Source organism: Papaver somniferum, chromosome 2, assembly GCF_003573695.1.
Source record: "Papaver somniferum cultivar HN1 chromosome 2, ASM357369v1, whole genome shotgun sequence".
In the NCBI taxonomy this organism is placed as follows: Eukaryota; Viridiplantae; Streptophyta; class Magnoliopsida; order Ranunculales; family Papaveraceae; genus Papaver; species Papaver somniferum.
The window spans coordinates 164666975-164739063 of NC_039359.1; the positions used below are offsets into that span (position 1 = coordinate 164666975).

General features: G+C 36.5%; 2 protein-coding genes across 3 annotated transcripts; one reads left to right on the forward strand and one right to left on the reverse strand.

Moving 5' to 3' along the window:
• Positions 1 to 18453: 18453 nt before the first annotated feature.
• On the forward strand, positions 18454 to 22570 carry LOC113349652 (autophagy-related protein 18a-like). Its single transcript, XM_026593658.1, has 4 exons — positions 18454 to 19470; positions 21346 to 21553; positions 21919 to 22045; positions 22238 to 22570. The coding sequence occupies exons 1-4, from the start codon at positions 18541 to 18543 to the stop codon at positions 22326 to 22328; spliced, it is 1356 nt and encodes a 451-aa protein (XP_026449443.1). The 5' UTR covers positions 18454 to 18540; the 3' UTR covers positions 22329 to 22570.
• An 8630-nt stretch (positions 22571 to 31200) lies between these two features.
• On the reverse strand, positions 31201 to 37251 carry LOC113349653 (ATP-dependent DNA helicase Q-like SIM). 2 transcript variants are annotated; one of them, XM_026593660.1, is made up of 15 exons: positions 36413 to 37251; positions 36098 to 36317; positions 35892 to 36002; positions 35260 to 35449; positions 34838 to 35186; positions 34353 to 34579; positions 33897 to 33953; positions 33661 to 33741; positions 33484 to 33547; positions 33124 to 33223; positions 32921 to 33004; positions 32742 to 32829; positions 32215 to 32319; positions 31983 to 32075; positions 31201 to 31882 (listed from the first exon to the last, which is right to left on the reverse strand). In XM_026593660.1, the coding sequence occupies exons 1-15, from the start codon at positions 37020 to 37022 to the stop codon at positions 31577 to 31579; spliced, it is 2685 nt and encodes an 894-aa protein (XP_026449445.1). In that variant the 5' UTR covers positions 37023 to 37251; the 3' UTR covers positions 31201 to 31576. The 2 variants fall into 2 exon arrangements, with proteins under 2 accessions (XP_026449445.1, XP_026449444.1); XM_026593659.1 differs by having other exon boundaries at positions 33124 to 33226.
• Between the last annotated feature and the right edge of the window lie 34838 nt (positions 37252 to 72089).

Consider the following 72089-nt stretch of genomic DNA (forward strand, 5'->3'; position numbering starts at 1 on the left):
AACCCCAATCAATCTCCCACTGATCCAAGGTACAATTATGCTCCCTATGCCTCTGATCCCAGCAGGATACTGCGCACTTGATTCTCTTAGTTGATCTCACCCACAACTAAGAGTTGCTACGACCCAAAATCGCAAGCTTTAACAATAAACAAGTCTGTCTCATACAGACAAGTCAATCAAAGGATCAATCTGTCTCCCACAGATAAACCCTAAAGGTTTTGTTCCGTCTTTTGATAATAATCAAGGTGAACAGGAACCAATTGATAATCCGGTCTTTTATTCTCGAATAACAACCTAGAGTTATCAATCACCTCACAACAATCTTAATCGTATGGTAGCGAAACAAGATGTTGCGGAATCACAAAGAATGAGACGAAGATGTTTGTAATTACTTTTTATATCTTTCCTATCAGAGATATCAATCTCAAGACAATCAATCTGATTGTACTCGTACGATAGAAGATGCAAGATCAGATCACACAACTACGATAAAAGTATTGGTCTGGCTTCACAATCCCAATGAAGTCTTTAAGTCGTTAACCTGGTTTTAGAAGAAGAAAACCAACGGTTAAAGGATAATCGACTCTATCACGCAAACTAGTACCACACGTAAGGTGCGGGGATTAGTTTTGCACAATACTAGATGTCTCCTTTATATATTCTTTCAAATCAGGGTTTGCAATCAATGTTATCTTAGTAACAAAGCATTCAATATTCACCGTTAGATGAAAACCTGATTTAGATTCAAGCTAATATTTATCAACCGTTAGATCGAAAACTTAGCTTGTTACACACACTTGACAATGCACGCTTCTAGGTTTGTTAACCATACCCAAACGTATGCACTTGTTGGTTCAACAATAGTTAACCAAAAGGTTAGAATATGAGCATTTCATATCAACCATGTTCTTCTTCACCATAACTAGTTCAAATGACTTCAAATGAACTAGTTAGAGAGCTGTTCAATTGCAAGGAAATCTTATGTACTACACAAGACACAATTGAAGCAAAAATGATTTGATTCACTTGAATCGGTTCATGAACTTTTATAGCCACGGTTTGCAAACTGCATTCCTTAGTCTTTTTAAGTTTAAGTTCAGAAATCATCTTCAAATATATAACCTTCTCAAGTTCACAGACTAGATTCGCGGACTTAAGTTACTAGGAAGCGTTTACAAACTCCAGCAGAAATTCTCGGGAATGAGAACTTCGTTGGTTCACGGACTGGGTTCGCGGACTGAGTTCGTGGACTTATCTTCACGTACTAAGTCTTCAACTCTAGCATAAATTCTTGGGTTTGAGAACTTCGGCAGTTCGCGTACTTGGCTCACGCCATTCTTACGGATCTCTTGATCAACAAAGTTCGCAAACTTTGGTTCAAGGAATATGACTTATGCATAAATTTGTTTCCACAATAATGATTATGACCACCATTGGTTATGTAATATAAACTCTCATTTCAATCATTGAAACATTCTTAGAGGACGTTATTGAAAAAGCGGGGGTCTAACAACACCACCCAATATTTCGCTTAGCAATCTGTATGGACAAACTCGAATATACTTTTAAGAGAATCAACAAAACTCAATCAATTAAAAGTACATCAACGAGTTTATATCTCTCTCTCTTGATTTGATTTCCTCAAACAGAAACTGCGAGTACTAATCAAGTACAAGGAATAACTTGGATGGTACCAAAGACCAATATCCAAGGATCAATCAATGACAATCAACAACCAAAGGTTGGATTACTCTAATTGATGATCTAACGCACAACCTGTATTATTTCAGTTATAAATATAAAACAATATAATGCGGAAACTGGAATAACACATACACCAGAAATTTTGTTAACGAGGAAACCGCAAATGCAGAAAAACCCAGGGACCTAGTCCAGATTGAACACACGCTGTATTAAGACGCTACAGACACTAGCCTACTCCAAGCTAACTTCGGACTGGACTGTAGTTGAACCCCAATCAGTCTCCCACTGATCCAAGGTACAATTGTACTCCCTACGCCTCTGATCCCAGCAGGATACTGCGCACCTGATTCCCATAGCTGATATCACCCACAACTAAGAGTTGCTACGACCCAAAATCGCAGGCTTTGACAATAAACAAATCTGTCTCACACAGACAAGTCTATCTAAGGATCAATCTGTCTCCCACAGAAAAACCCTAAAGTTTTTGTCCCGTCTTTTGATAATAATCAAGGTGAACAGGAACCAATTGATAATCCGGTCTTATATTCCTGAAGAACAGGCTAGATAAATCAATCACCTCACAACAACCTTAATCGTATGGTAGCGAAACAAGATGTTGCGGAATCACAAACAATGAGACGAAGATGTTTGTGACTACTTTTTATATCTTGCCTATCGGAGATATTAATCTCAAGCCAATCAATCTGATTGTACTCGTACGATAGAAGATGCAAGATCATATCACACAACTGCGATAAAAGTAGTATAGGTCTGGCTTCACAATCCCAATGAAGTCTTTAAGTCGTTAACCTGGTTTTAGAAGAAGAACTTCAAATGTTAAAGGAGACACGACTCTAGCACGCAAACTAGTATCACACGTGAGGTGTGGGGATTAGTTTTACAGAGTTTCTAGATGTCCCCTTATATAGTATTTCAAATCAGGGTTTCGCCTTTGTCACAAAGCAAATAATATCCGCCGTTAGATAAAAACCTGATTTAGATTCAAGCTAATATTTCTCAACCGTTAGATCGAAAACTTAGCTTGTTATACACAAATGAAATGCACGCTTCTAGGTTTGTTAACTGTACCCAAACGTGTATATTGTTGGTTCAACAATAGTTAACCAAAAGGTTAGCCGTATGCGCATTTCATACAACCCATATTCTTCTTCACCATAACTAGTTCAAATGACTCAAATGAACTAATTAGAGAGTTGTTCAATTGCAAGGAAATCTTATGTACTACACAAGACACAATTAAAGCAAAGATGATTTGATTCACTCGAATCAGTTCATGAACTTTATAGCCACGGTTTGCAAATTGCATTCCTTAGTCTTTATAATTTAAGTTCAGAAATCATCTTCAGATATATAACCTTCTTAAGTTCGCACACTAGGTTCACGGACTTAAACATCCGGGCAGAGTTTACAAACTCCAGCAAAAAATCTCGGCAAAGACTTTCCGCTGGTTCGCGAACTGGTACTCACGACGTAACAAGTTTTTCAACTCCAGCAGAATTTCTCGGGATGATAAGTTCGGCAGTTCGTGGACTTGGCAACAAGCCATTCTTCCGGTTTCTCTTGATCAACAAATTTCGCAAACTTTGGTTCAAGGGATAGGACTTATACACATATATGTTTCCACAACAATACTTATGTCCATCATTGGTTATGTAATCTAAACTCTCATTCCAACCATTGAAACATTCTTAGAGGACGTTATATAGTTGTACACCATTTCTCGTCAAAGCAATTTTCAAAGTGATTGAAATATATCATGACTTTCGTCACTAGGTAAAGATAAACATGGTCGAAGTGACACGCTTACCGACATATATTTCGAGATATAGATAGGAGAGGTATACTCGGCTCGAAATACCAAATGTGTATAATCTAAGTCTATATATAGCATACGAATTTTTGTCTCATTAAGTAGGAGATAGAGTAGATAGACTTTTGAGTGACAGATAAGTTCAAGTCTTCACATACCTTTTTGTCGAGAAGTTCCACCGGTTCCTTGAGTAGTTCTTTTTCTTGTATGATGAATCGCCATGAAATCCTTGAGCTTATCCTAGTCCGAGACTTAGCTATATTAGACTAGAAATCAAGATTTATAGTTTTGATCACTAACATTGACAAACATGCTTGAGATAGCAACACATGCGAGGTCGACTGAGCAATGCTCTAACAATCTCCACCTTTGTCAATTTTAGTGACAAAACTATCAATACATACGGAATACAAAAAAGATAAAGAAACTTTAGTAGCTCCTATTCCACATGTCTAATCTTCAACATTCCTCGAAATCTTCGTCACTTCCAAGTAATCCAATGATCCCAAAGGTTGTATTTTAGCATCACCATTGTTGAAGATCCGTAGCTATAATAATGAAAAAGCATCGGTCTCGATCATTGTTATACAGTGTCGTAGTATTATTACACAGTGTCAAAGTCTAATTGTATCACAACTTCAACAATAATACTATGGTGATATGTAACACTCCCCCTTCGTCAATACTCCATCTCACATGGAAACCACTCCCCCTTACGCAATGATCCGAAAACCATATGTATTTGTAGTGTGAACTACATATTAAGTCTCACCCTTTTTGTAAATAAAATTGGCAAAGGTACAAGAACGGGATCATAATGAAATTTCCGTAAGAGACATTTCATGACTAAAAGAAAATGCACACCTTCTAATTTAGATGCAATCATATAGCCGAAGCTAATAGCATTCATCAAGGAGTTTAAAGATACAAGATAACCCCTTTAAAATTCCACAACCGCACACCCCTCAACATATGACCATTAAGTACAAGTTCAAAAGAACTCTCACCCATATGATGTCATTCCCAAGGGAACAACAAGAGCGACCTTAATTTCAAAAGAAAAGAAGGATTTTTATTAGACACCAAAAACCATGAGAATGATTTTTTATATCCAAAAACTCAATCAAATTAATCACAAGTAAACCCATGATTAATTTAATCGAAATACGCAATCAAATTAAACACAAAAGTGATCAACTTAATTGATTATGCTCGACATAAGAGAACTTACGGAGCATACGACTAACATAACCATTAGAAAATGAATAGGATAGTCGTTCATATACTCAACATAAGAGGAATCTTACGGAGTATGAAAATACTCAACTAGATTAATTACAAGAGAACCCATAATTAATCTAATTGGAATACACAATCAAACTTACAAAAGTAATCAATTTAATTGTCATTTGTTTTGCTCGGCATAAAAAGACTTATGGAGCAATAACTAAATAACCAAACAAGATGATTAATTTAGTTCAAGAATGCTCAACATAAAGTATCTTACGGAACAACCAACAAAGCTAATAAAAAATTAATCAACTTGGTTGTATCGTGCTCAACATAAGACACATTACGGAGCCTCACAGTATTACATAAAATATGGATCAGTGAAGATCAATACTGTGGAATACACAAGGATTCATTCTATCTTCCATCACTATTTGCATAACGATATTTAATAGACATAATCCTTGAACACAAAAGATTTTAACCTATCTTCCATAAAAGAATTGATAATATAGGCTTAACTTTTGTATATGTCAAAAGTCTATTCATCCTTAAATCAATACATGAATATCGATCATGAACGACTTTAATTTTGACAAAATATGGGACAACATAGTTCACGGATGTAAACACCAATATCCTATAACAAATTGCAATACAACAAATCATAAAGATTAAATACTGCAAACCATCATCCTCCAAATATTTTTAGAATTTAAACCAAATAAACCTAAAAAAGAACAAGAAGATGAAAAATAATAGCTATGTGTAGTCACAATCATTGCTATTCAAAGAACTAGTTATTCTTACAACTAAACCAAAAAGAAGACATACTAGGCAACAAATAAACAAGCAAAAGGAAAACAGACTTCAATGCTATTCTGAACACGAACTAAGATCATATGGATGGTTCAGAATCCTCATGAGACAACTGGTCTTTGATCTTGTGATTGACAGCATCCATTGCATCATCGGAGAGGTGATTCTCTTTACTAAAATCATAGATGTGAGATTTTATGAGACCAAGGTCAAGGGTAACCTTTTCCAACTCAGTTTTCAGCGGATCAACACTTTTCAGAGTAGCAATGAGCTGTTGTTTTGCTTCCCCAAAGTACTTAAGAAAGTCAAGAACAACTTCAGCAGAAATCATATCATCCTTTTCAGCATCCTCATGAACATAGGCAAAATAACATGAAGTATTAGGATGATCTTCATCTACAAGGGTTCTTTTCTTCTTGGACTCAACAACACCTTTATCAAGGAATCCTCTTGCAAAACCACCATAACAAGATGAAGAAGAAGACATTCTTGACAACCCAGAAACCAACCTAGAGTATGTGTACGTGACTTTTTCAACTCAATAGGTTGATATTTAAGGGTCTATTAGGGAAGGGATTCTAGGGTTTTCTTAAGTTGACTCGTCTCAGAACACGGATATCTGTTCGAGTACAACCTGACCCCCAAAAATAAAGCCCAACAGGGATTTTTGCAACAAAAGACTCGAAAAATTCCATAACTCAGGAAAGCAATTTTGAGCAAAGTTGTAGCAAAAAAAAAATCAAAAAACGACTTCCTAACGAAAATGAGAAGACACTTTAGACACAAACAATACTTTAAGCATAGTAAGTTTGCAATTAAAAAGCTTAGCTATGGACGATAAGAAGATAGCTCAACTTAATAGATGCAAATGCCAAAAGTATACCTAAAAATTAACACATCTTACTCAACATGGTTTTTATGAGTAAGCTCTTTAACCCTTGTGATTAATTAGCACAAGTATGAGACACAAGCTCATCAAGAGATTTGTGTTTATGGTCAAGTCTCTTTTTCCTCCTAAATCTAGAGAGGGACTCCTTTTTATGAGATAAATTATCATAAAACTTATTGTCATCAAAATACGAAACATAGTTTGAGTTCTTACGAGAAGATTTTTTGTTTGAGGAGGAAGACAACCTGTTGACAAATTCTTTATACCCTTCAATTATCTTTTTCAGATTTTCTCTCATTTCATCAAATTTTCTTCTGTCTTCCGAATTTCCTTTCTCAGCAGGAGTAGCATTGTTTCCAGAGACCACGACACAATCTTATTTTGGACGATGGTTATTAAGACGCCTGTGTTTGTTCTTGAGTGTTCGAGGAACTCATTGAACTGACTTTACTGGTAACAAACACAGGGTAGGTACGAAAAACGATTGGTTTAGTCATACGAATGTCAGTTACACCTTTAAGAATTAAATCTAAAGTGTGTTGAAGTTGAACCAAGGAGTTTTTCTTCAACCTAGAGGTTCCCTTTCGTTTAACATAACTCTCTGTCTCACAGACAAGACATACTTTCTGATCATCAGAATGATTAGATAGTATAGTCTTAATATCATCGTTAGAAGATTTCTTTCCTCAATTTGATGTGAAACATCCTTGAGTGATGGTGACTTCAGGCACATCCGTTTTACTAGAAGAGACTTTCGTTTTTACTTATGAGCATGAACCATCTTTAGTTGTGTCATAAGTACTTGGCATATTAGATTTCGTTGAGCATCCTTTAATAGAGAGCTTACTCAGGCAATGTTCAATTTCCAAGGCATCTCTTCTAAGAGTAGCTTCAAGAGACGTACACGAAGAATGAACTTTACTGTTACCTTTGGATTTGCAATCTCTTATTACACCAAGTAGAACATTGACATGGTGCTTCAACCGATTGAATCTATCATCTTGGATTCTAAAAAGATTTAGAATCAACTCACTCTCTTCAGTCGAATCCCATTCATTAATGGAGAGGCTCACATTTGAAGGGTCATCGGAAGTACACATGTCAGTGTTAGTCTGTCTCGTCAATACAGAAGGTTCTTCTATATTCGAGATTCTAGAACCCTTCTCTTTAATAGAGTTAGAAGAGATAGAACTTTTATTTCTAGTCTAGCGTTTATCAGAGATAGTAATCTTGTCCATATAGTCAGATCGCTACAAACACAGACTTTTGAGGTCTTGAACGTGTTTTCCTACTCTGAGACCAATTGAAAAAGCGGGGGTCTAACAACACCACCCAATATTTTGCTTAGCAATCTGTATGGACTAACACAAATATACTTTTAAGAGAATCAACAAGACTCAATCAATTAAAAGTACATCAACGAGTTTATATCTCTCTCTCTCTTGATTTGATTTCCTCAAACAGAAACTGCGAGTACTAATCAAATACAAGGAATAACTTGGATGGTACCAAAGACCAATATCCAAGGATCAATCAATGACAATCAACAACTAAAGGTTGGATTACTCTAATTGATGACCTAACGCACAACCTGTATTATTTCAATTATAAAGATAAAACAATATAATGCGGAAACTGAAATAACACAGACACCAGAAATTTTGTTAATGAGGAAACCGCAAATGCAGAAAAACCCCGCGACCTAGTCTAGATTGAACACACACTGTATTAAGCCGCTACAGACACTATCATACTCCAAGCTAACTTCGGACTGGACTGTAGTTTAACCCCAATCAGTCTCCCACTTATCCAAGGTACAGTTGTACTCCCTATGCCTCTGATCCCAGCAGGATACTGCGCACTTGATTCTCTTAGTTGATTTCACCCACAACTAAGAGTTTCTACGACCCAAAATCGCAGGCTTTGACAATAAACAAATCTGTCTCACACAGTCAAGTCTATCAAAGGATCAATATGTCTCCCACAGAAAAACCCTAAAGTTTTTGTTCCGTCTTTTGATAATAATCAAGGTGAACAGGAACCAATTGATAATACGGTCTTACATTCCCGAAGAACATCCTAGATAAATCAATCACCTCACAACAATCTTAATTGTATGGTAGCGAAACAAGATGTTGCGGAATCACAAACAATGAGATGAAGATGTTTGTGACTACTTTTTATATCTTGCCTATCGGAGATATTAATCTCAATCCAATCAATCTGATTGTACTCGTACGATAGAAGATGCAAGATCATATCACACAACTACGATAAAAGTAGTATCGGTATGGCTTCACAATCCCAATGAAGTCTTTAAGTCGTTAACCTGGTTTTAGAAGAAGAAAACCAAAGGTTAAAGGAGACACGACTCTAGCACGCAAACTAGTATCACACGTGAGGTGCGGGGATTAATTTTGCAGAGTTGCTATATGTCCCCTTATATAGTCTTTCAAATCAGGGTTTCTCCTTGGTCACAAAGAAAACAATATCCACCGTTAGATGAAAACCTGATTTAGATTCAAGCTAATATTTCTTAACCGTTAGATCAAAAACTTAGCTTGTTATACACAAATGAAATGCACGCTTCTAGGTTTGTTAACCGTACCCAAACGTGTACATTATTGGTTCAATAATAGTTAACCAAAAGGTTAGCTATATGAGCATTTCATACCAACCATATTCTTCTTCATCATAACTAGTTCAAATGACTCAAATGAACTAGTTGGAGAGTTTTTCAATTGGAAGGAAATCTTATGTACTACAGAAGACACAATTGAAGCAAAGATGATTTGATTCACTCGAATCGGTTCATGAAATTTATAGCCACGGTTTACAAATTGCATTCCTTAGTCTTTATAAGTTTAAGTTCAGAAATCATCTTTAGATATATAACCTTCTTAAGTTCGCACACTAGGTTCGCGGACTTAAGCAACCGGGCAGAGTTTACAAACTCTAGCAGAAAATATCAGCAAAGACTTTCCGCCGGTTCGCGGACTGGTACTCACGTAACAAGTTTGTCAACTCCAGCAGAATTTTTCGGGATGAGAAGTTCGGCAGTTCGCGGACTTAGCAACAAGCCATTCTTCCGGTTTCTCTTGATCAACAAAGTTCGCAAACTTTGGTTCAAGGGGTAAGACTTATGCACATATGTGTTTCCACAACAATACTTATGTCCATCATTGGTTATGTAATCTAAACCCTCATTCCAACCATTGAAACATTCTTAGAGGACGTTACATAGTTGTTACACCATTTCTCGTCAAAACAATTTTCAAAGTGATTGAAACATATCATGACTTTCGTCATTAGGTAAAGATAAACATGGTCGAAGCGAAACGCTTACCAACACATATTTCGAGATATACATAGGCGAGGTATACTCGGCTCGAAATACCAAATGTGTATAATCTAAGTCTGTATATAACATACGGCTTTTTGTCTCAAGAAGTAGGAGATAGAGTAGATAGACTTTTGAGTGACAGATAAGTTCAAGTGTTCACATACCTTTTTGTCGATAAGTTCCACCGGTTCCCTGAGTAGTTCTTCTTATTGTATGATGAATCTCCATGAAGTCCTTGAGCTCAACTACACTTTCTATCCTAGTCCTAGACTTAGCTATAGTAAACTAGAAATCAATACTTATAGTTTTGATGACTAACATTGAAAAACATGCTTGAGATAGCAATGCATGCGAGTTCGACCGAGCAATGCTCTAACAGTTATATAGTTGTTACACCATTTCTCGTCAAAGCAATTTTCAAGATGATTGAAACATATCATGACTTTTATCACATGGTAAAGATAAACTTGATCGAAGCAAAAATCTTACCAACACATATTTCGAGATATAGATAGGAGAGGTATACTCGGCTCGAAATACCAAATGTGTATAATACAAGTATATATATATAGCATACGATATCTTGTCTCGAAGATTTGGAGATAGATTAGATAGAATTTTGAGTGACAGATAAGTTCAAGTCTTCACATACCTTTTTATCGAGAAATTCCACCAGTTCCTTGAGTAGTTCTTCTACTTGTATGATGAATCGCCATGAAGTCCTTGAGCTCAACTACACTTTCTATCCTAGTACGAGACTTAGCTATAATAGAATAGGAATCAAGACTTATATTTTTGATCACTAACATTGAAAAACATGCTTGAGATAGCAACGCATGCGAGTTCGACCAAGCAATGCTCTAACAATCTCCCCCTTTGTCAATTTTAGTGATAAAACTATCAATACATATGGAATACAAAAAAGATAAAGAAACTTTAGGAGCTCCTATTCCACATATCTAATCTTCAACATTCCTCGAAATCTTCGTCACTTCCAAGTACTCCAATGATCCCAAAGGTTATAAGTTTAGCATCACGGTTGTTGAAGATCCGTAGCTATAACAATGAGAAAGCATCGGTCTCGATCATTGTTATATAATGTCATAGTATTATCACACAGTGTCAAAGTCCAATTGTATCGTAACTTCAACAATAATACTATGGTGATATGTATCACTCCCCCTTAGTCAATACTCCATCTCACATGGAAACCACTCCCCCTTACACAATGATCCGAAAACCATATGTATTTGTAGTATGAACTACATATTAATTCTCCCCCTTTTTTTCAATAAAATTGGCAAAGGTACAAGAACGGGATCATAATGAAATTTCCGAGAGAGACATTTCATGAAAAAGGAAAAAATACATACCAACAAATTTAGATGCCATCATAAAACCGAAGCTAAATGCATTCATCAAGGAGTTTAAAGATACAAGATAACCCCTCTAAAATTCCACAGCTGCACACCCCTCAAGATATGACCATTAAGCACAAGTTCAAAAGAACTCTCCCCCATTTGATCACATTCCCGAAAGAACAAAAAGGACGACCTTAATTTCGAAAGAAAAGAAGGATTTTTATTGGACACCAAAAACCATAAGAATGATTTTCTATATCCAAAAAACTCAATCAAATTAATCATAAGTAAACCCATAATTAATTTAATCGGATTACACAATCAAATTAAACACAAGAAGTGATCAATTCAATTGATTGTGCTCAACATAACAGAACTTATGGAGACACGAAAGTACTCAACTAGATTAATTACAAGAGAACCCATAATTAATCTAATTGGAATACACAACCAAACTAATCACAAAAGTAATCAATTTAATTGTCATTTGTTTGGCTCGACATAAGAAAACTTACAGAGCAATAACTAAATAACCAAACAAGATGATTAATTTAGTTCAATATGCTCGACATAACATATCTCACGGAACACCAACTAAGCTAATAAATCAACTTGGTTGTATAGTGCTCAACATAAGATGCATTACTAAGCCTCACAGTAATACATAAAAATAAGGATCAGGGATGATCAATACTGCGGAATACACAAGGATTCATTCTATCTTCAATCACTATTTGCATAACGACAATTAATAGACATAATCCTTGAAAAAAAAGATTTTAACCTATATTCCATCAAATGTTTGACAATATAGGCTTAACTTTTGTATTTGTCAAAAGTCTATTCATTCTTTTACCAGTACGTGAATACCGATCACGAACGACTTTACTTTTGACAAAATATGGGAGAAACATAGTTCACGGACGTAAACACCGATGTCCCATAACAGATTTCAATATAACAAATCATAAAGATTAATACTGCAACAACTTCATCTTCCAAATAGTTTTTAGAATTTAAACCAAATAAACCTAAAAAAAACAAGAAGATGAAACATAATAGCTATGTGTAGTCACAATCATTGTTATTCAAAGCACTAGTTATTCTTCCAACTAAGCCAAAAAGAAGACATACTAGGCAACATGAAGCTTTCTCAAGGTCTCTTCAGAGAATTTCTTCTCGTTGTTGAAAAAAACCATTGATAATGGGATCATTCAATTCCTCCAACTCTTTGGAAATAACTGTCAACTTATTAAGTTCTCTTTCCAGTTTATGTACAATGTTCGTTGTTAGAGACAACATCCTTTCATAGTGAATTAGTTCTTCCAAAGACGAAGCGATTTGAGATTTTAAATCGTTTCTTTTGCTGATGAATTCCTTTACCAGGTTCCTGAAGTTAACATCACTTTGATAAAAGGACAAGAACCAGTTTGAGGAAGAACCTTTACCATTAAATGCAGCCTTCACTTTCTTCACCCGTGTGGAGGAAATTACTGTACACCGACGTACGTTAGCTGCTTCAACTGCATCCCTGCTTGTGTTGCCTCTAGTTACAGGAGCTATGAAACGGTATTCCTTTAGGAAATAACACAACGTTTACAAACAACTAAAACCCTAGACAACAAGACTTTTGTAGTTCATTATTTATATAGCTAAACAAAACTTTTTAACCAAGAAAATATTACTTGAGCCATAAAGACGCAAAACCCCATTTTCTCAAGATAAAGATGAGGATGCGAACGTCTATGGGGTTAGATAGAGACGTTGTGATCCAAAATCTCCCATTGTTTGCCACATAGTGGTTCACCAAGGTTTGTTGTATAAACAAATTTCCTACCTCTTCTGATTCTGGAAGCACTGGTTTTCTGAGACGCATGTTGATTATCCAGATTCATCTTTTGCATGTTTCTTTGCAGTCTGGAAATTCTTTTGTTGTTCCTCTTGAATCTCCAACACTTGCTTTGAACATGATTTGCATTTCGACAAAATGAACAAATCAAGGATCCTTTGTCTTGTTGAAGTGCCTTCTGTTTATCACAACTGCCGGCCTTTATTTTCTATGAAAGTAGAAACAATGGGGTTGACAATGTCTGCAGACTTACTTTTAAATCCTAAACCATTTGTATTTCCAAAGGATTTCTGACCAAATAAAATTGCTGAGATTTTGTCAGAGCTTCCTGATAATCTTTGTAGATCATCCTTGAGAGTATTAGTCTCTTTTTCCTTCAGAGAAATGGTTCTGGTGAATTTATCATTAAGACAGTCTATCTCAAGATCTTTCACCTGGATTAATGATTCTAGTCTCTTCAATGAAGCTTTTAATTGAAGATTTTCTTAAAGAACCTCTTTATTCAAGAATTCAAAAATCTCTATGTCAGACTCAATTTATGAATCGGATTTTGAGTATGTGGATGTTTCTGCTGCATGAGCTGAGGATTCATCACATCCATCAGACATATTCAAAACGTTGACACATAAGGATTTTTCTTTCTTAGAATCATTGGCAGCAAGAGCTAACAGTGGATGCTTATCACATCTGATGATTCTCTTTACAAAATTCATTGATCATTTCTATTAATAACGGTTTGTCGAACCATTCACCATTTGAGCAACACCCATCAGCCCAAGACAAGTTAGAGGTTTTACTTGTGTCGGAAACGGAATTGAAGGCAATGGTTTGAGCATAAATTTGATCAAGAATTTTTACCTTTCCAGAAAAAGCATTTTTGAAGAGGGTGTTGAGGTTATTTCCTCCATCGATGCATGATTCCTAGAAACGTATCTATTGTTTTCAAGTACAGTTTCTACGATATCCCAGGCATTTTTAGACTTAGTGAAAGTAGACACATAGTGCTGAAGATTTGGGGTAATGGCCTGTCTGATAGCATTCAATCCGTCAGAGTTTTTCATTGCATCAAGAGATTCTTCAGGACTGTAACTACCAACATCCTTAGGTAGAGATACATCGCCTTTTGTATTTACCGTAGGATTGTAGACCTTAACGATACATACCCAGGTTCGAAAATCACGTGCTTGAAGAAACGCACATATAACAACTTTCCACCATGGGTAGTTTGAGCCATCGAAGATTGGTGGTACGTTAATGGAGATAGCACCTCTGTCCATAGAGTCAGATCACTACAAGCACCGACTTGTAAGGTATTGAACGTGTTTGCCTGCTTTGATACCAATTGAAAAAGCGGGGGTCTAACAATACCACCCAATATTTTGCTTAGAAATCTGTATGGACAAACTCGAATATACTTTTAAGAGAACCAACAAGACTCAATCAATTAAAAGTATATCAACGAGTTTATATTTCTCTCTTGATTTGATTTACTCAAGCAGGAACTGCGAGTTCTAATCAAATGTAAGGAATAACTTGGATGGTACCAAAGACCAATATCCAAGGATCAATCAATATCAATCAACAACCAAAGGTCGGATTTCCAATTGATTGATTCAAACGCAACCTGTATTATTTCAATTATAAAGATAAAACAATATAATGCGGAAATTGAAATAACACAAACACCAGAAATTTTGTTAACGAGGAAACCGCAAAAGCATAAAAACTCCGGGACCTAGTCCAGATTGAACGCACACTATATTAAGCCGCTACATACACTAGCCTACTCCAAGCTAACTTCAGATTGGACTATAGTTGAACCCCAATCAATCTCCCACTGATCCAAGGTACAATTATGCTCCCTACGCCTCTGATCCCAGCAGGATACTGTGCACTTGTTTACCTTAGCTGATCTCACCCACAACTAAGAGTTGATACGACCCAAAATCGCAAGCTTTGACAATAAACAAATATGTCTCACACAGACAAGTCTATCAAAGGATCAATCTGTCTCCCACAAATAAACCCTAAAGGTTTTGTTCTGTCTTTTGATAATAATCAAGGTGAACACGAACCAATTGATAATCCGGTCTTATATTTCCGAAGAACAGTCTAGAGTTATTAATCACCTCACAACAATCTTAATCGTATGGTAGCGAAAAAAGATGTTGCGGAATCACAAACAATGAGACGAAGATGTTTGTGATTACTTATTATATCTTGCCTATCGGAGATATCAATCTCAAGCCAATCAATCTGATTGTACTCGTACGATAGAAGATGCAAGATCAGATCACATAACTACGATAAAAGTAGTATCGGTTTGGCTTCACAATCCCAATGAAGTCTTTAAGTCGTTAACCTGGTTTTAGAAGAAGAAAACCAAAGGTTAAAGAAGAATCGACTCTAGCACGCAAACTAGTATCACACGTAAGGTGTGGGGATTAGTTTTTCACAATACTAGATGTCTCTTTTATATAGTCTTTCAAATCAGGGTTTGCAATCAATGTTAGCTTAGTAACAAAGCATTCAACATTCACCGTTAGATGAAAACCTGATTTAGATTCAAGCTAATATTTCTCAACCGTTAGATCGAAAACTTAGCTTGTTACACACACTTGACAATGCACGCTTCTAGGTTTGTTAACCGTACCCAAACGTATGCACTTGTTGGTTCAACAATAGTTAACCAAAAGGCTAGCCATATGAGCATTTCATATCAACCATGTTCTTCTTCACCATAACTAGTTCAAATGACTTCAAATAAACTAGATAGAGAGTTGTTCAATTGCAAGGAAATCTTATGTACTACACAAGACACAATTGAAGCAAAGATGATTTGATTCACTTGAATCGGTTCATGAACTTTTATAGCCACGGTTTGCAAACTGCATTCCTTAGTCTTTTTAAGTTTAAGTTCAGAAGTCATCTTCAGATATATAACCTTCTCAAGTTCGCAGACTAGGTTCGCGGACTTAAGTTACCGGGCAGAGTTTACAAACTCCAGCATAAATTCTCGGGTATGAGAAATTCGTCGGTTCGCGGACTGGGTTCGCGGACTTAGCTTCACGCAAGTGGTTTGTCAACTCCAGCAGAAATTCTCGGGTTTGAGAACTTCGGCAGTTCGTGGACTTGGCTCATGCCATTCTTCTGGTTCTCTTGATCAACAAAGTTCGCAAACTTTGGTTCAAGAAATAGGACTTATACATAAATGTCTTTCCACAACAATGCTTATGTCCACCATTGGTTATGTAATCTAAACTCTCATTTCAATCATTGAAACATTCTTAGAGGACGTTATATAGTTGTTACACCATTTCTCGTCAAAGCAATTTTCAAGATGATTGAAACATATCATGACTTTCGTCACATGGTAAAGATAAACTTGATCGAAGCGAAAATCTTACCAACACATATTTCGAGATGTAGATAGGCGAGGTATACTCGGCTCGAAATATAAAATGTGTATAATCCAAGTCTATATATATAGCCTACGACTTCTTGTCTCAAAGAGTAGGAGATAGAGTAGATAAAATTTTGAGTGATAGATAAGTTCAGGTCTTCACATACCTTTTTGTCGAGAAGCTCCACCGGTTCCTTGAGTAGTTCTTTTACTTATATGATGAATCGCCATGAAGCCTTGAGCTCAACTACACTTTTTATCCTAGTCTGAGACTTAGCTATAATAGACAAGAAATCAAGACTTATAGTTTTGATCACTAACATTGACAAACATGCTTGATATAACACGAGTTCGACCGAGCAATGCTCTAACACTTATGATTTTGTATGCAACCTGTTGCTAAGTTTGCATATGCTTGGAGTATGCAACCCGTTGTTCACTCTCTATCTTAGTTAGGTCTTTATGTTTGCTAAATAACACTGGTGCTTTAATAAGTACTTTGAATAATGTTGAGGAGATCTCACTGAGTAGTTATATTTGCAAGCTTATCTCTTAGAAGTTGATGGTTATATTGTCAAGAGACGACAAATTTGCATATCCAAGTTGGTGATTGCTAGAGTTGAGGGTGGTATCAACAACTATGTTGCTAGAGTTCAGTTGTTGTATGGAAATTTATTATTACTTCTCATAATTTCTAGTGTCGAATGCTTCTAAAGTTGTCTGTATACAACTATGGTGGTTGTCGTGCTTCAATGTTTCTACACCAATTTACTAGCCTGCTACTTCTTAATGGCAATTCTTACCCCACAACTCTTGCTTCTGGCCTGCTACATCTGTTGTGAAAGAAAAGCTACAGTCCTGCACCTTCTTATCTATTCTGGTTCATTATCATCGTATACATACTTAGATACTGTTGTTGACTATGCTTTTATGTACTTGCGGTGCTTCCTTCAGTCCATGGTCTTTCTTGGAGATGATTTCTTGCTTTAGAGGATTAACTTCTTCAACTACAGGGAGTTTTTGAGTTCTTGTTTTGCAGAGTATGTATGCAGGTGCTAGTCCACCTGTTGGTTTTCAATTTCTATCTGCAATACAGGGTACAAGTACAACTTCGGTCTGAGCAACTCCCACTGCAATACCAACTGCCAGCTACAGCCATTCAATTTCTGTATTACTCATGGTATTCCGCTACAACCTACTCAACACTAATATCTCTTTCGTATGTGCTGCTGTTTACGGGATTTTATTTCTTTTAATACTTCATATTGGCAAGACTTATTCGCTAGCAATATCAGCAGCAACACCATCATCATTTGAGCTCCCGCCTTTATTATCACCTGTCAGCTCGCCAACAATCAACTCTCTCTTTGTTTTCTCTTCTGTTATTCTTTTTTTTTTTTGTAGCGTGAGTGGTTGTATGGCTTGTCTTGTGTGCAAGATCAATGTCCCTTTGCAAGGCACCTTGACCTTGAAGGGAGCTAATAGCGTGAGTGATTGTATGCTTGTCCTGTGTGAATGTAAGAGTCATTGTATGTGCCATGAGCACGTGAGAGGTGAGTGCTGAATGAGTCTTTAGAGTCTGAGTATATATACTCACTGTCTTGTAATGAGTCAACTATTCTTTCCTAATCAATATTATCCAACTCTTAACAATGAAGATATCAGAAATCTATCTGAATATACTGGACGACCAAGTTTTGACCGCTCGGTGAAGACTCGACCTTTGTTTGCTGGTATGCCAGCTCCTTAGTGCATATAAAACTGACAAACTAACCAGGTTGCTATGCTCATAAAAACTGGCCTTTGCTACACATATTTGCCACTTTGCCATGTCCATAGTGGCCAAATGCATAAGAGATTAAATTCGGCCTTAAATTCCCTGGAACTGTGAAGTGTGCGTCCAAGCCCACTTTGTGTTTTTCCTTCCTTAATTCTTATCGTCAAAAATCCGAACTCACTAAAACCTGAATTTACATTATTAACCTTCTCTACTTGCTTGACAACTGAACCACTCTACACTCCACCCATATGTCTCCTCTCTATTCTTCCTCTCGCGCTACAACATCCGTAAACTTAACAAACAAATTTGAAATACCCAATTTTATCCTTCCATGGCTACAACCATCTCATCTTCTTCTCCTTTCACAGAATCAACAACAAACCCTAATTCTTCACAACCACAATCCCTAATTTCGTCTTCAATTGATTCAATCGAATCTCAATTCTCAAATATTTCTTTCTCTTCAGCACCATCATCTATGCAAGAACAAGAACAACAATCAAACCCTAATGATGAAGAACAATCAAACCCTAATGATGAAGAACATCAATTAAAACTTGACCTTCCATCTCCTTTACTTCAAACTCTTAACCCAAACCCTAATTTATCAGATTCCCCTTCTTCTTCACCGTCTTTACTTCATCTATCATTCAATCAAGATCACGGATGTTTCGCAGCGGGTACTGATAACGGGTTTCGGATCTACAATTGTGATCCCTTCCGGGAGATATTCCGACGTGATTTTGATCATGGTGGAGGTATCGGAGTCGTGGAGATGTTGTTTCGCTGTAATATACTTGCATTAGTTGGTGGTGGACCTGAGCCGCAATACCCAATTAACAAAGTTATGATTTGGGATGATCATCAAAGTCGTTGTATTGGTGAATTATCATTTAGATCTGAAGTTCGGACTGTTCGATTACGTCGCGATCGTATAATTGTTGTTCTTGAACAGAAAATCTTTGTGTATAATTTTGCTGATTTGAAATTACTTCATCAGATTGAAACAATTGCAAATCCCAAAGGGCTTTGTGTTGTTTCACAAGTATCGGGTTCATTGGTATTAGTTTGTCCTGGTTTGCAAAAGGGTCAAGTAAGAGTGGAACATTATGGGTCGAAGAGGACTAAGTTTATTATGGCTCATGATTCTAGAATTGCTTGTTTTGCATTGACTCAAGATGGGAGAACACTTGCTACTGCTAGCAGTAAGGGAACTCTGGTTAGGATTTTCAACACGTTTGACGGGACGCTTCTGCAAGAGGTAATGCTTTAGGCTTCTTCATTTTTGAGTGATAACTTGTTAATTTTCATTCTTATTGGTGATTGTTATGTTTTAAATTTATGTTTTTTTTTTTTGGTTGAAACTGTTGTCTTGATTACTAGTTTAGTTGTGAGTTTAGTTTGAACTTGACAAATACTATTAGTGGAGTGGGTAGTGGATAGTGGATAACTTTGCTTTGCTCAAGTAATGGATCTGATAACTGATTTTATGACCTTAAAAGGGGCTTAGGTATGTTCACAGCAGAGCTAAGAGCTTTGGTTACTTACTGGAATTGAAGCCAGCATAGTGTGTTATGGAGACTTGAAAAAAAACCCTTCACCTATAGCCTACCGTTAGAAAACATGGGCAACCATGGTGTAGAACTCTTCAGTGTCCAGCAATTACTCAAAGAGTTTAGTCAAAGCAAACTAGTTATATTGATACATAAGAATTAAGACAAGGAAGTGTCACAACTTGGTTTTAACTTTGGAGTCTATGGACTACCAAAGAACTTGCGACTTAAAATGTTCACTGCCGGGTTGTCCTTAGATAAGGGAAGGTTTTTAGTTGGAATATTGTTGCTTCGCTACTTACTGTAAAATTGATTTAGTGAATTACTCCCGTGGTTCTTCTAGTAGTGCATTATATGAATCATGGATTATCGTGTTTGCGGCACTTACTAATTGCCTTTGCATACTTGAATGAAGAACAAAAGCAGACATGCAAGGTTCCTATGGGGCATTTGTTATTGTCAAAGTCAATGTTTAAAGAAGTGGTACGGTGAAGTTGTACACTCACCTAGCAAGTGTAAAGCTCTGGTATAAGCGTTATTCGCTGCCTCACACATAGTCAATTGGTTTTACTCTAATAACTAGACCGTTAACATGAGTGTCAACTTTCAAGCTGTATCCTTTTATGTGCACTTTCTTGCTTGGGCATACTTGATGGAAGAATAGAAGATGATAACAGAAGAAAATAAAAAGAAAAAGAGGAAATAGTAAAAATGACTAAAGGAGAATAAGAAACGGTTGGTTGAATGAATTAATAAAATAGTTTTATGATTTTTTTATTATTCAAGGCTATAGGAAAGTCCAAGAGACGTGTAGGACCTATTTTTTGGCTTCAAAGCTATGAAGAAAATCCAACTAAATATGGTGTTTTGAAGCGTTAGTATCAGGCTGTTTTGGGGGCGAAGCGCATGTAGGCGGGATGGCGCTGTTCAAAACACCTTTTTGAACCATGGTATTAGTATCTCTTGTGAAATCAATGTGTTTGAGTTGTGGTCATTGGCCAGCATGGTTTAAAAAGGTGTTTTGGGGTGTGCCTTGATAAGTGCTTTTTTGCGCCTTCCAAAACCCCCTAATACTTTGCACCAGATGTAGGTCTCGTTCAACGAAAAAAAAAAAAATTGGGCTTTGAAGCCTAGTAATAAACAGGCCCTAAACGTCTGTTAAGCTCTTGTGTTTTTTTTTTTAATAACTTCATATTATCATAAAAATGTTAAAATTATTTACCAATTGTTTGAGACGTTTTTTCTTTCTACTCCGCAAGTCTGTTACTATTTTTTGTTATTATTTTTTCTTCTGTGATCATCTTCTATCTGTTATTCAATTATGGCTGGCCAAGCTAGAAAATCTACAAAAAGGACAACTTAAAAGTGTGTCACTCATCTTCTGATCTTCATATAGATATTTAAGCATATAAGCATATATGTATTCATATGTTTTGCGAGTCAACTCTTCGATAAAGCTTTACCACGCCATATCGCTTTTTGGAACATTGTTGACAAGGATACACAATGAGCTTTACTAGTATTTAAGCTTTTTAATCTACTGGGTACTTTTTTCTGCAACTGATTGGACTTATTATTGGCAGGTTAGAAGAGGTACAGACAGAGCAGAAATCTATAGCCTTGCCTTTTCTAATACCACCCAGTGGCTAGCCGTCTCAAGTGACAAGGGCACGGTTCATGTCTTTAGTCTTAAGATCAATGCGGGATCCTCAACAGTTGATAAGGCGCACAATTCACCTGACAATGATGTCACTGGTTCCTCAGCCAGTTCATCTCTCTCATTATTAAAAGGTGACCTAACTTTCTCTATTTTAAAATATATACTCCATTGTAATGGATGTACTTATAATGAAGTATGATTGGGATACAGTCCTTGCCCTAGCCTATGAACTTCCTCATCCTTTTTTTGGTCTAAACCGGTAATTTATTTCTTTGACAATCTAGAATGAAGATTCCCGAGGTACATATTCATGTGCAAACATCGGCAAGTAAAGATATTTTATGTGGTTGTTAATTCTCTACTTTTTAGGATTTTGGAAGATATTTGGGCTGTTCTCTTGTTTGACAATGTATTAAGTTCTTTATTGAAAATGGTCGTACTAAGCAAACCAATACATAACGAGCTTTTAAGTAAGATTAATGTTGTTCCTTTTCAGGTGTGCTGCCAAAATATTTCCACTCGGAATGGTCTGTGGCTCAGTTTCGCTTGAGTGAATCTTCACAGTACATTGTTGCTTTTGGGCACCAGAAGAATACAGTCGTGATTCTTGGGATGGATGGAAGGTAAATATCAAACCTCAATTGACGTTACTAGGGATTTTTGTTAAATCCACTTAACTGTAAAAACTGTAAGAAACAAAGATGCTTATATGATAACCACATCGACCATAGTTTGGACATCTATTGTACATCCTTAGATTATCTAATCCTTAAAATAGAGATAAATTTGATCAATATACATTTTTGGACTTGCAGCTTTTATAGGTGTCAGTTTGATCCAGTGACTGGGGGTGAAATGACGCAACTGGAATTCTCCAACTTCCTGAAGCCGGAGGGACCGTTTTAGACTGTATATCTTCTGATTTGAGCAGCTTACTGTTTCTCGTTATGTTTATATGTAGATATGTGCATCTGTTCTGTTCTTGTGGCTAAAATAATGGTGTGTAAATATCATGGGCATGGGGAATTGATTAGGATTTGGAATAAACTTTTTTTTCAACCAGATAACATATCTGTTGTGTTCAAATTCGACTCGCATCTCAATATTTATCACAATTCAAGAACATTGAAATACGGTATTTCAGACAACAACACGTCTAACATCAAGTTAGCTTGTGGTGCTTTTGACAGTTTGTTAATTGACATATATTTTTTTTCTTTTTTTCTTTTTTGAAGCATGGCATATCCCTTCCTTGGTGATCCATATATATATATTGAAGTATAAAGTGACATTATATTAAACTAAGCAAGAAGCAACGAAATTGTGGATGTGTTGTACCTATCTTCCTCATAATTCTTATATCTTTTACCTCCTTAGAGCATCTTCAATATTTTTGGGGTTAAGGTCATCTTATGCGAAGGTTTTATCGACACCTTTTAAGGTTATCTTATGTGAAGGTCTTATTAGGGTTAAGATTATCTTATGCGAAGGTTTTATCGACACTTTTTAAGGTTATCTTATGTGAAGGTCTTATTAACACCTTTTTATAGTGGATCATTGACTGATTGCTATAAGTTATCTTATCGACACCTTTTAAGGTTATCTTACGTGAAGGTCTTATTAACACCTTTTTTATAGTGGATTATTGACTCATTGCTATACGTTATCTTATGTGAAGGTCTCATTAACACCTTTTTATAGTAGGTCATTGACTCATTGCTATAAGATAAAAGGAAACTTCTTTTTTCTTTGATGCCCTAGACTACATCAAAACTCCTTATATTGGAGTGCAATTCAGCAATTACAGGTTCAAATCCCTACCTCCATAGTGGGAGGGAGCATGCCAAAATTTCAACTAAAGTTCATCACCAATCTCCAAGGTCTTATCCAACAAACTTTGCATAAATTTAGAAGATGATGATGTGGACTTAAAACCCAAGGTCATAGAGAAAGTTTGATCTAGATTTTATCCTTTACCTTTGCTTACCCGTGTTATCTTTTTTATTCCTTCACATTGGAGATGAAATTTTGGTGGAAAAGGTCTTAAATCTTAGGTGTCATGCAATTTTAAGACCTTGACCCCTTGCATTGGGGATGCTCTTAAAAGCAGCAAGGGGATGAATATTTAAGCAGGTGTCGATTTTGACCCGAAAATGACTGCAGATTTAGGATATGCCAACCGGAAAAATTGGGTCGTCGGATCGTGAAGTTGGTCATGGTTAACCAAATGGCCACGACTTTTTGGGTTAATATACAACTAGGGGTTTCTAGGTTAACCAAACATCTAGGGGGTTTCTAGAAAATACGTTACAAATGACGGTCACAGAACAACTATGGCTGAGTATTGTAGCATATCAGTTTCGAATATGACACACTAAAAGTATCCCCTTACAGTTCTACTGACGCGTGAAACGCATGCCATCCCACTTGTAAACGTAATACAAGTTCAATATCAGCCAACAACCAGATAAAGTACATAAGTTTTAGTTAGTAGTCACTCACATAATACAACAGATTAATCATACGAGTATCATGACATTCTAATATCTATGTGTGTTATTATTTTTCATTTATTTTCATCATTTGCTACAATAAAATACATAGGGTTATTTTGTCTTATGGGGATTTTGGTACACCCCTGAGCAATCTTGGTAACCTCATGTAGCAATCTTGATATATCTTCATAAATCCTTTTTTTTTTCTTCCTAAGGTTATGTTGTAGTATTAGTAGAAGATGAAAGAACATGAAAAGAAGAACTCTTATTAACTAGAGATAACCTACATGTTATATAGACTTTTATGTCTCTGCAAATAAGTTATGTGGTTACTTCTATATGGGTCGCATACACTCACTCTTGTGCGGTTCAGTAGCTCCGCTTCTTATACAGTGCTCCAGATATAGTTTTTTTATATCTAGTTTTTCCCTTTATGATCACTGTATTTAAGTCAATTTCCTAACTAAAACCTCGTACGGAAAATCCATATGGACAAAACCTGAACTAAGGAAAATAAATACAATATTAGGAAAACTTAGAGCAGATTTGGATTGCATATATTTCCTCATTAAAAACCTTGACAAGTAAAATTTTAGTGGGACAAAACCTTGGCGAAGGGAAAAAGAGTATAACGAGATAATTCTAAAAGTATGCCTTTATCGAGTAACTGTACAAAGTATCTTTAATATGCTTCGTGCGTGATCGATGAAAACCCAATGTTGATATTTTATAGTTATATATCACTACTATGGACTGATTTGGTGCCGAGAAACATTGCGATACAACTGATCCTTGCTTCTTCGTGCTGAATCTGAAAGTAGTTTAGCTTGATAAAATATTGTGTTTCATTTCTTCGATTCTAATATTGTTCAGCAACAATAATGCAATATTCATGTCTTCAACATTCAACATATACCTTATGTAGTTGGTGTTGCTTCACTAAAAACCTTATCGAGTAACAAAAACCTAGTGGGAAAAACTAACCTCGATTGAAGAGAAAAGGGGAACATTACATCTTCACATTTCGAAGTAAAATATGTCGACATCATATCCTTAGATCCCCCTGATCCTATTCAAGGGAGTTTCTAGGCAGTTCCTTTAGTCGTTTGATTTCAGAAGTAAATATAAGTCTATCATGCCCTCCCCTAATTACCTTCTCAGGAGAAGAGATTTTTTTTCCTTCATCATCAATAACCTTCGGATTCCATTTACATTAATGGTCCTTTTAATGCCTTTGCATGGATAAAAAAACCCATGTCAATGGTTTGTTCTAAGTATATGATTGCATTCATATACCATTCCAATGATGATGCATCAATGACGAGCTATATCTAACTAACAAGTCACTCAGGATGAAATATTTGGTCGAATACGTTATACTAAGTACAACAACGCATTTACTGCACTCAGGCAGGGGAATTTCATCTCTCAACACATCTTCGTCATTTTCCTTAGACGAAAGGGGAATTTATTTACATTTGAACCTCGACTAATCACGGGAATGCTAGCAGGATGCATGTCCGTGTTAAATTCTCTGAAAACTTTGGACATATACAGAATGGTGGATCTTCTCGAGATTTTTTCATCTCAAATTTGGATTTCAATCAGCTTGTAAAACCTCTTATTTCATCAAGAGTACATATCATGTCCATATCATCGACATAGAAAACTACATTCGAAATCAGGAACTTTTTCTTTGTGAGTATGCAGGCACGATAACTTACGTGTTTATCCCTTTCCAATCAAATTGTCACTTAGACGGGTATAAAAATTCCACCTGATTGTTTCAATCCATAAGTGAACGTTCCTATCTAATTGCAAACACACTCCATGGTTTAAATCCATTGATATGGGCAACAAAAGGCTTGACACTTTTGTGGATATCTTTATCACTAAATTCGTACAGATATATACAATAACCACATAAATGTTGCATTCCAAATCCTTTTTTGAAACTACCAAGCTAACTAAGTAATAGAACGTTATAAAGTTCATTACAAACAATTTTAAGGTTTTGGGAGAAACCTCGCGCCACAAGGCGAGTCTTCATACTTATAAGACTTTTTTATTCTCACCGCTCTTTGTAACAAATAATCTCGTATGTCCCACATGCTTTACCACACCAAATACATGTATATTTTGTCAAAGAACCAAGTTTTACTTGGATTGCGTAGGTCATATATGCTCTTTTTTGACGTCAAACATTAAGAAAAATGGTTTGATCTCATCGTCCTCTACATTCTTGAGAAACTGTATGTGAAAATAATCATTAGTATGCATGCATATTCTTATAGTCCATTGAGATGTTATTGTTCTCTAATCATTAAACTTCGGAGCGTCCTCCAGTTTCATAGTCAGATACAATCTAATGAATCGTGATCAGAGACAATCTAATGAGACAATTTCACTAATGATATGATAATTGTCTATTAAAATAGTTTGAGGAGATACTCCGCCTCTCTTGGAAGAAAAAACTGAATTTCCAAATAGAGTAATCTCCTTGCAGTGGTGTTATTAATTCTCGGTAGTGCATACAATCAATTTTTTCTTTGCAAGTTAAACACCATACTTTGACTCATTGCGATTCATTATTTACACGTCTGCATTGATACAAATAGAGACTTAGGTTTTTATGGTATTTTCCGGCTTTGATACCAATTAAATTGAGAGGGTACCTAGCACAACACAGATTTTTTTTATTTGTGAACCTGTATGGACAATTCCCTGTACGATCAATAAGTGCAAATCAACATAAAAAATCCTTGTTGTTTGAGTAAGGCTCGGTTGAGACTTGCAAATTTTGCTATCTCAAGCTTGTTATCAATGTTAGATGCACAAAAATACATCTTGATTCTAGTCTGTTTAAGTCAAGTCTCAGACAAGGATTAGAGTATGGTAGTTAAGTGTCAGATATCAGTGAATAACCTTCGAAGACTGAAGATCGACGAAGACATTTGGAGAACTTCATCACCAAAGAGGTATGTGAAGACTGAACCATTGTATTTACTGATATGCATTACCATTCCTTCTATATGAGCCTATGTTGTATGACTTCTAGTTATTTGATATTACAAAGAAGAAATTTCGAGTCAAGCTTGTCTTGTTAAACATCTTGAAATATGACTCAAGCAATGGATATTCATTGGTACTTATAAATCTTTGTTTGAAACAATTTTTTGTTCATGAATTATATTTGTGGATCATTTATAAATTTCCCAAGCAATGATATTTATACCTATGGCGACTGGGAATATCCCAAACATCAAAATGGAAGTTTTCAGAACTACTAAAATTTGGACTCAAGAGGATAAGCATACCTAGTATGCGTACCATAGTTATTTGAAGTTCCGAAACATAGGTAGGTACACATACCCAGTAGCGTATCATGGTGTTTTGCATTCGTGAATGGGGGGTGGTACGCATACCTAGTACCCGTACCTCAAAGGCCTGAGTTCGTGAATAACCTTAGGTTACGCATACCCAGTACGTCTACCTTGGCTATTTGAATTCACGAACTAGTTCATAGGTACGCCTTTCGCATACCTACCTTGGCCATATGAATTCACGAACTGGTTCAAAGGTACACGTACCCTTTTACATACCCACCCAGTACGAATTAGCATATGCTCATGAATTATTTTCACAAATATGTGTAGTATTGCTACAACTCTCAAGGACACCTCTGAGATATCCTTAATCACTAATTCACCTTGTGTATGAGAATCATGATTCAAGGCTTAAGTGTTTAAATGAACACGATTATGATTATTAGTTCTCAAGGTATACTTTTCATGAACTATCATTATATACGGTTCCGGTACTTTGGACCATAGTGTATATTCTTCTATGTAATTTCAAAACAAACTTCTCACGTACTTGCATGAATTCCAGAGTTTCATCTAATTAGAGAAAGTGTTTGCTTGAATATCAAGTTACCTTAGCTTGAATCCTATGCATCCCTAGTCTTGAAAATCTAGAAATAGAGAGACTCTAACAACCAGGATTTCAATCGCTGACACTTCGGTGTCCTAGTTGTATGATAGAGTCGTCCTCTATGAACGTAGGTTTCTTCCGAGAAACATAATTAGGTTGACGACTTAAAAACTTTACTTAGGTATTAGTGAATCCAGGTACGACTATCTTTACCTTGATAGTCCATGTATTTTGTTCTTGTTCTTTATGTTATCGAGGTTATAGTAATCTCTTTCAGGAACAATATAAATAGTATTCGCAAAGTTATCCTCGTCTCGTACTTTGTGATTCCTTAAGATAAATATCTGAAACTCTTCTTTATTGATCGGTTTAAGATTGTTCTTGAGAGGTGGTTAATAATCTAGGCTTCTCAGCTAACTAAGTGTAAGTGTTCCGAATAGAAGTTTGATAGCTTTATTTATTGCAAACATATTTCCAAGCCTTGATCTATGCAAATTTAAATGGAAATCGAATAGGATTATCTGTTAGAGGAAGATTGGCATCAAAATTCTTCACTTAGGCTGAAGCAAATCTCAGGCTGTAAAGGATGCTATCTAAGGAAATCAATTACGTATGGCCTTTGAGGTTCAAGAGACGTAAGGAGCACGACTGCAACTGAATTGCTTGGAGGGTGAATTTAGTCTCAACTACATTCCAGTAGGAGGTCTGATAGTAGGCTAATGTCTGTAACGGCTTAATACAATGCGATGTTCAGATCTAGACAAGGTCCCGAAGTTTTTTTGCAGTTGCAGTTTTCCTCGTTAACAAAATTCTTATGTGTGTGCTTTTTACTTTTCCGCACTTTTTTGTTGTTAAAAGTACAACACATGTTCATACTCCTATCGAACGAAAAATTTGGTGTTGTACTTGGTACCCTCTCCTTTTCCTCGTACCTAATTGTATATCAAGGTCAACCTAGTTAGTATCCAAACTGTATATTATCCAAATTCTAACAAGAACAAGTTTTATAGTAATTCTCAACATACGAATTCAACAAGAACAAAACTTGTCATGATCTATATAAGCTGAGCTAAAAACCATCCAGGTTGATCAATGTTACTACTTGTAATATTTGAATAACAAAAATAAACAATATAATACGGAAAAGATTTAATACAAGACCAAAAAAAATAAAAAAAAACAACATTATTTATATAAATTAATACATGATTAACTTATCTACAATTTTTTTTATTATAATTGGATAAAGAGTATTATCACATTAACTAGTTTGAAATAAAAACAAGGATACTTTACTAAGTTACCCATTGCTATAAAAAGATATTCTCTCTGTTTCAAAAAGACCGTCCTCTATTTCATTTCCGTCAGTTTCAAAATTGCGTCCAGCTTCTGATTATAGGCGTATTTTTTCAATGAACTCTCTATTATAGCCTTTAATTTTTTATATTCATAAATGCATATTAATGATACCTAGTCTAAAATATTAAAGAACTTTGTACAATTAAGGAAACAAATATATCATTCGTTCCTTTTAAAAGACACTACATTTGGCTTCAAGAATCAAACTCCATAAATTCAATATCTTTTAATTTTCCTTGTTTAGTTCCTATTTACAATCCTCTTAACAATTTTAGGCAATTTTTAATGCTTGCATTTTTATTAACATAAAATAGGTAAATAACTAAGTGTAGTCAAGTAAAGTATTATGGTCTCCTTAACATTTTGACAAAATCAAAGAGGACTGTCTTTTTGAAACGGAGGGAGTATGAAATTGAATTATTAATGAACCCACAATTGGGGGATACTAAAAAGAAAAAAAGAAAAAACATTATGAAGTAATTTAAAAAACCTCTTATAAAAAAAAGATAATGACTAAATAACCCTTGATTATCCCCCAAACATATTAAGGTATTGATTTTATCTTTTTAGTTGATAGAATAGAGAGAGTAGAAGAAGAAGAAGAAGAAATTTTGATAGATTTGAGTGACATGAGAGATTCTAATGAGGATATTGATGTGGGGAAATCCTCATATCCCCAACAAGAAGATGTTTACATTGATTTTCATGATTCTCAATTGCAACCTTTTATAGAGAATGAAACTTTCATCCATGAAAACCCCCAAAGTGAAACCCTAGATCAAATCCTAAACCAAACTTCAAATGAGGGAACATCCAAGAGAAACGAAGATACTTTCATACAAGAGAAACGAAGAAACTAATGACGCAAGTTCTCCAAATAATCATGTATTTATTTATTCGATGTGATTTTTGTTTATTTCAGTCGGCATTGAATTCATAAGAAAGACAATACCGACAGTTGATAATTAACAGTCAGCATTATCGTGGATGCTATTTCAATGCCGACTTACTACTCAACTGTCGGCATTGCTCTGACATATAATTACAATACCGACTGTACTGTCAGCACAAAAATATTCTGTTTCCAATACCGATTCTAATCATCCAATGGTCATTTTTTTGTTAGATCGTATCACACCCTTGGCTGCGGGACAGTTGGGTCCGGATACTTCCGATAAGTATGCGACTGGTTTGGATGGGAAAACCCAATACAGACACTACTTTCGGTATTGCGTTCAAACCCTAAGCAATACCGAAAGTCCCAATCGGTATTGTATTTATACACAAATCAATACCGAAAGTCCCAATCGATATTGCGTTCAAACCCTAAGCAATACCGACAGATGAACTGTTAACCTAATTTACCCTTAATTTTTGTTAAAACCTATCAAATTCAATCAAAACAATATGAAAATGGGTGGGAATCACTCACCTTCTAACTGGAGCCATTGTATTGAGTGGTTGATCATCGGAATCGTTTTTCTCTTCTTCCACAGGGTTTGCCTTATTTCGAGCAGCAATTCCCACACCAGGATCTAATGTTCTTCTTTGGCATTGTTTGTACTTCCGTCCCGTCATTACAATAGGATTTAATCGATGAAGAAATTTTTGGAATCGTCGATTAATTGACGATGAATCGAAGAAGTTATGGAAGAAGAGAAGAAGAAGAAGAGGAGGTGAAGAAGTGAAGGAGCATTAGAAAACTAGAAATTATGAAAAACAAGGATGGGGATACTTTTAATGTTTTTTTTTTAGTTTTTGTTAAAGTGAAGGACATTGTTGACTTTTCATTATCAAAAAGAGTATCCCCTTAACCAAAATCTAGTCTTATTTAACTATGAGTATCCCCAATTTCTGGTGGTATCCCAATTGTGGATTCTTATTAATCTTAGTTGCTCCATCTTTGATATTTTCTTTTTAATTTCTTTCATAAAAATATGAATTGCAAAACTAAGAAGGGGAACAAACTAACAAAGGCTACCTGATAAAAAAAAAAGAATACATACATAATTTCTCATTGCATGGAGGAATTCGAAGAAATAATAGAAAAACGACCAAAAACATGTCCAGAAATTGGCGAAATACATCTAGTGTGATATTCCGTATTGTGAAATCGCACCTAAAACAAATAATACATAAACACATTGTGATATTCCCCTGTGTCTTGTACAATTTAGAAATAACATCTCACACAAAATTTATTTGCTTGGAGCACACCTCGGCTTTTCTCCAGCTGTCCAACGACCGATTAAAATTTTCTATCTACGCTTAGGTTCTTAATCTATATTCTTGGTATCCATGTACCAATGTCAAATGGTGTTTCCTACATGGTTGGCTTTCTTGGAAATGGATGTCGTTGAACTTGAATTAAGGCTTCTGCTTTGACAATTTCGCCGATAATCTTCCTCGCACAGTTTTCAGGTCTTTGTAATGTTTGCTTTGTCTTTTCTTCCTTCTCCCTTTTCTACACTTCTTACCTTTTAAACGAAGGCGACGGATCTCCGGATCAGCCCGACCTTTTCCCCATTCTGAGAAGGTGGAAAAAGATTTTTGTATTGTTGTTGAGAGTAACATGTCTGCCTCAGGGCAAACGTGGAAAGCTGCCTCAGGGCCAGACTGAAGAAACTTCAGTCCCAACTCTGTAAGCTCTGGGAATTTTATGGAAGGTCGAACCTGAACAAAAGTTGGAGATTACAGGTGGCCATTATTTTTCTGAAAAGCCTCATTAAAAGGCTAAAACACGCAACAGGCCAAAGGGCATTCAATTACTTACCATGTCTGCCCCCTCTCGTATGTACCCCTTATCTTCTAATATACGAGCAAGACCTTGCCACCATAAACGATCAGTTGCTGCAAATTTTGGACACTGTCCAAACAAATATCACATCAAAACTTGTCTACTCAAATGCAAAAGTGAAGGCTTTACTGGTAAGTGATAATATCTACATCAAAAATGTCTCAATTGTAAACATAAACAAGAGGGAAAACCACGAGTCAGGAACTACCTGTTCCCTTATTGTGCTGACCAATGTCCTGAAGTCCAGCTTTTCTGTGGGTCTCCCTTTACATAGTTCATCATCATAAGAGCCAACCCCATACCTCATATGCTCCTAAATTCAATAGATCTCAATCTCAGTAAAGATAACATGTCGTGAACATCCACTTGATAAATGCAACTCAAAAACGCCTTGAAATATAAAACAATCCTTTAATATGCAATCAAAATACAACAGCATTACATGGTAGACTAGGGATCTATTCTTATGAAAACCAAGGATTCTGGGTAAATGAGAACAAAATAGAAAATAGATAAAAAAGGGTTTCCAAGCTCATACTAAAATTGATCTTTCATAACCGACGCTGAAGTCTGAACCACGTTTCTTTCAAGATAATTGCAGTTTGTGTCATATGACTCGCATCAATGATCAATTAACTCAACTAAAAATGCCAAACTACTTGGTGCTTATTGATTGTTTGAATTATAAAAAGAATGCGTGCATAGTGATATAGAAACTGCTGAAGAAAGACTTACACATTGAGCTGCAAGTACCCTCAAGAAAATATCTGTCTCGATCTTCAGGTTTTGCGGTTCAGGAGGTCCAGCCACACACACATCACACCTGACAATTTTTATCGATGGTCTCCCTTTCAAAGAAACTAATATCAAGGGTTCACAAAGTAAGCAATCAATATGAAGGTTGAGCGACTTACAAAAGACACTTCTCATGACCAAAATCTTCTCCAAAGTACTGTACAAGTGTCTTAGCTCGGCACGTTGAATTACCCATACCGAACCTATGGATACATGAAAACCAAGAGATGGTATCTTTAAATGTTCACAGAACAATATATAAACTCATCTGGTCAAGGAAAGGGAGATGCACATGATTCTCCAATGAAGAGCGATACAAAACCTGAAGCAATCAGATAACATTTTATATGCTTGTTTCGACTGTTCTTCACTCCGTTTACTCGGCAGAAGTGTAGGCGTTCTTAAAAGGTTAGCATATAGAACTGCTTGACAGAAACCAGAAGTTTATAAAAGATTATGGAGAATCATGGATAGTAGGCAAGTATAAGCTATGTGCATAATGTGCGAAATAGAGTATGGAAGGTGTTCTGAGTTCCTCATGCATCATATACAAACATCTAGAGAAACATCTTAGAGGAGATCCCCTCACTCCAAAAGTGATTGCTAGTTTACTTGGATAGACAGTTAGACATACTCTACCACTGTAGCGCAAGCATGAAGTTGAATGTTTTAAAGAACTTACTGCAATCTGCTAATTTTCCATCCCTTCCAGCTCGACCTGCTTCCTGATAGTATGCCTCTAAACTCTGCCATTAAAGAAACGGATAATGAGGGGAAAATGTTGGATGCCTTTTATAGGAAATGATCAAATACTTACAGTAGTGCTGAGATAAATATATCAATTACTAGAGATATAGACCTGTGGCCAACCATAATGAATGATTTTCCGTACGTTTGACTTGTCTATCCCCATTCCGAAAGCAATTGTTGCAACAACAACCTGGAGAGTGGGAGATATAAGTCAGACCACCTTTCGAAGCATCAGTAAGGACAATATCATCTCCATTCTGGTGATAGTTACTATGTACAGGTTTTATATAAAACAAAATCCACAATTACAACTAGATTATTGTATTAACTAATTTAACACCATACCTCTAAGGAGTTTTCATGGAACTCCTTGTGGACCTTTCTAAGATGCACTTTTGGAAGCTGAAACAAAGTCAGAAGATTACTTTTGAACCACATAGAAAGTGAAAACTGAATATATAACGCCTATAGAGATTGTACACAATAGCTGCATCACAAGTTCAAGAATCAGAAAATTACTAAATTTATTTGAAATATGCAGAAGCAAAGAAGGGTCAAAATCTAGTACTATCATGTATTATTTGCTACCGTTGAATTCTATGTTTGGTTTTAGATTAATAGCTCTTTAATTTGAAATCACCGGGCCATAAAATAAACGTTAATGAAACTTAAGTGATTGAACATATAGACATTACAATCTAGACATGGAAAAAGTAGGGCAACTTAACAGTAATCAATTTAGATTTGCACCTTTGCATTGTAAGCAAAGGCAACTTAACAGTAATCAACTTAGATTTGCACCTTTGCATTGTAAGCAGCGGCCCTTATGCCAAACGTACACAAATACTTCGCCAACGCTACAGTTTCTTTTCTAGTTGGCACATAAACAATAGTGGGCCCCCCATCGGAAGGCTCTGCCAGAAGTCGCAGTCTGTCCTGCAGGTTGATTGGAGGATCATTTGTCTCAGACGGATTCTGCATATCCATATTCTCAGATGAAATACCACCATTGAATTCACCACAAGTAACTGCAAAACATGGACATATGTTTAATGCGGCACAACCTTGCACTTTCATTTTTGAAATAAATTTGAGCTTTATGAGTCTTCTAAAAGTGCCTTTTAATTTTTCAATGGACATAGATTATGTATGAGCCTACTTCTTTACTCCAGAATCTGCTATCGTATGACTTATCCAGCTTAAGCATATGTATGTGAGAATCAAACATTTGTAAGTGAGTGGGAGCAGAATATGTAGAATGAAAAAAAAATCAGAAAATAGGTTACCATCCAAATCATCAACACTTTGTGGAACGTCTAACTCATCTTCCAGAAATTCAACTGACAGTTGCTTTTTCTTACGAGAAGCTACACCCTTCCTATTGCTTAAGCTAACTTCAGCGTCATTTCCATCAGAGAACTCATCTTCAAAGTCCTCCAAATCACTTAGAGAGGTTTCTTCTGTATCAGATAAACTATCGTTTACATATCCCATAGAGCAGTCAGACTCGCCCACAGAGTCCTCAACCACATTGTTGTGTCTACTTTTGCCAACAACTCTTTGTGTCTTATACAAATCTATCAATTCCTGAAAATCCTTCTCATAAGAATTCCCACATGTCCTACTATGTTTTACCTGTAAATATAAAATAATAAGAAAATAGCAATACAGTCATACAGAGTTGGGATAATGAACAAGATTAACTTACTGAAAAGCGAAGATTTGGTCGGAAGAATGATGTGAGGACTATCTTTGTTTCTATAGACATGCACAAGGATTTAAGGATGTCATCCCGAACTCGAAACGTTGCAGTAGCAGTTAATGCCATTAGTGGGATATTGGACTTCAAGAATCTCAAATTGCATGTGTTGAAGCTATCTTTCAATACAGATAATCGCCTAAAATATGAATAGAGGGACCAGTCGTCAGAATAACAACCATTGCTTACCTTGGCACAAGGGACCATAACAACAGATCTAAGATACAGTTGGATTCACCCAAAAAAGTCAACTGGTGGAATTTCTTGAGTTGGAACACTGAGGTTTTTCACTAGTGAGAGGAATTTAAAATACTATGCTCAGTGGGGAAGAGTCCGAGAAACTAAATATACCGAGGTCCATGGTATGCAGTATCCTAAGTTGAACTCACCCTGATGGGTTCTTTCACCTAGTGCTGATACCAGCATTATTTAGGATTATAATGAAGCCTAATCTAGGTTCAGATGTGGAACTTTAAAATATTTAGCACAATGAGGCACTAGCTCATTTACTGGCTATTCATCTAGAAGTAAAGTCGTACACTGGAATAAACAGAGAAGTGGACGAGAAAGAAAAAATTAACCTGTAGTCAGGTCGGAAGTCATGTCCCCACTTAGAGACACAGTGGGCTTCATCAATGGCAAAGAGTGCTATCCCGTGATTTTCTGCAAGCTTTTGAAGAGGTCCTATGAGTCTGTGAAAATAGAGAAGAAAGATAATCAGAAAGACTTTGTTGTGCAAACACTCCTTTTAGTACCAAATAAGTCAACGGCCAAATAATACGTTTACCTCAAAACTGTCTCTGGGCAAATATAAACAATACTATACATGCCATTCATTGCTTTCTGTTCTACACTAGTATCAGTTTGTCCTGATCCAAGAAAGCAAGCTGATATCCCGTGTTTATCTAGCTTTAAGCACTGATCGTGCATTAAACTTATCAAGGGTGATAGCACAATAACAACCTTTCCTGTCAACAATGCTGGAAGCTGGAAGCATAGCGATTTCCCTGCATATCCCAAAACATGGTTTTTACACTTGTTTGGCGAGTGAACTTACAGCAAAGTGTAATAATGTTAACTCAGACGCAGACATAACACATACCAGATCCTGTTGCAGCAAGAACAAGAGAATCTTGATTAGCCAACCAAGACTCCAGCGCTTCCTTCTGGAAGTTCTTCAATGTGGAAAATCCAAAATGTTTCTGTAACACATTACTCGCTTTCACTTCCCAATCTGCTCCAATCCCCTGCTCTTGTAAATTTTCAGCAACAAATACAGTTGAACCCATTGTACTGCCCGTATAAGAACGACACGCTGTATTCACTTCTTTAGGCCTAGACACCAACTCTGGTTCAGAAATGGATGTACCCACCTCTCCCTCAATCCTACTTCTTTTGAGTCTAGGTGGTTGGAAATGGTCCGTAATACTTGACTGTTTAGCCCGACCAGAAGACAACGATGAAGTCACCGCCCTCTTTCCCAGCACACGTCTGCTACTAAGTGCACAAGAAGGTTTCGAATCACCCAACGACGAACCTGTACTTACATTCCTAGGTTTTTTATGATGACTACACGGATTAATAATGAAATCAACTGCTTTATCAAGAATTGGACCTACTGATTCTACGGCTTCAATAACTTGAGAGAACTCAAAACCCATTTCAATCAATTCAGCAATGACATGGTCAGACGATATGCTGCTCTTCTCCATGGTCTACAATCTTTATTCCCGACCCATTGCAATCGTAAAATCGATATATCAATCCCAGAAAGGAACCCTAAATTGAATTAATACATTGAAAATCAATTAATCGGGAGTAATAAATAAATAAATAGACTTTATCTTAGGTTATCGATAGTTTCCTACACAGATTAGATTTCAATCCAATCTATGTTAGATCCCTTCCAACTAGGGAGAGATTTGAAATAGCAAGGGCTGAGAGGGTCTTAAAACGCGCGAAATAAAAATCACATTTGAGACCCACGTTTGATGATCTGGTGCAACTAATTTGTAACGTATGTGAAGAAAACGTATGTTTGAGTTTTGGCCCTACTATAGCCAAGTTTGGGCAATTCCTATGATAATGTTCAAATGAAAAACTTTGTTGAGCCAGTTGAATGGCCAAACATGTTTCTCCATTATGGAAAAGAAGTGGGCGGTTGAGAACTAAGCGCCCGGACGAAGTCCCAGTGTTGGCGCGCGTGGTTCAAACGCTGGTGCTGGTAGTTCAAGCGTTGGCGATTCAAGAAGCAACGCGAGCGATCTTATAAGAGTCGCCGGCGTTTCAATCAAGACCACCAACGGCTAGTGTCTATCTCCATAAATACGGTTCGAGTTTGATCTCACAAATTCACAACAATCTTTCATCCGATCAATCTTTTCTTAATTTCAATTTCTTTCAATTTTCAACCATGAATTCTGATTTTGATTCTTCTGAGGAAGATATGGAGATGGATGAAATGTTGTAAGAAGAAGAGGAAGAAATGTGTATGGAGTTTTTGCGTCAAATGAATGAAGATGCAATCAAGATAGAAGAAGGCGAAATTTTAAGTTGCAATTACAATCCGAGATCATACCAAAGCCTTTAGATCCATAATAAGTTGCGACTAGAAGATGGACTTGGCGAGATCGACATTTTTACCACGAAAAGATGCATGATTATTTTAATCATGATTGTGTCTATTTCGATGAGGATTTTCAACGACGATTCCGCATGGGCCGCAATTTGACGCAAAGGATTATTGCCGAGCTTTGTCAAGTACAACCTTTATTTAATTATCAGTATGATGCACGAAATGTACGAGGCTTTAGTCCCCAACAAAAGGTCATTGCGGCCTTCCGTATACTATGTTACGGGGTACCAGCGGATTCCATGGATGATTACATCCGTATTGGGAAAACAACTGCCTTTAGTTATCTCAAATTGTTTTGCGAAACAATTGTCGAGCATTTTGGTCCAACCTTTTTAAGAAATCCTACTCAGGAAGATGTTCAAAGAATAACTGAAGAAAACACCATGAGGGGTCTTCCAAGGTGCTAGGTAGTCTTGACTGCATGCACTGGATGTGGCATGCGTGTCCGGTTGAATGAGTGTACTGATGATCGTTGGTTTTGGCATGCCTTTTTTGGACTCTCGGGTTCAAATAACGATCTCAACGTTTTGTATAAGTCACCATTGTTTGAAGATCTTAAGAGTGGGATCGCGCCGCACTGTAATTTCACCATCAATAGTCATCACTGCACTCAAGGTTATCATCTAGCAGACGGAATCTATCCAGAATGGTCAACTATGGTTCAAGCTTATAAACAAATAGGTTTTGGACCGACGAATTCGAAGGATATGAAGTACTTTAACACCCAACAGATGAAATGCATAAAGGATGTTGAACGCGCTTTTGGCATAGTGAAAAGGAAGTTTTCCATCATAGCTGGGCCGACACGCTTTTTTGATCTTCAAAAAATGAACAAAAATTATGCTGACTTATATCATTCTGCATAACATGGTCATTGAAGAAACCAGGCGTGACCCAACCTGGACTAGTTTTCCAGATGAAGATTTGGCGCCCGATCTTGTAGTGGAGCATGGGCGTCCACAAGAGAATATAGACTTTCCATTGACAGACTCCAAAATCGGGGAATCTATGGAAAACTAAAACAAGATCTGACTAAGCACATTTGGACTTTAAAAGGAGCAAGAGACGATGCGCGGGGGAGAGGCAGAGGCAGATAAATGTTATTTTCAATTTAGTATTTTCAATTTAGTGTTGTTTATTTTAATTAATATGTTTTTTAATTTAAAGTTGTTTGTTTAAAATTAAAATTGAGGCAATTATATTAAAAGTAATTTTAAATAAACGAGTACAATTAAATTAAACAAGAATTAAAATCTGTTATTAAGACTGTATTCATCTTCGTTTTCTTCCGAGGCATCATCTTCGTCTTCTTCCACATTCACATACTGGCCAGTTTGTTGAGGGGGGACTGTTTTTTTAGGGGAGACTTATTCAGGGACTTGTTGACAAGTCGCGGCCGCATCCATTTCCTTAGTCCATGCAGAAAGTTTTCGTTCATTCATTATTGAAGTGTTCAAGGAGAGTAACTTGTTTAGCTTACAATCATGTAGTATTTTTCTCGCGAAAGACGACTTTTTTGTTGATTATTTATAGCAATGCCACGGTCCCTGGCTCTATATGATTCTATCTGCATCTCAAATTCCTTGTGATCAAAATAGTTGATCTCGCTTGAACCTCCTTTTAATGCTCGTTGGGCTGCGTCTCTCAGGAAAGACGCTGGCATGTGAAATAACAACGCACGTTAGAAGAGAAACACCAACGTTTTTGGGACAAACGCCAGCATTGGTGCCAAGCTCGCCTGACCTTCATTGCGCGCGCGCTACGTGTTCCATCTCACTCAACAAACTAACAAATTTTTTAGTTGAACATCCATTTTTCATATTTGTTGAGTCCATAGTGGGAGAAAAATCAACAAACTTCAAGTTTGTTGAGTCCATACGAAATACTCTTAGTTAGCTAGCATGCATCGATTTGACACACTATTCTCACTCGATCACAAGTCCTAACACACCCAAAATAGCCATGGATGCTAAAGGGGGTGCCCGTTTACCATTGAGATACCCGATTATTACCCTCTATATAAGATGTTTAAAGCAATCTTAAAGATGTCTTAATTGGGCTCAAAGTGTGTATAGATTACACCTTTATGGCTTTGTGTGATGTTTGCTTCCTTTATTTTGATCCAAATTATGAACTCCTTCTAGATTGACTCAGGTTTTACTTTATTTTTAGTAAATGTGGTTCATCCGATGATGTTTCATAGAGATATAATTTATTCATTTTGGATCATTATTGAGTGAGTTATAATTGATTGAACACAAGTTGTGTAGAAGGTATATATGTCCCGGTTGAACTTTGACCAAGCTATGGACCTTATTATTTTTCCTCAATTGATCAAGTGGAATAAGAATGTTTTCAAAAATATTTTTAAAAAGAAAGAGATTATAATGAAAAAGATAGACAAAGAAAATGCTAAACCAGGCCACCTAGTTTCTAAAAAAGTCTTGAATTAGAAAATTGAAATAAGATAGAAAATATATATTGGTTGAAAAATAGTAGGGATAAGTTCTTTAAGGAACATGATAGATGCACAAGATATTTCCATATGGTGGCTTCAAATAGAAAAAGGTATAATTATATTCACACCCTTAGAGAGGAATCGAAACTTTGGGTTGAGGGGAAAGATCAACTTGATCAATTGCTGAAAAACCACTTTGCTAGTATTAGTTCTACTTCTGGAAATCAAATAGATCAGATATTTGATATTATTGTCCCCAATGTTATTACAAGTGAGGAAAATGCTGATTTATTTAAAATTCCAGATAAAGATGAAATAAAGTCGGTTTTGTTTGAAATGAATTCTTGGGGTTCTTTGGGTCCTGATGGATACCCGTCGGGGTTCTTTCAAACTCATTGGAGTGTAGTTGGAGATAATGTGATGAGTTTGGTTATGAAGTTCTTTGAAACATGGAAATTACAGGAATCATTGAATGATTTATTTTATCTCTCTTATTCCAAAGACTGAAAATCCAATCACTCCTATAGACTTTAGGCCAATAAGCTTGAGCAATGCTTTGTATAAGCTTATTTCTAAAATACTAGCAACTAGGCTGAAGAGGGTCTTAGATAAGATAATCTCACCAAATCAATCAGCATTCATTCCAAAAAGACAAATAGTGGACAATATTGTCATACCGCATGAAATGCTTCATAGTATGAAAACAAGCAAATCTAATAAAGGGCATTTTTCTCTTAAATTGGATTTGTCGAAAGCATTTGAAAAAATGGAGTGGGATTTTGTGATTCATGTGTTCAAAAAATTTGGATTCAGTCAAAAATGGTGTGATTTGATATTTGAATGTAATTCAACGGTTAAATCAACAATGTTGTTAAATGGAATACTTGGTATTCAGTTCTGTCCCACCAGAGGTCTTCGACATGGAGACCCATTGTCTCCATATATTTTCATCACTTCGCTAGTAGGTTTGTCTAGATTACTATTTCATGTTTAATATAACAAGCAATTTTCAGGTGTTAGAATTAATAAAAATTGTCCAGTCATTTCAAATATGTTGTTTGCGGATGATTGTTTTATCTTTGGTAAGACAGATCTGTCTGAGGTTAGAAAACTTATGAATCTACTGGATATATTTACTGGTTCCTCTGGTCAGACAATAAACTATCACAAGTCGGGAGTTTATTTCAGTAGGAAAATGCATCAAAGACATGAAAAAAATAATAGCAACAATGTTAAGAGTCCACAGGATATCTAATGATGAAAGGTACTTGAGAACTCCTATGTTTTTTAATAAAAGGAAATCCTTGAACTTTGAACCACTGTTGGATAGAGCTTATAAAGCTCTTAGTGGTTGGAGGGCTAAATTGTCATCTCAAGCAGGCAGAACAGTGTTGATTAACTCAACCCTGTCTGCATTCTCCTGTTATCAGATGCAATTTTTTGAGTTTCCTAAAGGAACATTAGATGAACTTGATAGAATACAGGGAGATTTTTGGTGGGATAAAGATAATCCAAAGAAGGCTTATTATCCTAAAGCATGGGATACAATCAGAATACCTAAGATTAGTGGAGGAGTGCGAATCATAAACCCTCATAATGTTAACTTATCTTTGCTTACCAAAATGGCATGGAGGATGATTAATAATCCTAATGATCTCTGGGTTAAAATTCTGAAAGGAAAGTATTTTCCGAGAAACAATCCTTTATGTAAGAATAGAGAGTATGAAATATCCAGGATTTGGTACAATATTAGAAAAGGATTGGAAATAGTCAAGGAAAATTGTATTTAAGAAGTAAGAGATGGCAGAAACATTAACATAGGGTTAGATAATTGGATTCCTGGTATTGGTCAACTTTCTAATTGGCATGATAATGATTTAATTTTGTATTTGAACTGGTTGATGAAAATGGTTGTTAGGATGTCAATCGTATTGATGCTTCTTTTACTCCTGATGTTGCTAGTATAATCAAATATGTTTACATAAATGGTAATAGTAATGATAAAATTAGATGGATGGGAACAAAAAATGGAGATTTCTCTACAAAGTCAGCATATAGATTACTGTCTAACGTAAGGGAAAATGAGGATAAATTCTGGCTCAAAGTGTGGCATTTGGATGTTTTGCCCAGAATTCGTCTTTTTGTTTGGAAAATGGTTGCTGGGATGCTAAGTTTAAAAGAAAAAATGCATGAAAAATTAAAAAAGGGTGACCCATTTTGTGTTTTGTGTAATGGTGGTATTTTGGAAGCTTCTCATCATATTTTTAGGGATTGTAATTTCACAAAAGCAGTTTGGTTTGGGTTAGGAATCCAGTTGCCATCATCTAATAATAACATGATGGATTGGGTAAAAAATCTTGGTTTAATAGTCCTTTGAATGAATGAAAGGATTTATTTAGTATAATATGTTGGGAAATTTGGAATTATAGGAATTCAGTAGTGTTCCAAAATTCTAAAGTAGATCCCATTGAATGTATCAAGTCAATCGGGAAAGATTCTAATGATAGGCAGTTGGTTTTGGGGAAAACAGCTTTGAAAAATTATGCAGAAAATAAAAAGAATATAACCGGTTTTAAAGATCCTGCTAATGTGTTTTATGTTGATGCGGCATTTGAAGAATCCGATGGTTCCTTTGATTTGGGAATAACTTATTGGAAAGACAATAAAATTGCTAACATTAAAGTTTTTGCAGGTAGTACAACTAGTCCAACAGCAGCAGAAGTAATACTTGTCAATAAGGCAGTAGAATGGGCGAGAGAGCTTAAGGAAAGAAATGTGAAGATAAGATCAGATTGCAAGGATGTAGTGAATTTTTTGAAAAGAAGGCATGGGAACTGTGACTGGAGGACAAAGAAGATATTAAATGATGTTCTTTGTCTTTTGGGTTCAAATTTTTTGGTAGACTTTAAGTATGTACATAGAGTTCATAATAGTGAAGCAGACAAACTAGCTAAATGGAATCGTGTAAAGAAATGTTTTTTTGTAGAAACAAACTCCCAGCATAATGTCTTGAAGTGTAAAGTCCTTAATGGAATTGCTAAGGGAGATAACATTATGATGTATAATTTCTAGCTTTAATATATGTCTCTTCATTAAAATAAATAAATATATATATATATGATAGAGTGCCTCTTCTTATTTCCAACAAGATCAAATTTGACGAATTTCATTACAAAACGAAATATTTGTGAATTTTATATCATAGGACATAACCATTTTTAATTTATCCATTACCTTTAGAGACAAATATAATTGTTGCCAATGTTACTTGAGTAGTATGCTTATCATACAAAGGGTAAAATGGTCATTTCAAGTAGAGGAAAAAAAATGGTAAATTCACAAATAGGGGTGAAGCGTTATTTCACGAAATTTCAGTCTAAGGGAAAAGTAGTTATTTTTGGCGGTTCGACAAAGCTAAAATCAAAGACGTCCAAAGGCTAATGCGTAAAAAAAGGTAATTCTGAAGATGAAGCCCAGCATTGCCGAAAGACAAGTGCAAACCTATCCTCAGCCCTCAACGCCAAAATACAAGCTCAGTCATAGATTCAACCCTCGGCTCGAGTAGATAAATTGAACGGCCAAACTCATGAATTATCACGGCGGAACATCGACCCTTGGTCTATAAGGAACTTATAGTCATGGATTTAAGCATATGTCCTCTCGAAACACGGTGAATCCATAATTCTCAAACACGCTCGTTTTTAGCAAATTTGGTCTAAATCGTTCATGCTTATTAAAAAAATGTAGATAAGCATTCACGAGATTCACAAGCTCAATAAAGAGACCCACATACAATAATTCAGTGTCCACATGACATATGTGACCGGTCATGAGGAGATAAATCCCAAGCCAGCTCTTCTCACATTGCGCACACGTTTTATGAGGCATTCTCTGCCTCTTGCATGACTTATCCTAGTCATACTCACAAATTATAGAATATTTTTTTATCTTGTCCAACATCAGCTATAGAGAATAGCTCTCCCTGCCAGCACATCATCACAAAGGCAGACTCAGTCATACACAAATGGGGGAATATCAGTTATGGTTTTGGGTTGACGGTCTATGGCACGTGTGAGAAATACCAAGCTTATTTCTCAACACAAAAAAAGTTAAGGAGATTATAAATAGTAAGAGGATAAACTGAGCCTATTTTATCCTCAATTATTCCTGAAAATACGAGAAGAGTGCTCTGCATGACAAGTAACCCCTATTTTCACCAACCTGAGATTAGAGAATTCATCTACAAATAGGTAATCTATTCATAAAGCTAAAACACAACTTTCTCAACAACTCTCAGAGAAATTCTTCAACCTATAAATCTTTGATCTTTCTTTTTCTCAGTTGTTCTTCCTAAGACCATCCATAATCTCTCCTACAACCATGTAACCACCATTCCTCTTGGTTTAGGCGAGGAATGTTCGTGCTCAACCTCCCGAAAATAAATTTCAAAAAACTCTAATATCCCACTTTTATCCTCCCACCAATTTAATCTAACTACAATAGCATACTCTCTTCGCCCCACAAAAAGTGAGTCTTTCACTTTTCCGTTGCTATACATCTATACTTTTTGGTCAGTCAAATACATTTACATGGGCTATGTCGCATCACTACAAGTTCGATTAGATATGAAACTTGTTTGGACCTTGGAAACTAATTACATTATTCGCAAAAAACCAAACGAAATTAGAATGCTTATGAGTTTGGAATGATTTTCAAGGGTGAATTAAGCAAATTGAATAACGAGTGAGAAGGGATGACGAGAAGGCAAATCGAGTTCATGCAGTGATCCATGATATCACAAATAACAATTTTGGTGAAAATAATCAATTTAAAGTTTTAAAATACTATGGAAAAATATATATTGGCACAAGAAAACTTTAGCACTCTGTGAAAAAATTATATTCTTTAAATTTTACCTACCCAACGTGTTCAATATGACTGATTAAAGTCCATTTGATTCGTGCATAGAAAAGTACTTACTCCATTCCATATATGCGACAACCCTAAGCTACAATTAATATATGACGAAGGCAGAAGAGTGAAAAATATATCTTGAGTAGTTCTGTAATTAGGAAAAAGATGTGGGGATTTTTCAGGAGCACTGTGAGGCCGGATAAAATTTGTCACCTAAAAAATTCTAAAAAATGAAATTTTATATTTGATTACCTAATTATCGTGTTTCATAAGCAAGTAATAAATGGGATATACAAATATTATAAGGATGGGAAACATTAAGTATAAAACTGATTTCGAATATCGGGAGCTAGATCCGTTCCGAAAAAAATAAAAGTCTACCTGGGTCACCTTCAATAACGAATTCAGACCCTCCAAACATTTTTAAGAGATCTCGGAATTTGAAAAGCCTTGACATCGCTAAAAATCTGAATAAGCCTTGATATCAGTTGTAATTTCTGTTGTAAAGATCAATGCCACCAGTAACACAATAAAAAATACACCATTAAATTTCTCTAGCAACGAGAGAAAATTAAGGTTAACGTAAACCCTTAGCGCTATCAACTTTAATTTTAGTGACATTAGCAGAAGTGATCTCCATCATTGATATTGGATGACTTGGAATACTTTTTCAAGATTATGATCAATTGTAGACTTTTTGTTGTTGTTGTTGATAGTCAAAAAATACATGGGTCTCACTTGCCTTATATCTATGTGACTATGTTCTTTACTTGCAAGTCAGACGATAATGTTAGAGCATTGTTCGGTTGAACTCACCAAGCGTAAGTATGTCAAGTTTCATTTTCGTTCCAAAATTCGAGTTTGATTTGATTACTAGAGTCAAATTTGTTAGTTTATACTAGGAACAATAGAAATGTTGAGACTCGCTCGTATTACTCAGAAGAACCTGAGGACGTATCGGCATCAACGAACACACCATTCTTCTTTTCGAGGTTAGTAACACAAATTTAAATTGTTTCATTTATGTCCTTGTATCTTTCAAGTCATTTATATTAAAAAGATAACATACAAAGTATTTGTTTACTTGTCTCTAGTTATTGTCGACTTGGTCATTCTATGATTCGTTACCAATGATCATAAAAGTATATATTATTTGTTTCACACAACTTTGGTACATTGGATATCGAAGTATATTTTAGCTATATGGACTTTGTAGATTCGACATAACATTAATTGATAATTGTTTGTTATCTAGTGTTTTGAACTTTTGTGTTGATTTTATACCTCGACGACTATGTTTAATTTACATGGTTTAAGGAAGTAAACTAGTGAAATTTGTTTCATAGTTGTAAAGGAATCAAATGATCTATTCTAGGACTGATTCCTTAAACAAGGATCTTTACTAGGATCGATTCTAAAGATCTCTAGTTGGACTGATCCCTTACCAATGATATCTACTAGAACCGATCCTATGGATCCCTAGTTAGGACCAATCCTAAGTTAACCAATATAAGCATATTCGGTTTGGCTATTATCTTAGATTTTGCATAGCTATCAGAAATGCAGTTTCGTTAACATGGAAAGTTCACAAGATGCCGACATAGTATTTGAACATGTGCTAACCTCTTGTTACTTAATGTTCAAGTATTTTCCTTGATACTCAAGGTAAGATAACCGAGATATTCAAAATATATTTTTGATATAGGAATTATATGCTTTTTATATCCCAGTGGATAAACATATCTCTTATTGCTACAGTAGTAAAATATATGTTATACGCTAGCTAATATTAGTCACCCAAGAGTGGTTTCAATACATGATTTGGATTACAGTTTGAAGTTTAAGAAGACCGAAAATAAATATTTATCGAATATCTTTAGTATTCTTCAGATTTGGTAATTCCTTCTTGTCCAAACTACCTTGGTCATTATAAATGGTGAAGTTTGTAACCCTTACAAACTCATCCCTTGGACACACTGAACTAACCGTTTGTGTGGAAAGCTCACTAGTAGTATTCTTTTACTACTCATTTGAGAGAAGAGTATCCTAATTGGGTGAAACCTCTTAATGCGCTTCGTTTAAGACTTATGTACGATAAAATAAGCTCTAGTAGTACCGTTGGTGGGAAACTAAGAATCGCGTTATATTTTTAGTTTTTGATTATTGGTTTGATTGACTAAATGTGAAGTTGTACCTTGATGGATCTAGTTTGTTTATTCCGTGATCCTTCTCTTGTTATACAAGTTCACTCGAACTAGTTCAAGGATTGAGGATTTTAGATCTACTTTTTAAGTCAAGATCTGCATATATAACTTTTAATCATCAATTGTTAACAAACTCTGTTATGTGCATGATCGATCATGATAGGAATCATATTGTTTGTGCAAATACTTTGAAGAGCTTGAAGAATAGAAGATTTTCTTTTTGGTATTATGATCATAATAATAAGTTCGTGTACACTTGACTGATTAGGATTCGACAAGAAGATTATCTCAATAGACATCAGGCTTGTTGTATAGATCAACAATCCATCTAGGTGTTCCTCTTTGAGATCTATTCTGATAGTTTGTAAACTAAGATTAAACATTTCAGTAATATTTTCTTGGTTGATTTGAGCGGTAAAGGATTTTTATACTTTTAAATAGAAGAACTTTGTAGACAACTATATACATAATTAACTTGTTGATCTAGGATATTGAATAGAGAGGTTACTGAAACATGTTAGTCCTTTATTGTATCGGATTTGTTGATGTGGTTTTTAGTATAGGGCAAAATTGTGAAAGTTTTCCTACCTGACCCATCATCAGAAGTAGTAGACCTTGATATGTTTATATTCCGGAATGAATTTGAAGAATATATCAGAATCTGATGAGTGCCTATGTCTCTCTTCATATTATATTGAAACTCAAGCTCTTAGATGAATTGTGCACTAGTATAGAGCCTAATGAGTATTTAAGATCCTAGTTGCATTACTCACTAATGCCGGAGCCTGCCGAGTATTCATTCCATGTTATGTTCCCAGCCGAACTCTTGATTTTGACATGACATGACAATTAATGTTCGCTCGCAACTGAGCAACATGAATTTCCCGAAGTGTACGGATTAAGATATGCATGGAAATACTCAATTAGGAGCACGCAAAGTTATGATGCCCTCTGAACATGATTAGTGATTTCTGTATCAATATGCGAAATTCACCAAAAATTGATTGGTTTTGTGGCAACCCGCAAAATTCAGTTCTTTAACCTAATTTTATCAATTTGCAAAAATTAGGTTTTTTGCGCCCTGCGCGATAATTCGAAACCCATTGGTCGAAACTAAACCTAGGAAAACTAGGAAATTGATCCATCATGGAGCTAGTAGGAGCAAGATCCTACCAAAATTCAGAAAGCAAAAAATAAAGAAGAATTGCAGCAAGTAAGAGCATCAGCAGAAGGAGGCGTGGCCATGACACGCTCCATGTTGCTACTTGTCGGCCCCCTCTTCCCACCGACCAATCATATCTCTCCAAAAGCGCCGCACGTACTTTTAATTAAAATTGGAAGTTGGTTGGTCGACACACCTAATTCCTTAAGGAATTAAACATAGGCTGCCATGTCAGTCTCAAAATAATCACGACCACACGATTTGGCCAGCCTATTCAACAAGCTTGGCCTCCTCCCAACAAGACCGAGCAAACTCCATGGTGTCCACCGGCGAGCCCAGTATCATCCCAGCCAATTAGAATCCTCTTAGCCCGCCAGTGGCATCCCTGATTGTTGGCCGGAGTTAGGATGGTCGCGCTGTTGAAAGAGAAGCTCAGCGAGCTAAGACCAACCATAACGGTCTCAAACCCATCACATCCGTCCAACTTAGCCAGCCTAGCTGGACGGTTTAGATCTTCTTTCGAACGATCAAAGAAGTACAACTATGGTCACCGGCGACTCGCCTCCATACCTGGTTGATCGAACTACACATAGCAATCCAGGAGCGCGTCAAACCGCTTTCCCAAAGTAGGGTGATCGCGCGCTTTTTAAACCCAAATCGGGTCAGCGGCATTACATAACTGCCGCAAATTGATAACGGCCGTCTATCTTCACCAGCCTAGTCAGACGATCTAGATCTAATTTCAGGCGGCGAATGAGATGCTGGCAAGCTCACCGGCAACCCATCTTTATGTGTACTCAATCGACTTGTCCAAATCAGCGACAAACCTCCCAAATCGTTTGGCCACACGGATTTAAACCCTAAAATTCAATCAGCGGCAATGTACAGCTGCCACAAATCATCTCATCTGTCCAACTTCGCTAGCCTAGTCAGATGGCTTAGATTTAATTTCAAATGGCCAACAGGGTGACGCCATGATCACTGACCACCCCTCTTCCATGAGGAGCGATCGGCCAAGCCATGGGATGCGTGCGTAGCTCCTACCAGCTCCCTAAAAAAGGGTGGTCAACTGGTCATACTCCTTTTAATACATTAAGCTCCGCGACAAACTTAGACGAGCTCTAAAACAACGATGCTTCATGATCATCGATTATTTTGAGATGCTTGCTTAAAATCGATGCATTACATGCATCGAATACATACAATATTTTATGAATATCGGTTTCACTAATAACTTAGTTATTTAACCTAATAGTGTTACATGTTATTCTTTGCGGAAAGTCTCATGACTTGTCTCGTCACACATGACCACCCGCCGCCTGGCTTGCGCGTTATTGGTCAAAATAACTAGGTCTTGCAAACAAGACCCACTCAGCAACCTGCTGCATATTTTCCCACGAAAATACTCGAGACATCAAACATGTCACAAAATTGGGGATGATCATCAGGGTATTTGTCTGGAGGTTTACAACGTGCGGCGTGCAACACGCCCATTATGAGAAAGTGTCAGGAAAGCGGACAGTTAGTGGCGGCAGAGAAGTAGTGGGTGTAAACTGACCCGTCTTTCCATCATAGTAGGGACGTGGTTTTCTACATTTTCACACGATCTTATTTCTCCATCACTCAACCACTCCCACTTCCTATGAGATCAGGGTACGTTCAACTATGACTTGCATAAATAGGTTTCAACCTATTTCAACCAACATGAGGAGTTTTGGGGTTAACAACACAGTATCCAGAAAATACCAAGAACTGATAGCTTACGTTTTGCAAGCCAGTTCCACATTATGATACAAGTCATAAAACAACCACACCTTCATAATTCAACATTCTGATCTCAAACACCTTCTTCACTTTCCTCCCTAAGATCAACCATTCTCCTTCACTTTGTGGCCGAATTGAATCCGGAACGACCATTTTTTGGTTTAGGCCAGAGTCTTACATATTGATCTCTCGAATCTAAAAGTACTCATGTGTAGTACATTTGTTTAGGGTTTGAATTCGTTTCTCATCAAAAACAACAGAATCAGTTTTTACCCCAAAACAACTGGCGACCATAATGGGACATTAATCTCTCGGTTACAAAAAATCATTTTCCTTATTCCATTTTCAATTTCCTAAATTTCTCAAGATGGTTGATCTTAGGAATGGTTCAGAAACCCTCAATCCTAATTTTACTTCTCCTAGCACTGACAATACTCCACATGTTATTCCTGAATCCGTTCTTTCATTCAAAACCCTTGTCGAGGCTATGGAGTCTCAGTATGTGACAACTATTCACGATTTGACGAAAATCCTGAATGATATTGTCAGGAATCAAGCTACTATTGTCAAGACACAAGACTAAGTATTTACGCTTTTGAAAGTCCTCACGGATCAACTATCAAAGGAACCAACATGTATTCATTTTGGAGTAAACGCCACCAACAATTCATTTTGGATCAATACTAATGGTAGTAGTCATTCTTCCAAGATTCATATTCCTATTCCTGGTGAGGAATATGAAGCCTATGGTCACGTTGAATGAAAACGTAGCCACCAACCTAACTTGTCTGCTCATGAAGATCGAGAGATGTTTCCTCAAGCTCAGAAAGAAGACTCGTGGGATTTATCACGTTCTCATCAGAGTCCTTGCAATGAAAGTCGATCCGCACCGTCCCAGAATGAAAAAGCTCGTAAAGATGTTAAGGAAATCAAACATCGTTCCAATAAAAGATCCAACCTCCAGTCAATCGCTAGTGAGGGTTCAAAGAGAATGCATCTGGGGAACGACTATCAACAACCTAAACGTGCGGCACTAGTGCAACAGACAACTCAAAGCCGGAAAACTGCGACTAAGACGCCTGCACATCAACAAGAAACTGGAGAGGCTTCTCTAATCTTCCCGTGTACAATTGAAGAGGTAATCGAACTCCTAGAAGCGTGGATTCAAGATGGCGTCATCAAGCTACCTCCTACAATACGTCCTCCAACAGAATAAGAAATGGAAAATACAAAATATTGCCTTTACCGTAGGTTCATCAATCACCCCACCAGCGATTGCAACAAACTGAAGCGCATTTTCAAAGACAAGGTCGATGCAGGAGAACTTCAACTAATCACTGAGGGAGTCCAGAGAGATCCTCTTCCCGTCAAGAGCTGCATGATTTCCGTGGACCCCGTCCACAAAACTGTACAGTCCACGATGGAGCATTTATATGAGATTCTGTATTTCTCCAAGGCGCAGCGTCAAGACATATTTGCATCCCTCAACCGTGTCGTATCAGGAAAGCAATAGGCGAGCTTCCATCAGGGAATCATAGAGGAGCTGCTTCACCAAAAATAAAAGAGGGGAAATAATAGAAGGATAAATAAAACTCACGTGTCTAAGTTATATGAAAGGAAGAAACTCATCCTTTGGGTCATAACAGCCGATCAAAGCCTTTTAATATCCATGGTCGTGGATAGCATCACCGCCTATACTCGCCTAAAGCTCGTGGACGTGGCTACTACTACTTATGCTTCTTCACTCATTCAAGATTCATGGTCGTGGTTACCAAAGCCCGTGACCACCATCACCACGCCTCTCCATGCCGTGCCTGTAGCCACCACTCGTCCCTGCCAAGATCGTGGCCGTAGCCATCCAAGCTCCAGCCAACCTGTTTTGTTCCCACAAAAATGCAGCCTCTTCTGATCACAGTTGCTGCCAAGAACCATTGTTGACCGCTTGTTGATACCAACCAGAGCTTCACCATAACAACAACAACTACGGATAAAGATAATCCGAACTTCTGCATATTTTATTTTCTCATGGAGGAAGTAATAGAGTCACCAGTATGGAGGCAAGATGGTGATATCTTTATTATGGTAAACCCACCGACCATACAAGATAGAATCACGTAAGCCACACTTGGGAACTGGGGCTCAACACAGAATCCCTTCACTGTCAAGGACATCCTCAACTCAGAAGACACGGTCAACCAAGAAATCGTGACAGGGTCACCACTCTTTAAAGATGTAGCGTGGGGATATCATCACCCCTTGTCTGGAAGGCGCGTGAACAACAAGCAGTATTTGGCTCAACCATCCATAAGTGTTGTTGTCAGTGAAGAATCAAAGAGGAAAGTCGCGCCTCAGCAAGCCACACATACCAACCACATCATGCCTGCCAACTCAGTGACGCCTATCCAAGGACTGCACGAAGCTGCGCATCAACAATCACATCGCCGATGTTTCTAGATTTCCAATTTCCTATGGAAGGGGTGCATGGGATGCCAAAAGTTTGGATACAATACAAATCTATCAAGTGCAACTCCCGCCCATTGATCAACAAGTAACGAATCCAAAAGATTGCCGCCTTCATCAGTTCATCAACCACTTTACCAGCAAATGCAATGGAAGTACATCTTTCAGGAGAAAATAGGATCAGGATAATTACACCTGGGGATTGCCAGCACAGGATGCCTTCACGTCCCTCAACCAGGTTATTGATGATATCAATATCATCACTTTCAAAGCTTTACAAGCCACAAGAATTTCTCAATATGAAGCCGTACACCTGCATAGAAGACTCCAAAAGTACGTCGCAAAGATATTTTCACATATGCGGCCACGCCATCGGATCTAGCAAGCATCCACAGCTCACAAGAACGCATTGTATTCCCAAGCGGGCTCAAAAAGTACATCTCTAGTAACCAAACAGAAGTGTGACTGGGGACTGCTCATCGCATCCCATTCCATACAACAATCCAAGATTCAGAAGATGATTCAAAAGATGTCACTTGGAACGTGAAAAAGCGGGGGTCTAACAACCACACCCAATATTTCGCTTAGCAATCTGTATGGAAAAACTCCACTATACTTTCTAGAGAATCAAATAGACAGTCAGACTCAATCTAGATAAAAAAGTATATCAAAGAGTTTTTATCTCTATCTCTCGATTTAAATCTTACTCAAGCAAACTGCGAGTCTCAATTTAAATACAAGAGAGATAAGCTTGGATGGTACCAACGACCAATATCCAAGTGTCAATCAATTTAAATCAACAACCTAAAGGTCGGATATTCTAATTGATTGAACAATGCACAACCTATATTGTTTCAATTATATAAACAAATATAATGCGGAAAAGAAATAACACTGACACCAGAAATTTTGTTAACGAGGAAACCGCAAATGCAGAAAAACCCCGGGACCTAGTCCAGATTGAACACACAATGTATTAAGCCGCTACAGACACTAGCCTACTCCAAACTAACTTCGGTATGGACTGTAGTTGAACCCCAAGCAATCTCACACTGATCCAAGGTACATTTATGCTCCTACGTCTCTGATCCCAGCAGGATACTACGTACTTGATTCCTTTAGCTAATCTCACTCACAACTAAGAGTTACTACGACCCAAAGTCGAAGACTTTAATAAACAAATATGTATCACATAGAAAAGTCTACGATAATGGATAAATCCGTCTCCCACGAATATACCTATGAGTTTTGTTCCGTCTTTTGATAAATCAAGGTGAACAGGAACTAATTGATAAACCAGTCTCCGAAGAACATCTAGAATTATCAGTCACCTCATAATAGTCTTAATCGATCAGTGAAAAAAAGATATTGTGGAATCACAAACAATTAGACGAAGATGTTTGTGATTAATTTTTATCTTGCCTATCGGAGATAGAAATCTCAAGCCAATTATTACAATTGTACTCGTACGATAGAAACAGCAAGACCAGATCACACAACTACAAGAAAAGTAGTATCGGTATGGCTTCACAATCCCAATGAAGTCTTTAAGTCGTTAACCTGGTTTCGAAGAAGAAACCAAAGGTTAAAGGAGAAGCGACTCTAGCTTAGCACAAATAGTATCACACAGAATGTGTGGGGATTAGTTTTCCCAGTTGCTAGAGTTCTCCCTTATATAGTCTTTCAAATCATTGTTTGCAATCAATGTTAGCTTAGTAACAAAGCATTCAATATTCACCGTTAGATGAAAACCTGATTAGATTCAATCTAATATTTATCAAACGTTAGATTGAAAACATAGCTTGTTATACACAAATGAAATGCACGTTCCTGGGCTTGTGTAACCGTACCCAAACTTGTACATTAGTTGGTTCGACAATATTTAACCAAATGGTTAACCATATGATCACTTTCATATCAACCATATTCTTCTTCACCATAACTAGTCCAAATGACTCAAATGAACTAGTTAGAGAGTTGTTCAATTGTAAGAAATCTCATGTACTACACAAGACACAATTGAAGCAAAAACGATTTGATTCACATGAATTGGTTTATGAACTCTATAGCCACGTTTTACAATTGCATTCTTAGTTTATAAAGATAAGTTCACTAAACATCGTTTTTAGACATAACATACTCAAGTTCGCGGACTGGGTTCGCGGACTTAAGTTCCCGGATGGAGTTTACAAACTCCAGCAGAAATTCTCGGGTTTGAGAACTTGGTAAACTCCAGCAGGACGTTATATAGTTGTTATTCACAAACCATTTTTCGTCAGAGCAATTTTCAAAGTGATTGAAACATAACATGACTTTCATCACTAGGTAAAGATGAACTTTGCTAAAGCGAAAGCTTTACCAACACATATTTCGAGAAATAGATAGGCGAGGTGAACTCGGCTCGAAATACCAAATGTGTATAATCTAAGTCTATATAGAAAAACGACTTTTGTCTCAAGATATGAGATAAATAGACTTTTGAGTGATAGATGATAGGATTCGGGAGAACCCTATATGTAATAACCGCAATCGCACGACGTCTAACTAGTAGACAGAGGCAAGTACGGGTCGTTCCCACGAGGAGCGGTGGAAATATTGTAATCAATATTCTCAATCGACTAACCAACAATGATGTTTTTTTATTTTTTTGAAAGAATAAAAACAAAGAAAATTAACTAAATTAATAAAATGAATTCAATGGAAAAGTCGGTAACCGGGTTTTCATAGCATCCACCACTACTTCTATTTAATTACTGAAATGAAACATAATTACGAATATATATTTATTGTCCGTTCTATCGACACCACCTATTATATGTATTAAAGTCGCAAATATCACTGGGACACCCTAAGCGTGGCACATCAAAGGATTAAACCCAAGCAAGCACCATCAAATTGCGTTAGCGAGAAAGTTATAAGAAACTAAATTCAAACTCACAAATATTATTTGTCTTTTCTAAATATAACTCATCAAAGAAATTAACCAAGCATGGATCATCAAATAATAAGATAAATATATTTTATGAGCCTAACAATTACGCACAAGGTTATTACTAAACCGGTAGAGCAACAACTCATTTTTTCGATAAATCAATAAACAATATTCGAAAACTAATCCATTCAAATCATAATGGTTTATTGCTTCATAATTCTATTCGATTAAAAATATCCTAATACCCAAAATGGTTTCAATCCATAAAACCCTAGTTACAAAGAAAATCTAGCAAAACATGAGTATGGGTTTCTTAAAACTTATCAAAAATGATAACAAAGAGGAACAACCAAACCAGAATCGTCTTCGTCGTCCCTTGCTCTTCTGCTTGCCTTTGCAGCCGCCAGCCTTTTCTCCCTCTCTGTCTGTCACTAACAGAGCTGCTACTCCCAAAACCGGCCTCCCTCAACAGTCACCAGAACCCCCTCTTTTTCTTCTTCACAATACAGAAAATATATACCCAATAAAAGCGTGTCGTCATTCTCTTAATTATCCTTAATTGAAAATTGCACGGTGGTCATCAATGTGATCTCCCCATATATATTATTCTTCATTTTGCTTGCATGCATATTTAGTAGACTTAAAAAGAATCCCACCGGTGAGAAAGCAAAATCTTTTTAATTCATTTTTCTCCTTCCAATAAGATATTCACGTGGACCCATTTATTTGTTCCAATATTCCACTACCTACCAGGCTTTCCTTAACAGCTAATGCCTTTTCAATTTCCCAAAACTGGATGTGTAAATATGCAACGACACATGGCATAGTAACCCACTATAATGTTTTCTGCTTGCAATTTGCTGAAATTCACACGACTGTTCTTCTGAGCCCCAAAAAACCATGATTCAGGGGAAAGCATGTGTACGTGCTTGACTTCCTTGTTTTAAACTAGACTGTCCCACTTGTATATCATCCATTCTCTGTCTCGTTTTGGTGTCTCGAGTAACCTTGCTGTTTTTTTTTTGTGGCAAGCACTGTTTTAGTTTCACATTTCTCCATTTATTTTTGGATGATTGGATTTACTTCTACTTTCTACAAAAGCATTAAAATAGTATTATTAGCAACAATACCGAGTCCTAGATAATATAAATATGGGTACAAAATGTGGCATATACGTGCTTATCGATGGATAAGTTCAAGTCTCCACATACCTTTTAGTCGATGAAGATCCACCAGTTCCTTGACTAGTCCTTCGTCTTGCATGATGATTGTCATGGAGTTCTTGAGCTCAACTACACTTTCTATCCTAGTCCGAGACCTTAGATATAGTAGACTAGAAATCAAGACTTATAGTTTTGATCAATAACATTGACAAACATGCTTGAGATAGCAACGTATGCGAGTTCGAACGAGCAATGCTCTAACAGAACGAATTCCTTGAAGACTTGATAGCAGCACGTCGGCAACAGAACGTTAAAAGGTGGGGGTCTAACAACCTCACCCAATATTTCGGTTAGAAATATGTATGGACTAACTCCAATATAATTTCAAGAGAATCAACTAGACAGTTAGACTCAACCTTAAGAAAGATATATCAAAGAATTAATATCTCAATTTATCGATTCAATCCTTACTCAAGTAAACAGAAATCTGCGAGTCTAATTGAATACAAGAGAAATAACTTGGATGGTACCAAAGACCAATATCCAAGGATCAATCAATTTCAATAAACAACCAAAGGTTGGATTTCACAATTGACTGATACAACACACAACCTGTGATATTTCTATTATATAAAAAAATATAATGCGGAAAACAAATAACACAGACACCAGAAGTTTTGTTAACGAGGAAACCGCAAATACAGAAAAACCCTGGGACCTAGTCTAGATTGAACACACACTGCATTAAGCCGCTACAGACACTAGCCTACTACAAACTAACTTCGGTCTGGATTGTAGTTGAACCCCAATCAATCTCACACCGATCCAAGGTACAGTTGCGCTCCTTACGTCTCAGATACTAGCAGGATACTACGCACTTGATTCCTTTAGTTGATCTCACCCACAACTAAGAGTTTCTACGACCCAAAGTCGAAGACTTTAATAAAAGAATCTGTATCACTCAGAAAAGTCTACAGTAATAGATAAATCTGTCTCCCACATAAATACCTACGAGTTTTGTTTCGTCAATCGATAACCTGGACTTATATTCCCGAAGAACAGCCTAGAACTATCGATCACCTCACAATAATCTTAATCGACTAGCGAAACAAGATATTGTGGAATCACAAACGATGATACGAAGATGTTTGTGACTTCTTTTCTATCTTTCCTATCAGATATATCAATCTCAAGCCAATCTTATGATTGTACTCGTACGATAGATACAACAAGATCAGATCACACAACTACAAGAAAAGTAGTCCGTTATGGCTTCACAATCCCAATGAAGTCTTTCAGTCGTTAACCTACAAGGTCTCGAGAAGAAACCTAAGCTTAAAGGAGAATCGACTCTAGCTAACACAACTAGTATCGCACAGGAGGTGTGGGGATTAGTTTTCCCAGTTTGTAGAGTTCTCCTTTACATGGTTTTCAAATCAGGGTTTGCAATCAATGTTAGATTAGTACCAAAGCATTCAATATCCACCATTAGATGAAAACCTGATTAGATTCAAGCTGATATCTCGAATCTTATCTTGTTATACACAAATCAAATGTATTTCATTTAGGTTTGAGTAACGTACCTAAAGGTGTGCACTGAGTTGGTTCACAACAGTTAACCAAATGGTAATCCACGTGAGCACTTTCATATCAACCATATTCTTATTTACCACAACTAGTTCAAATGACTCAAATGAACTAGTTAAAGAGTTGTTCAATTACTTATATATTTTGGAGGACACAATTGAAACAAAATCGGTTTGATTCACTTGAATCGATTCATGAAAATTATAGCCACGGTTTGCAAAGATTGCATTCCTTATAATTTAAATGTTTAAGTTCATGAACTGACTGATTTGATAAAGTAACCAGCTTAAGTATGCGTATCTAAGCAACCGGATTTGAGTTGGTTTTGATTTCCAACCTCAGCAGAAATTCTCGGGTAGAAAACTTCCGTCAGTATTTGTACGGGTAAGCATACTTAAGGTGACTGGTTAAGAGTTTATCAATTCCCAAACTCAACAGATATTCATGGACGTGAACTTCCGACAGTATGCGTACGGGAACGCATACTTAACCTGTCTCCTTCATCAATTTCGTATACACACATATGCATACACTTGGTTCCCGGTTCATGGATTTATACACTAATGTGCGAACACATTATATATGCTTATATCCAAAGATGGTTACATAATCTCAACTTTACACTTCAATCATTGAAACATTCTTAGAGGATGTTATATAGTTGTTACTCACAAACTATTTTTCATCAAAGCGATTTTCAAGATATTGAAATTTCAACATGACTCTCGTCACGAGTAAAGATGAACTTGTATAAAGTAAAGCTTACCAACACATATTTCAAAAAATGGATAGGCGAGTTAAACTCGGCTCGAAATAGCAAATATGTATAATTGAAATCTATATACTTATACAACTTTTGTCTCAAGAGTAGGAGATAGAGTAGATAGACTTTGAGTGATAGATAAGATCAAGTCTCCATATACCTTTTAGTCGATGAAGTTCCACTGGTTCCTTGAGTAGTTCTTTGTCTTCATATGATGATCGCGGTGGAGTTTGGATCTCAACTACAATTAACTATCCTAGTCCGAGACTTTAGCTATAAATAGACTAGAAATCAAGACATATAGTTCTGACAACTAAATTTGACAAACAATCTTGAGATAGAAACACTTGCGAGTTCGACCGAGCAATGCTATAACAATCTCTCCCTTTATCAATTTTAGTGAAAAACTATCAATACATATGAATTACAAAATAAATAAACTTTGCAGCTTCTCTTCCACATAAATGATCTCCTTGGTTCTTTAATGTTACTCGAAATCTTCGTCACTTCCAAGTACTCCAATGATTCCAAAGGTTGTAAGTTGAACATCATCGTTGTTGAAAATCCGTAGCCATAACAATGAGAAAACACAAGATCTCAATCATTGTTACACAGTGTCATAATATTATTACACAACATCAAAGTTCAATTGTATCACAACTTCGAGAACAATACTATGGTGATATGTATCACTCCCCCTTAGTCAATACTTTCATCTCAACATGAAAACTACTCCCCCTTACATAATGATCCGAAAACCATATGTATTTTTAGTGTGAACTACGCATTAATTCTCCCCCTTTTTGTCAATAAAATTGGAAAAGGTAAGAAAACTAGTGAAATCCTAATGAAATTTCCATGGAGATGCTTCAAGACCAAAGAAAAGCACATATTAACTTGTTTAGATGCAATCATAAAGCCGAAGCTAAATGCATTCATCAAGGAGTTTATAAAGATACAAGATAACCCATATAATATTTCACAGCCGAACTCTCCACAATGATAAGGAAATTAAGTGCATGTTCAAAAAGAACTCTCCCCCATAAAATGTCATTCCCGAAAGAACAACAAGAGCGACCTTACTTTTTACGAGAAAATAAGGATTTCTTTGGACAAAAAATCACAGAGGAAATGATTTTGTATCAAAAAATCTCAACCAAACTGACCACAAGTGATGCGATGATTAATTTAATCGGAATACTCAACCAAATTAACCACAAAAGAATTCATGATTAATCTAGTTGGAAATTCTCACATAAGAGAACTTACAGAGCCACACATTATTTACATAAAATATGTATCATGGAAGATCAATACTGCGGAATAGACAAAGATTCATTTTATTTTTATCACTATTTGCATAACGACATATAATAGACATAATCTTTGTAAACAAAAATTCATCCTATCTTCCATCAATTATTTGCATAATGACACAATAGGTACAATTTTTGTTTGTCAAAAGTTCATCGATCTTTTATCAATACATGCATATCGACACATGAAAGAGATAACTTTTGGCAAAGTATGGGACAATCAAAGTTCACGGATGCAAACACATATCCCATAAAAAATTGCAATATATAAAACCATAAATATTAATACTGCAAAAACATCTTCCAAGCAAACTATAGAATTTAAACAAATAAATCTAAAAACATTGAAGATAAAAAACATTGGACATAGCTATGTGTAATCACAATAATGGCTATTCCAAACTCTAGTTATTCTTCTTAAAACACAAGAATAAAATTCTCATAAGTATATTTCCTAGACATTAAGACCTTTGAAGAATTCTTTGTCGTCCCCGAACTCCTTGTCGTCAATAACCATTGGAACATATGGTTCATGTAGAAAGGAGTTAATACCAATAAACCTTCTTGGATGATGATGTCGAACCAGGGCCTTCTGAATTTCCAGTGATCTTAACACAAAATCCTTTATTCGTTGAATCTCCTTCCCTGTTTCCTTTAACTCTTCAAGAACATCAGAAAACTTCTGAGAGTTTGAAGGAACAACTTTTGGCTCCCTCACATTCCTTCTTTTTCTTTTCAAAGTTGGAGGTAACGAAGAACTTTCTTTTTCCTTAGTGATTGATGGCTTAACAATCATATTGTCATCTTTTCCATCAGAAGACATGATGCTTGGAGTATCTATATGCAAACGGTTTTATGAGAGAAATTCACAATTTAAACTCAACAAGCAGTCTTAAGATATAAAAAATATAAGAGAAGAAAAAGGAATGTAGGGTTTCGAAGCCTTTAAACAGGTTCATACACACACAACTCACAACCCTATGAAGAGTAAAATTGTAGAGAATAACCCTCTTTTATTGACCGACTAGGTAATTCCTTTCCAAAATCAATTAGATATGGAGGAATTCCAAAAACAAAATGCTAAGAAAGAAAACACAAATATTTCTTAAAGCCTGAGGTGTGCATAATCTTGTCTCTTTTTATCAGGCTTATGAGACAAGATGCACTAATCAACACAATCAAGTTGTGTTGCGGTGAACAAAAATCTGTCCACCATATCCTCTTTGGATGGAATCCATAGAACCCTGTCTTTTTGAACGTTTAGACCATAATTTCTTCTCTAGTGGTCTAGACTTATCTTTGGAAACTAACTTCTTTGAATAAGATAAAATCTTACATCCCCCAGCGGTTATCTGAGCAAGATTAATCTTGTTTGCTAGACGATCTGCTATTCGTTGAAGCTTGTTGACATATCTCATCTTGTGTTTGTACTTGAAACACTTTGAAAGTTCATGAACCTTGAGTGAAAAGTAAGAGCATGTCAACGCATAAGATGATTCAGGCGCCTGCGATGTGCAAGTTGTTAGGCACATAGTTGATCCTGAAAAATTAAACAGAGAGTTTCCAACAGATATGTCAATTTTTTCTTCCGGATTGGTTGAGTTTTTTTCTTAAAGAATATCAAGATTGATGTATGTATTGCTACAATTATCAAAATTAATATTTTCACAAATAAGTGCAACACTTGATTTTTCGTCTTCATTAGAATCATAATTGTCAGATATTTCATCAAGAGTTGCAGCAAGACCTTTGTTCCCAGTGTATTTCTTTCGATTTGGACACTCATTTGCAAAATGACCAAAACTTTTACAATTAAAGCACTGAGGCATATCCTCGTCATCAGTCTCATCATTATCCATATTTTTAGGAGGAACACGATTATGGGGTTTATTTGATGACCTGGATTTAATTCTAGAGAAACGTTTACTTCTCTTCAAAAGAAGGTCCCTAAACTGTCTTGTGATCAACGAGACTGACTTGTCAAGATCTTCATCTGATGAATCAGTCTCAGAAAGATCATCTTCAAAGATGCAAACACTTTTACTTTTATCAAGTATTTTAGTGTTTTTATGTGCTTTGAAAGCAACATCCTTTCCGATTTTGGATGTATGCTCATGATCAAAGATCTTTATCTTTCCAACTAATGTATTTCTGGAGAGAGCATCATGGTTATTTACCTCAACAATGGCATGCTTCTTAGAATCATATCTAGATGACAGTGATCTGAGAATTTTCATCACAATGTCCTTTTCAGGAATAGTCTTAACAAATACAAAAGATGCATTAACAATTTCAGACACTTTGTGATTAAACTCATCAAATTAATCTTTATCTGCCATACAAAGGTTTTCCCAATAGGAATTTAGGTTTTTATGCCTAGCTTTCTTTTCAATGGTATTTCCTTCAAATACGGTTTCTAAGATATCCCAAGCATCTTTAGACCGAGTGCACATAGTCACATGGTGCTGAAGATCTGGGGTAATGGCATGTATGATGGCATTCAAACCGTCGAAGTTTTTCTTTGCAACAAGTATCTCAGCAGCGTCATATGCACCAATATCTTTAGGAACTGTCGCATTTCCTACTGCCACAACGGGGGCATCATCGCCATTAAAAACATATATCCATGATTGAAAATCACGAACTTGAAGAAAGGCACGCATATCAATTTTCCACCACAAGTAATTTGAGCCATCAAAGACTGGTGGTACGTTTATAGAGATAACACTTCTGTCCATAGAGTCAGATCGCTACAAACACAGACTTATAAGGTCTTTAACGTGTTTGCCTGCTCTGATACCAATTGAAAAAGCGGGGGTCTAACAACCTCACCCAATATTTCGATTAGCAATTTGTATGGACTAACTCCAATATACTTTTAAGAGAATAAACTAGACAGTTAAACTCAATCTTAAGAAAGATATATCAAAGAGTTAATATCTCAATTTCTCGATTCAATCCTTACTCAAGCAAACAGAAATCTGCGAGTCTAATTAAATACAAGAGAAATAACTTAGATGGTACCAAAGACCAATATCCAAGGATCAATCAATTTCAATCAACAACCAAAGGTTGGATTTCACAATTGATCGATACAACGCACAACCTGTGATATTTCTATTATATAACAAAATATAATTCGGAAAAGAAATAACACAGACACTATAAGTTTTGTTAACGAGGAAAACGCAAATGCAGAAAAACCCTGAGACCTAGTCCAGATTGAACACGCAGTATATTAATCCGCTACAGACACTAGCCTACTACAAACTAACTTCGGTCTGGACTGTAGTTGAACCCCAATCAATCTCACACTGATCCAAGGTATAGTTGCGCTCCTTACGTCTCTGATCCCAGCAGGATACAACTCACTTGATTCCCTTAGCTGATCTCACCCACAACTAAGAGTTTGTACGACCCAGAGTCTAAGACTTTAATAAAAAAATCCGTATCACACAGAAAAGTCTACGGTAATATATAAATCTGTCTCCCACAGAAATACCTGCGAGTTTTGTTTCGTATTTTGATAAATCAAGGTGAACATGAACCAATCGATAACCCAGACTTAAATTCCTGAAGAACAACTTAGAATTATCGATCACCTCATAATAATCTTAATCGACTAGCGAAACAAAATATTGTGGAATCAAAAACGATGAGACGAAGATGTTTGTGACTTCTTTTTCTATCTTGCCTATCGGAGATATCAATATCAAGCCAATCTTACGATTGTACTCGTACAATAGATACAAATAGATCATATCATAAAAATACAAATACAGGAAAAGTACTCCGGTCTGGCTTCACATCCCCAATGAAGTCTTTCAGTCGTTAACCTATAGGGTCTCGAGAAGAAACCTTAGGTTAAAGGAGAATCGACTCTAGCTAACACAACTAGTATCACACAGGAGGTGTGGGGATTAGTTTTTCCCAGTTGATAGAGTTCTCCTTTATATAGTTTTCAAATTAGGGTTTTCAATCAATGTTAGCTTAGTAACAAAGAATTCAATATCCACCGTCAGATGAAAACCTGATTAGATTCGAGATAATATCTTTCAACCGTTAGATCGAATCTTAGCTTGTTATACACAAATGAAGTGTATTTCATTTAGGTTTGAGTAACCGTACCTAAACGTGTACACTTAGTTGGTTCACAACAGTTAACCAAATGGTTATCCACATGAGCACTTTCATATCAACCATATTCTTCTTTACCAAAACTAGTTCAAATGACTCAAATGAACTAATTAAAGAGTTGTTCAATTGCTTAGATCTTTTGGAAGACACAGTTGAAACAAAATCGATATGATTCACTTGAATCGATTCATGAACATTTTATCCACGGTTTGAAAAGATTGCATTCCTTATAATTTAAATGTTTAAGTTCATGAACTGACTGATTTGATAAAGTAACCATCTTAAGTATGCGTACCTAAGCAACCGGATTTGAGTTGGTTTTGGTTTCCAACCTCAGCAGAAATTATCGGGTAGAAAACTTCCATCAGTATGCGTACGGGTACGCATACTTAAGGTGACTGGATAAGAGTTTGTCAATTCCCAAACTCAACAGATATTCATGGACGTGAACTTTCGCCAATATGCGTACGGGTACGCATACTTAACCTGTCTCCTCCACCAATTTAATATACACACATATGCATACACTTGGTTCCCGGTTCATGGATATATACACTAATGTGCGAACACACTATATATGCTTATATCCAAAGATGGTTACATAATCTCAACTCTACAATTCAATCATTGAAACATTCTTAGAGGATGTTATATAGTTGTTATTCACAAACTATTTTTCATTAAAGCGATTTTCAAGATATTGAAATGTCAACATGACTTTCCTCACGAGTAAAGATGAACTTGGCTAAAGCGAAATCTTACCAACACATATTTCGAGAAATGGATAGGCGAGTTAAACTCGGCTCAAAATAGCAAATGTGTATAATTGAAATCTATATACTTATACGACTTTTGTCTCAAGAGTAGGAGACAGAGTAGATATAATTTTGAGTGATAGGTAAGTTCAAGTCTCCACATACCTTTTAGTCGATGAAGTTCCACTGGTTCCTTAAGTAGTTCTTTGTCTTCATTTGATGATCTTGGTGGAGTCTGGAGCTCAACTACACTTAACTATCCTAGTCCGAGACTTTGGCTATAAGTAGACTAGAAATCAAGACATATAGTTTTGACAACTAAATTTGACAAACAATCTTGAGATAGAAACGCTTGCGAGTTCGACCAAGCAATGCTCTAACAGAACGCCTATCAACTCATCTACTTCACTCAACGGCTCCGGAAGATTTTGCCCATATAAGCCTTCCAAGAATATCATCATCGCAATCAGAAAGGAAAGAATTGGCCTATGAGCTAAAGAGTCAGAATAAATAAAATTCATGCCAGTCAATGCTCAGGAGTTTAAAGAACATTCTAATTGCGACTCAGCAGTCCAGACACCAAAAAACTTAAAGTCAAGGCCTATTTCAATTGAGCGCAGTGGAGTTTGGTAAATTTTGAAACCCACTAGAAAGGTTGGATGCTCATTTTATAGAGACATAACCTTATTGCACATTCCGGAGAGGATCGATGAAGTTCACTCAAGATTTGATGAAATTTCAAAACCATGGAAGTTATACGTACAACTAAAGTTCATACATGCAAAAAGAATAAAAAACAAGATGTACTTACCTTGTTTCCGACGATTGGCACGCTCGTGATGGAGCAACTAATAGTTACAAAGAGGAGCTGGCTGCTACGGACGAAAGCACGGAGCCAGACGAGCAAGAAAACGGAATAGGGTTGATACCCCTTTTTATACGAACAGAGTTTCCAAAAGAAGAATTCATTTTTTCTCCATGAATGGGAATAGATGGCTGGCCCATATCACTCATGCCCCATAGCCGAGATAGCAACACGCTACTACAAAGACCACTGGCCGTGCGGTCCCGTTATTGAAGGACGATTAGAATTTTCCTGGTAATATCTACCTGCTTTATCTTTTCAATTTTAATTTGGTCTGTCACCATCTAATGCTTACCTCGCAACAATGTCATTGTTACATTCTAAGCATGAGACTTAATGTTGATGGTGGTTTTTAGTATAGGGCGAAAACTGTAAAAGTCTGCCTACCTGACCCAACATCAGAAGTAGTAGACCTTGATGTGTTTATATTCCGCAATGAATTTGAAGAATATATCAGAATATGATGAGTGCCTATGTCTCTCTTCATATTATATTGAAACTCAAGGTCATAGATGAATTGTTCACTAGTATAGAGTCTAATGAGTATTTAAGCTCCTAGTTGCATTACTCACTAATGCCGGAGCCTGCCGAGTATTCATTCCATGCTATGTTCCCATCGGAACTCTTGATTGTGACATGACATGACAATTAATGTTCGCCCGCAACTGAGCATCATGAATTTCCCGAAGTGTCAGGATTAAGATATGAATGGAAATACTCAATTAGGGGCGCGCAGAGTTATGATCCCTCGAAAACATAATCAGTGATTTCTGTATCAATATGCGAAATTCACCAAAAATTGATTGGTTTTGCGGCAACCTGCAAAATTCAGTTCTTTAACCTAATTTTATCAATGTGCAAAAATTAGGTTTTTTGCGCCCTGCGTGATAATTCGAAACCCATTGGTCGAAACTAAACCTAGGCAAACTAGGAAATTGATTCATCATGGATCTGGTAAGAGCAAGATCCTACCAAAAATCAGAAAGTAAGAAATAAAGAGGATTTGCAGCAAGTGAGAGCAGCAACAAAAGGAGGCGTGGCCCCGAGACGCTCCATGTTGATACTTGCAGGCCCCCTCTTCCCACCGACCAATCAGATAGCTCCAAAAGCGCCACACGCACTTTTAATTAAAATTGGAAGTTGGTTGGTCGACACACCTAATTCCTTAAGGAATTAAACATAGGTTGCCCATGTCAGTCTCAAAACAATCACGACCTCACGATTTGGCCAGCCGATTCAACAAGCTTGGCCTCCTCCCAACAAGACCGAGGAAACTCCATGGTGTCCACCGGAGATCCCATTATCATCCCAGCCAATCAGAATCCTCTTCGCCGACAGTAACATCCATGATCGTTGGACAAAGTTAGGATGGTTGCGCTGTTGAAAGAGAATTCAGCGAGCTAAGACCAACCATAACGGTCTCAAACCCATCACATCCATCCAACTTAGCCAGGCTAGTTGGACGGGTTAGAATTTCTTTCGAACAATCAAAGAAGTGCAGCTATGGTCACCGGTGACTCGCCTCCATACCTGGTTGATCGAACTACACATAGCAATCCAGGAGCGCGTCAAACCGCTTGCGCAAAGTAGGGTGATTGCGTGCTTTTTAAACCCAAATTGGGTCAGCGGCATTACACAACTGCTGCAAATCGATCACGGCCGTCTATCTTCGCCAACCTAGTTGGACGACCTAGATCTAAGTTCAGGCGACCAATGAGATGCTGGAAAGCTCGCCGACAAACCATTTTTATGTGTACTCAATCGACTTGTCGTAATCAGCGACAAACCCCCCAAATCGTTTGGCCAAAGGTAGGTTGGTCACATGAATTTATACCCTAAAATTCTATCAGCGACAATGTACAACTTCCACAAATCATCTCATCCTTCCAACTTCGCTAGCCTAGTCAGATGGCTTAGATTTAATTTCAAATGGCCAACAAGGTGACGGCATGATCACTGACTACCCCTCTTCCATGAGGAGCGATCGTCCAAGCCATAGGATGCGCGCGTAGCTCCTACCAACTCCCTGAAAAAGGGTGGTCATACTCCTTTTAAGACATTAAGCACCGCGACTAACTTAGACGAGCTCTAAACAACGATGCTTCATGAACATCGATCATTTTGAGCTGCTTGCTTAAAAGCGATGCTTTACATGCATCGAATACATACGATATTTTACGAATATCAATTTCACAAATAACTTAGTTATTTAACCTAATATCCTTACATGCTATTCTTTGCGGAAAGTCTCATGACTTGACTCGTCACACATGACCACCCGCTGCCTGGCTTGCGCGTGATTGGTCAAAATAACTAGGTCTTGCAAACAAGACCTACTCAACAACCTGCTGCATATTTTCCAACGAAAATACTTGAGACATCAAACATGTCACAAACTGGGGGATGATCATCAGGGTACTGGTCTGGCGGTTTACAGCGTGCGGCGTGTAACACGCCCATTATGAGAAAGTGTCAGGAAAGCGGACAGTTAGTGGCGGCAGAGAAGTAGTGCGTGTAAACTGACCCGTCTTTCCCTCATAGTAGGGACGTGGTTTTCTACATTTTCACACGATCATACTTCTCCATCACTCAACCACTCCCACTTCATATGAGATCAAGGTGCGTTCAACTATGACTTGCATAAATTTCAACCAACATGAGGAGTTTTTGGGTTAACAACACAATATCCAGAAAACACCAAGAACTGATAACTTACGTTCTGCAAGCCAGTTTTACATTCCGATACAATTCATAAAACAACCACACCTTCATAATTCAACATTATGATATCAAGCACCTTCTTCGCTTCCATCCCTAAGATCAACCATTTTCCTTCACTTTGTGACCGAATTGAATCTGTTGATCTCTCGAATATAAAAGTACTCATGTGCAGTACGTTTGTTTAGGGTTTGGATTCGTTTCTCATCAACACACCCTAATTTACCAAAAACAGCAGAATCAGTTTTTACCCCAAAACAACTATGATTCAAAGGAGTGGGTTGCTGAAGTCTTCACAGCAGATGAAGCAACTTGATATAGTTGACTCTATCTTGGGATTCACATGTGTAGACTAGATTGGTTGTAGGCGCATGGATACTAAAGGAACTGAGTAACGAAGTAGTATTTACTTAGTCTCAACTATACGAAGTTGTTGTAATCAGTTTGTATAGAGACTTTAACTTTGAGAGTAGTCAAAACTGGACTAGGTCTCGGGGTTTTTCTGCCTTACAATTTTCCTCGTTAACAAAATCTAGTTGGGTACTTTATTGTTCGCATTATAATTATTGTTATAGTTATAATTAAAGTGGTAGCATTGTACGTTAATCAACACTTGGTTTGGTCCCACAGATTGGCTCGGATTCGAACTTACGCTATAAACCAAGTGTGCATTTTTTTTAAGTAATCTCACCTTGATATTTCGTATCTTTATTATATTACACAAAGTGTGATTTGCATAGCTCAAAAAGATTATAGTGTTCTTGGGATCCTTGTCATTTCAATTGGTATCAGATTAGGATAAGATATAACAATTTGTGTCTGGTACGATCCAACCTATAAAATAATGAATTCTGGTTCGCACGAATCGAGTTCAATTAATGTACCACAAATATTTGATGGTACTAACTATGTGTAGCGCAAGTCTGCTATAAAGTCTGTTAGAACATTGCTTGGATGAACCCACCAAGCGTTGGTATGTCAAGGTTGGTTGTCATATTTTAGTATCAAAACTCATAAGTCACTTGATTAGATTACTATAATCAACTTCTTTAGGTTAGATTTGGAAGTCTAGAAATATTGAGACATACAAGTATTACTCTGAAGACCTGAAGCTTCCGAAGACGTATCGACATCAACGATGACATCATCCTTCTATGTGAGGTTAGTGATACACTAATTGACTTGTTTTCATTTATATATCTTAAGATTTCAAGTTGTTTCTGAAAATGTGGGGGTACCAAAATACACCACCAACTTTCTCTTAGGCAAACTGTATGGACTAAACTCGAATATAATTATGAGTGTTCAACTTAATGAATCTCAATCAAGGAATTGTATAAAGAAGCTTATATCTCTTTCTCTCACAATTAGAATGTTAACAGAACCAAGTCTGTGAACCTAATTATGTGTGAGAGTACTTGGACGATTCCAAAGATCAATATTCAAGAATCAATTAAGTCGTATCCAACAAACAAGGATGGATATATCTACTTTGATTGATTAACGTATAACCTGTGATATTTCAATTACAAAGATAAACAATATAATGCGGAAAAATAAATAACACAGACACCAGAAATTTTGTTAACGAGGAAACCGTAAATGCAGAAAAACTTCAGGACCTAATCCAGACTTAAACACCAAAAATTATTAAGCCGCTATAGACACTAGCCTACTATCAGAACTTTGGACTGGAATGTAGTTGAGACCAAATTAAACCGTCACAACAACTCAATTACATTCGTTATCTTTACGCCTCTTGAATCCCAGCAGGATTCCGCGCAATTGATTCCTTTAGTTGACGTCCTTTACAACCTAATATTTGTTTCAACTTAATTGAAGACTTTAAACCAATCTGTCTCCCACAGATAATCCTACATGTGATTTCCGTTCTGATCAAATATCAAGGTGAGGTAGGAAATTAATAGCAATAGATAAAGTCTAGATAACCTCAAAATCTATTCTTATGACTCCCGAAGAGTAGCCTAGATTATTATTCACCTCACAAGTATAAAATTGTGGAATCACAAAGTCTGAGACGAAGAAACTTTGTGATTTCTAGCTATCTTTTTTGTTGGAGCAAGGCTCGACAATTAAAACAAGATCAGGATACACAAACTATCAAGATAAATATAGTTGGACCTGGCTTCACGAATTCCTAAGTGAAGTCTTTTTAGTCGTTAAACCCTGAAATGGTTTTAAGGAGATGACGAATCTAGTTTACAAATAGGACACACAAGAATAGTTTGAGGTTCTCCCTTTATAGACTTTCAAGATCAAAGTTCTTTTACGTTTAAGCTAATATACCTTTGGAACCAAGCAATGAATAATCACCGTTAGATGAAAAACTTGACTTGAGATTAACATAGCAGAATATACACTTTGGTTATTAGGATGTGAAAAAGCAGGGGTCTAACAACCACACCCAATATTTTGCTTAGCAATCTGTATGGAGAAACTCCAATATACTTTCTAGATAATCAACTAGACAGTCAGACTCAATCTAGATAAAAAATTATATCAAAGAGTTTATATCTCAATCTCTCGATTTGATATATAATCAAGAAAATAGAAATCTGCGAGTATTTATCAAATATCAGAGAGATAACTTGGATGGTACCAAAGACCAATATCCAAGTGTCAATCAATTTAAATAACCAACCAAAAGGTCGGATATTCTAATTGATTAAACAACTCACAACCTGTGATATTTCAATTATATAACAAAATATAATGCGGAAAAGAAATAACAGAGACACCAGAATTTTGTTAACGAGGAAATCGCAAATGCAGAAAAACCCCGGGACCTAGTCCAGATTGAACACACAGTGTAAAGCCGCTACAAACACTAGCCTACTCCAAGATAACTTCGGTAGTTGAATCCCAACCAATATCACACTGATCCAAGGTATAGTTATGCTCCTACGTCTCTGATCCCAGTAGGAT

What these genes read in the sequence shown, in the direction of transcription:
- LOC113349652 (XM_026593658.1), top strand. Translation starts at nt 18,541, where the DNA reads ATGGCTACAACCATCTCATCTTCTTCTCCTTTCACAGAATCAACAACA. An exon ending in ATCTCTCTCATTATTAAAAG is followed by an intron (nt 21,554 to 21,918) that starts GTGACCTAACTT and finishes GTTCCTTTTCAG; the next exon opens with GTGTGCTGCCAAAATATTTC. An exon ending in ATTCTTGGGATGGATGGAAG is followed by an intron (nt 22,046 to 22,237) that starts GTAAATATCAAA and finishes TTGGACTTGCAG; the next exon opens with CTTTTATAGGTGTCAGTTTG.
- LOC113349653 (XM_026593659.1), bottom strand. Translation starts at nt 37,022, where the DNA reads ATGGAGAAGAGCAGCATATCGTCTGACCATGTCATTGCTGAATTGATT. An exon ending in TCTTGCTGCAACAGGATCTG is followed by an intron (nt 36,318 to 36,412) that starts GTATGTGTTATG and finishes TGGGATATGCAG; the next exon opens with GGAAATCGCTATGCTTCCAG. An exon ending in ATGTTATCTGATTGCTTCAG is followed by an intron (nt 33,005 to 33,123) that starts GTTTTGTATCGC and finishes ATGTATCCATAG; the next exon opens with GTTCGGTATGGGTAATTCAA.